We start from the raw sequence: 72,089 nt of genomic DNA on the forward strand, positions 1-72,089 counted from the left end.
TGCAAGTTGTTGTACACAACTACTTTGGATGAAACATCAGTTGGAAGACTATCAGATAATTGCTAACAGTATTCCCATTTATTGTTATAATACTGCTGCTATTTGTTTGCCTAAAAATCCAATTTTGCATTCAAGAGCTAAGCACATTGAAATCAAACACCATTTTATCAGAGACTATGTTCAAAAAGAAATTTTAGATATACAATTCATTGATACTGAAAATCAATGGGCTGATATATTTACTAAGCCTTTAACTGTTGAAAGGTTTGATTTTATAAAGAAAAGTTTGAACATGCACTTTGTGTCTGATTAAATGTTTGCTTGCTCCTGAATAGGATTTTAGGTTCTGAAGTTAGTTCAGAAGCAGTAGTCCATCAGAAGCTCTTTATTGAGGTTCTGAGGAAAACCCGCTTCTGATGATGACGTCAGCATCTGAAGTCCAGAAGCTGGATTTTATGCTTCTGAATAGTAGAGTTAGTGGAAACGTTGGGAGTTACTTTTTGTGGTAACTTCTGGCCCACTAACTTGGTAGTTACTCTGAGAACTTCTGACGTGGCCTGTATGTATTGGTGTATAACTTAAAAGGGCAATGATGATTTAATAGCTTTGAAAAGTACTTTCACGCTCCCCCAATTTTATCATTAATGTTATGTTTGTTTGTCTCTTTTGAATTGCAAACGTTTTTACTTTTAACACTTTGTCAATTCACACACTACTCACTCACAACAAACACATTTGCTCTCAAACCTCTTGCGAAGTAAGCGCAAAAAACCTAGAACCCTAAATCTTCTTCAAATCTTCATCAAATGGCGTCATCAAGCTCGCATCAAAATCCTTCAGAATCAACTTCAAGGATACAACAACAAGCACCCGGATCTGGATCTGCTTACAAACAGAGGACAATGTCTATTCCTCTTAACTCTCTGATAGTTCAGTCAGAATCACCAGTGGACTTCGTTTCACTCAAATAAATACAAGGTGGACATGAAACCATTGGTTGATGCTCAGAAGCTGACTGAGTACTTCGAGATGCTAAATGGGCCGACGTATGTAAATTTGGTTAAAGATTTTTGGTTAAGGGCTGAAATCTTCAATGGAAAGCCTGCAAAGGTTGCAAGTAAACAAGCTGGGTCGAAGAAAGGAAAAATGACGGTGGAAATGAATCCCACTTCTTTCAGTAGCCTTGAGATAAGGTCTGAAGTGATGGGCATTCCTGTAACCATCACTGAGGAAGCTATAGCAAAAGCATGTAGAGTGGATGCTGAAGGCAGGTTCCAAGAAATAGTAAAGAAGGAAGATGTCCTTCTGAAAAGCTACTGCAACTTGCTTTTGGTGGGAAACCAAAAGCCAAGATCTCAGAAAAAAATTCACCACAGAATGTTGGTGAAGTTTTGCACCAATTGATTCTTTCAGAGAGGAGGAGGATCTGATCAACCAAATTTTCAACAGAAGCTAGCTATCTATTTTATGGCAATCCATGACAAGATCAACTTCCCAAGATACGTCATGGATCATCTCTGCTGGGCAATTAATGAGGGCATTGTTAAAAGAAGGAAGCAAGTGCCCTATGCAAGATTGTTGTCTGAGATCTTTCATCAAGGAAGAGTGATAGACACTTTGAAAAAGACAAGGGATGTATCTGATAAATGCTTTGAAGTCTCTACTGCTGAGAAGACTATCAGCAGCAAGACCTTGCATTCCATGCATTTTTTCAAGAATGCCCCTCAAGATGAAAATTGGTTGGAAATGACTACAGCTGAATCTGAGATTATCAGGGACTTTCCTTTCATCATTAAGGAAAGCAATCCTGAAATCTTAACTAAAACAGTAGCCGAGTATGTCATGGAAACAGATGCAAGCCCACAGGAGGAAGCTGCTCCTGTTAAGACCAAAGGGAAGAAAGTCAAGGGAGTTACTGCAGAAGCCACTGATGATAATCCCAAGCAACAGAAGGATGCTAAGAGAAAAAGGGGTAAAGCTGAAAAGGAGACGGTGCAAGAAGCTCTTGAGAGGTTAAAACAAGAAGAAATGGAGCCTAAAAAGAAAAAGAAGAAGGCTGCTGAATCTGAAATTCTTCCTATGTTTGAAGCTACACCTGATATGAAAAAAAGGGCTAAATAACAAAGTGATCAGTTCTTAGCTGACAGGAAGAAAAAGAAAACTGGGCCAAGCAAATCTGAAGATTACTTTGTGGAGAAGATGGCAGATGTTAAGAAAATTGCTGATGAAGCTGAACGAATGGTCATGAAGAAAGCTGATACTTCTGAAGCTGATGCTTCAAAGTCTACTTCAGAAGCTGTTGATAACACATCAAAGTTATCTCAGGTATCAAATGTCTCACACACATCTTGTACAACATCTTCTATCCCTTCTGAAGACACTTCTCTTTTAGATCACCTAGAAAGCCATTATCTAGGTGAACTACCCCAATCTAGCTTTAACTCAAACTCAGAGAAAGCCTCTGAAATGACTCCAGAAGCATTTGCTTCTGAAAAAGTCACTTCAGAAAGCCCCCAACACCATGATCCTGAACCACAAAAGCCTTCGCCAGAAAAGACCACCTCACCCCCACATTCTCAACCTGAACCTAAAACTTCATCACCCCCACAACAACAATCAACTGTTCCTGAACCTTCTGTTCCTGAACAAGCCATTCTTCAAAAGACCGTTCCTGAACATATTGTTCCTAAACAACCTGTTACTGAACCCATTCCTGAACCTGCATCTGAAACTGCTGCTCCTGAACACAATGTTCCTGAGCCAACCCCTACTTCCATAACTCCTTCATCAGTACAAGTTGTCAAGATCACCCACTACACTGGTGTGTGTGATATGGACACAGATTCAGAGGATGATCAAGATGACCACTCCTCTAATATGAGAATTGACAACTTTGCTGACCAACCCTCAACCAGCAACACCTTACCTACAAATGGCCAATCACCATCTGACCTAGCCATTGTACCCACTGCCCCACCTAAACCCTCTAGATAACCTTCACCTCCCACCATTTTCTTGGACTCTCAAGTACTACAGGATGTGTGGGAAGACATTGCTTCTGAAGTTCTCAGACTGATAGCAGGAAGAAATGACTTGGGTCATACAATAGACTATCAGAAGCAATGGAGGAGAATCAAAGAAAGGGTCGTCAACCTGATCTCAGCACTGCATGATTCGTGTATTGAGGCTCAAGAGCAAGCCAAGCAGAAGTTGGAAGATTGGTTGAATGGAGTGGAAGAGAATACTGGGGATGTAGAAATTCTTGATACTTGGGTAAAGAATTCACTCAGTATCAGAGGTAAAAATCCTGAGGAATTATTGCCTAAGGATTTAGAATTGATAATTCCCTCTGAGATCCTCTTGAAGAATGATGCACCCAACCTGGCTCTAGTTCAGGAGAACAAAGTGTTGAAGGAAAAGAATGAGATACTGGAAACAAAGCTTCTAGAGCAGAAGTTGAAGATATCAAAGTTGGAAGTTGACATGAAAGAAGCCAGAATCAGGGATGAAAAATACAAGCTAGACATGGATCAAAAGTATGCTGAAGTTCAAGACCTTCTGAAGAAGATATTAGAAAAGCCCAATTAAGCCAAACCCTTAGTTGCACACCTTTAGCTTACTTGTGTTTTTTAGGCTTCTGATATATTTTGATTTTATCTGCTTCTGAACCTTTTCGCTTCTGAATAACATTAACTGTTTATATCATATATATGTGTTTTAGTATCTGCTCTGATTTTGGTGTTTGAAGATGGTTTATATGCTTTAGTTATATGGTTTAAATGCTCTGAACCTTTATCTTATGTTTTTCTCATCTCTCTTTTTGTTTATTTCTTTTTGCTAATGACAAAAGGGGGAGTATATGTGATAGTATTTAAAGGCTCTGAGCCCCATTAATAATATTTGAAAATTTTGAAAATTTCTATCCTTTTGTTTTACCTTAAAACGGTGTATCAAAAAGGGGAGTATAAAATTTCAAATAAAATTAATTGAACCATTCTTCTTATCTATAAGTCAATTCTTTCAATTTTTTTTTAGCTCTGATATTATTGTGCGAAAAATGAATTTAATTAACCTGGATAGAACTTAGGGGGAGCTTACAAACCTCACCTTAAAGACTATCAGACTCAGGGGGAGTTAGAGCTTACAAACCTCAGACTCTGAGCTTACAATCCTCAGAACCCCAAAGTCAACTTGTTAATTAGATTAACAACAATTGATCAATTTTAAATACTATTGTTTGTCATCATCAAAAAGGGGGAGATTGTTGGAACAAAATGTGTTTAACAATGAACCTTAAAGAGTTTTGATGATAACAAGGTATTAAAAATTGTAAATTGGACTAGCTAATATTTGTTCAAGTGTACAGGACCATAATTAAAAAGTTACATCATTTATTGGTTCTGAATGAGCAAATAAAGAGCAAAAGGAATCAACAAAATTGAAGCTTAGTGCTCCTGAAGGCAACTCGCTCCTGAAAAGAAAAAGCGCTCCTGAAGCAAAGCCGCTCCTGAAGTTAGTAAAGTGCTTCTGAAGAATAGTGCTCCTGAAGAACAATGCTCCTAAAGACAAGAGGTCCAGAAGCCACATCATCAGAAGCTGCGTTATCAGAAGCTGTATCATCAGAAGCTGCATCATTAGAAGCTGCATTATCAGAAGCTGCCTCATCAGAAGTCATTTCTCCAGAAGCTGAAGATCAACTGAATTTGAGAAATTCAAGGATTCAAGAGCTGTGTCATGGATCGAAATTCATCAAAGGACAACAAAAGATCAGTGAAATTTTTGCAACGGTCATTTCAAAGGTGTTTGAAGGCATGTGCTTGCAATTTCGACGAAAACGTTGACATTGTACTATTGTACGAACTGTACAACCACCTTCTCCACTACTCTGTTTTGTGTCCACGCTACAAGACAAGAAAACACCTCCAGAATACGGCTTCGCCTGCATAGATGTTCCTTTGGATAAGGAATGGATTTCAAATCAGTTCTTCATAGGACAACAACCAAATCAGGCAAAATATCATTGGTGAAAGATCAAGCTTCAACAACGACTCTTTGATGTGCTGGCAATTTCACAACGTCTCTTTCACACCTCTATATAAAGGAGTGAAGACTTAGAGATTTGGTAATGCTGAACGAAAGACTCACAACATTATTACAAGTGCCAAATCTCTGCTGAAATTGTTCTGCATTCACTTAGAATTTCTGTGTCTCAAAGTTGCATTTTAGAAATTCTTAAGTTATTGAGTCTGTATCTGATTTGTATTGTGAGCACCTCTGATTGTATATCAAGTGTTCAACCTTAAACAATTTTCTGTGTAATTTTGTTTAGTTAGAAGTCTCTTGCAGTTGTGCTTGAGCAGGGAAGTCTCTTGATTGTGTTCTTGAGCATAGGAAGACTCTTGCAAAGTGTGCTTGAGCAAAGGAAGTCTCTTGCAGGTGTGCTTGAGCAATTGTAATCAGATATTACTCTTAGTGAAATCTCCTTGGAAGTGCAAGGGGGACTGGACTACTTTCGGATTGTGGAAGGAACCAGTATAATTGCTTTGTGTCGTTCTTCTTCTCTCTCTCTGTTTTATTCCGCTGCGTGTAGATTCTGATTATCACTTCAGAAGCTGTTTCACTTAGCTTCTGATCAGTGTGTTCAGTTTTAAGAGAAACGAAGAATTTTTCAAAACACAATTCAACCCCCCTTCTTGTGTTTTTCTCACCTTCAATATATTCTAGTATAATGGTGCTAGGGCATATTATTTGCAAACGCAAAAAGTTATTAGACAAGGGGATCCCTTGTTCCCTAATCCCTACCTCTTTTTGATGTGCATGGGTTAACTATATCACTTGATTTTGCAAGCAGCGGAAGAGGTATGTATATTGGAAAGCTTTGAAGCCTACAAGAAGTGCTTTGGAGGCTATTACAATTTTCCCCATGATGAACTATGCTATTCCTAAAGTTTGCATTAATTAGTGCTTTCATTATAAAGGGTGGATCAATTTAAACGTGAAGAACGTTATTTTGAGAGGAATGGGTTAAGTTAAACACAAATGGTTATGGTGCTAGCAAAGAAAAAGTGTGGTACTGTAGTTGTGGGGGCTTAATTTATGGAGTGGATGTGGAATTGCTTGGTTGTTTTTCTAAAGCAAAAAGCTTTCTAAATAGTTTGTTAAAATTATAGAGCATTGTTCTCTATATTGTGTTTTTTTTATTAATTTCATCTATAATTTAAGAAAAATGTTAACAAATACTCGAGCACAATGATTCAAAAATGAAATTATTGTATCACTAGCTAACATTACCATTTAACAAGTGTTTGACTTATACTTTCAAGACAAAATTTACTTTTAGGCACACCTTATGTTTAAAATAGTTTTTTTTTTTAGCAATGTTTAAAATAGTTTTTAAGTGTATTTTTTGGCTTTTTAGGGAAAAAGACTATTTTTATAATATTCTTGTTTGTATACTATAGTGTGACGAACATTATTTTGATCTAGTCTCCTATACACATGTGGTCCTTACGAGTAGTATTTTTTTACAATTGGTCCTTTTGCGATAATTTTTTTTTCTTTGAAAAGGTGGTCCTTTTTTTTTGAGAGGGAAAAGGTGGTCCTTGTGCGTATTAAGTATCATTTGAAATATAATTCAATTTTTCATCATTGATAACGATAAATATGTAAAATCAAAGATCATTATTGCAAACTATATTTGTTTAATGTTGTTTTTTAATATAGCTATTGGATATAATTCAATTTTCCTCATTATTTTTAAACGGAGTATTTGAATATTATTATACTATCCAATAATTATGATAATGTATAAAAAAAAAATAACTATATAAAATTTGTTTACATTGATGTTACATGCAACTTTTTTTTGTCCGAATATACACAAATACAATACAACCATATACTCCCTCCGGTCCTATTTATAAGAGAAAGTTAAGTCAACAAAAGTGAATGTATTTAGACTGAATTTTTAACTAGATACATCAACTTTTGTTGACCCAAATTTCTCTTATAAATAGGACCGGAGGGAGTATAATGTTGAGGCATTGATGATCTACGATTTTCGATCTCCGTTTATGTGTAGAAGCATGAGAATATGGATCTCATGCGTAATCAGTGGTCATGAGTTCGAATCATATCATGAGAATACAGTAGTGTTAAACATGTTGAATCGGGAGTTTTATCATCCACTACAGTTTTACCTAACTCGAAGAATTAGTTTTTGCATAATTGTGTGCAGAAGATACCCAATTCACACTCAAAGTATAAGAAATGAACCCTTCAATGCAACAACGTACATGCTTCTATCATTAGAATGACTCAGGAGGGAATGGAAACTACTGCTGAATGAGGATCAAACTGGTTAACCCCAAATATACCTTACTACACAAAATAAAAATGATTACATTGTTTTCATCAAAATATAAATCAATGGACCACATGTATAGGTGAAATTTGTCCAAAATCTAATATAGAACCGAAACTTTGTTTATTAAAATAACAACATAGTACGATCATAAATAAAAAATGAAACCAAGAAAGAAACCACTCAACCAATTAATAGTAAGAACCAAAATATAATTGTCAAAAAAAAATAAAATAAGAAAATAATTAAATTGTATGATGTCAGCTAGAGAGAAATGTAGAGTGACCTATTGGCCTATAAATAAAAATCAATTCCACACTCTGATTTTGCATATTAAGAAAATGGATACATTCTTGCAATCTTTGTTACTGATTTTGATTACCTTAATAGCATATATCTGTTTTTTCCACAAAACAAAACAAGTTGTCACAAAAAACATGCCACCAGGTGCTTTTGGTTGGCCATTAGTAGGTGAAACATACCAATTTTTGTTCAAAAACATTGAAAATTTCATTCAAGAGAGAGTAAAAAAACACTCCTCTGAGATTTTCAAAACAAAGTTATTTGGAGAACCAACTGTGGTTATGTTTGGTCCTGCTGCAAACAAATTCATTTCATTGAATGAATCAAAACTTGTTAAGGTTTGGTACATGAAATCTCAATGCAAGTTATTCAATCTTCCTGATCAGAATCAGAATCAGTCCCAAGTAGGTGTAGCTTCGCCTCCGGTGAAGGTTTTAGGGTTGCTTAAACATGAAGGAATAATAAGATACATGGGAAACAACAATAACATTGAATCAATCATACAAAAACATTTCATGACACATTGGGAAGGAAAAAAAGAACTAAAAGTGTACCCTTTGGTGAAATCATTTTCAATTTCATTAGCTTTTCAATTTTTCTTAGGAACTAATGAAACTCATTATGTAGACAAATTTGCCACCAAGTTTGAGAATTTGTTTTCAGGTATTTATTCAGTTCCAATGGATTTTCCTGGCTCTACATATCATAAAGCAATGAAGGGTGCATCTGAAATTAGGAAAGAGATTCAGCTTATGATTAAAGACAAGATTGATGGTTTGTCAAAAGAGAAAGTTATGGATGGTTTATTAGCACATATAGTTGATGCTGAGAAAAGTGGAAAATATGTGCCTAAAATTGAAATAAGCAATACCATCATGGGGTTGATGAATGCTAGCTACATCTCAATAGCCACCACTTTGGCTTTTATGATCAAACACATTGGGTTAAGTCCTGATATCTACCAAAGAATCATATCAGGTAATTTAAAATAGAAATTATACTATATAATATATGCTCATATTATATGTTTCATTTTTAATTAATATGTGTATATATATGCACTAAATTCTGCTTTATTTTTTATTTGAATCAGAGCATGCTGATATTAGAAGATCCTCAAAAGAAAATGGTACATCACAACTAGATTGGGATAGCATACAGAAACTAAAATATACATGGGCTGTTGCATTGGAGAGCATGAGACTATACTCAGCTGCACCAGGAGCATTCAGAGAGGCTAAAACAGATTTCACCTATGAAGGCTTTACCATTCCAAAGGGATGGAAGGTACCTTGAAATTGAATTCATCATAATATATTAATATATTGATGCATGCATGCAATTAAAAAATAGTGACTGTTGTAACTTAAATTTGTTGCTAAATTATTTGTGAACTTGTACTTTATTAACAGATATTCTGGGCATTTATTGGAACAAATAAGAATCCCAAGTACTTTGATAAACCTGAAAGTTTTGATCCATCTAGGTTTGAAGGGAATAACGTTCCTGCACCATACACTTATATACCCTTTGGATCAGGACCAAGATCTTGTCCTGGAAAGGATTACACACGGCTTGCGATTCTCACTTTCATTCACAATCTTATAACAAAGTTCAAATGGGAAGTTATACTTCCTGATGAGGAAGTATCTGGTGCTTTGATACCTATACCAAAAGAGGGAATTCCTATCCGTCTTCATCACTTGTTTTGATGATCATGAATGTGTGTTTGGTTCAGCGGTGTGAAAAATAAACATAATACAAGCACAAAAAATGTAAAAGTGATTGTGTCATGATCATAAGCATCGATTATTCTCTATATATTAGGATATATTTAGTTTCCTTATTTTCTAATTTTCCCTTGTATATAAGTTTGCACGACCCCATTGTAAAATACAAGTTAATTATTCTATGTTATTCGACTTGAGTGCATTTCAATGTCTATTGGTTTAGTATTTATTTATTTTTTTCATTATAAAGAGGGCTGAATGCACATTGGTTCAGTATTTTAGATCTTAGAGCATCCACAATGGAGACCCTCAAATTGAAGGTCTTAAGTGGGCCCCACTTGTACACATCACTTTTTTATTATTTTATAATAACAGTACCTAATAGGTACTTGGTCACTCCAATAGAGATCTTCTAACAAAAAGTCTAAATGGGTCCCACCACTAACTCTTAATCATTTAAATTCCACCACTAGCACATTATTTTAATAAAAAAGTGTGTGGGGACCACTTAAAGATGGAGGTCTTAAGTTAGACCCCATGTCATAGAAGACCTCCAAAAAAATTTCCCACAATGGGAGTACCTATTAGGTACTAGGTCTTAAATGGTGAAGACCTCACCACTGTTTTTATATGTATCATTTATTGCGTTTGGTTTTATTGGTCAGACTATTCTTACCTCACAGTCGAACTCTGAATTATTAGGATCATTTTCTCTCGAAAACTGGAGGGTTACTGCCAAAAAAAATCCTAATAAAAGATCTGTCACAAAAAATCCTAATAAAAGAGTTCTCTGAAAAAAAAACCTAATAAAAGATTTGTTTAATTAGTACTACTTAATATCAGTCAATGTTGGAGTTAATCCCCACTGGGGGTGGGAATAGGCCAGACCGTCCGACAGGGGCCTACGGCCTAGCCTATTTAAAGTCTAGCTCGGCCCAACTCGTTTATTAACAAGGTCAGACTCAAACTTTTTATAAGGCCTATTTAATTAAACAGGTCAAACTAAGGCTTGCAAAAAAGCCTATTAAGCTCATCAGGCCGGCTTATTAAGTTTTTCATATATAATATATCTTTCATTATTGATATTTTTGAAGTTTTTTTTTCTTCATAAACACAAGCCTTCATATGATTAGTTATTTAGTAGCTGATATATTGGTGTGATTAGACCTTCATATGAATTCATTATTTAGTAGCAAACATATTTGTGTGTTTTAGGTCTTAATAAGTTTTGACCAATTTATGATTAGGCTTACATGTGTTGTCAGACCTCAGCATAAAATAGACTTTTAAATAGGCTTTCAGATTTCATCAGACCTTTAAAAAGGTCAGACCGGACCTCAAAAATAAATCTATGACAGGTAATAGACCAGACTCAAATCTATAATTTTTGAAGCAGACCTATCCCATTTCCACCTCTAATCCCCACCAAGATATGGATTTTTGTTGCAACAGTAGAGTTTGAAATTAGTATAGCAAAGTTGTTCATATTCAACCAATGAATAAACGACATTCGACAACGAGATACGTAGTGGACCACAAAATCATAAACCAAAAGCGACAGGAATAACACGTAAGATGCCCCAAAAGTCCTTTTGATTATGACATGCATGATGAATAGGCACATGCATAACACCAATGTACCAAAGAACATTAAATTAGATCAGAAAGACGTGAGAGACAGCAGAAAAAACACCATGAAGGCAAAACTTGCAAAGAAAAATATCCATTTATGGTGCTTCTTGTTATAATTTACCAGCTCTTGTGTTTCCGTTTTTTCTATTGATTGCATTTGGTTATAATTTTTTCACAATCAAATAAATAATTAACTTTTATTTTTGGAATTGTTTATATTATGATGAGATTTAACTAATTTTTTAATAAATATTTAAATAATATTATTAGAAAAGATAAAATTGTTAGAATAGTTTAAATAATATTATATCAAGACATCTTTTTCACGAGAATCGGAGGGTTAACACTAAAAAAAATAGTTTAACGAAAGATATAAGTGAAAGATAAAAATCCAACCCAATATCTTATATCGCCTTTATATACGAGATTAAGAGCAAACATGGTAAGTATAAATCAATTTTACACTAACATTCAAGAAAAAAGAAGTTATTTTTGCTACTTAAATTTAGTTTTTAGTAGTGAACTTTTTTTTTGGTAGTGTATATAAATTTAGTTTACACTATCACTATACTATCCCTTTAATCCTTGTTTGTTTCAAAGTTGGATTATGTATTTTCAAAATCAAAGATTGTAATTAAGTTTTTTTTCCAACTTCACCCAAGAATAGCTCAGTTCATGAATACATACATACAAGTAAGCTTAATCTTTCCTTGAGTCAAAAGTTATAGAAAAGGCATACCAGAGCCTCGGCATTATATTATTGAATCATATTATGTGGTCAATAATACATATAATGAATCGACTAGTAACTCCCTAAGAAACAAATTACCCAATACCAATCACTATGAAGTGAAAGAAGAACAAAAATAAATCAACCCTCTTATCTAATACCTGATATAGCAAATATAAGTGCAACTATAAGTCTATAACATAGATGCTGCTGAGGGTTGCTTCTAATCTTCTGCTATGTTAAGATTCTGAATAATTCAATATACATTTGGAATCCCATATCCATCGTGATGAGATTTCTGCCATCTCCATGCTGTCCGTAAACTCTCTTCAAGATTAGTGCGTTGCGCGGACCATTTCAGTTCACGGTTGATCTTTGTTGGGTCACTAAACACCTCGGCGTAATCACCGGGACGACGAGGAAGAAACTCTACTTTAATGTTCACCCCAGTAGCCTTTTTACAAGCTTCAACAAACTCCTTCACTGAACTACCTGCAAAACAGAAGCGTCGCGATTAGCTTGAGACAACTAAGAAAATCAAAGCATTGCATTTGTATTCCAAGTGTTTTTAACCTACCCTTTCCAGTGCCAACATTGTAGATCCCAACCTTAGCTGGCACTGCCTTTTCAAGAGCTTTCACATGAGCATCAACCAGATCTGTTACATCGATATAATCTCGTATGCAAGTTCCATCACTTGTCTTATAGTCTGTTCCTCTAACCTGCCAAGTACCAGCAAATGCAATGGCAACACTCAGTTTCAGGCGCTTGAGCACAATCAGGCAATCAACTAGATGATTTTCAAGCAGGCCGAAATGGCTAGTAACATGAAATAATACACAAGACTTCCATGCATGGGAAGCTACTCTAAAACGATATTTTCAATCATCACGGTAAATAGGGATTTGTTCAAATTCTGCTACACAGCAGTGCTATAGCACCGCTATTTGACAGCATTTTATACTAAATAGGGACATAGCGTATCGCAGAACAACTGTGATTTGTTCAAGTTCTGCTATGCTATAGCGCCGATATAGTCCTATTAACAACGGTGCTCCAAAATGAAACAAAAACACATGGAATAGACTTACAAGTCCAAATCCTTTCTAAATTTTTCTTAGGAGCTTATGAAACATTTTTCTACCACGATTTTCATTCATATACCCCCACCCAGCCAATCTCCTTTAAAAGATTCATTTTTGCAATCTCATACTTCTATGAAGACTCCAATTTTAGGCAAAACAAAATAAAATTATCATCATACCTTTAATCCAGGAATAATACCACGAGCCGCATCAAAGCAGGCGCCAGATATTCGACCTTGCTCTCGCAATTCAGGTCTTGGAGCCTCACCCAATCTTCCTTCAGGGTCCGATCCAATCACATTGAAGTATCTGGTTGGTTTCACACGAAAACAATATATCAATAATAACACAACTATGGCACCCCCTTTTATAAGATATTCATATATTAAAAATCATATATAGCTCAAGTAATAAAGGATGGAATAAGATATGGATAAACTATTGGGGAAAATGTAAATGTAAAAAACAAACCTGAGAATCATTACTGCCATGTCTGAATTTTTAGAAAAGTCGAGGATGATATCCTCTGCCATCTTCTTGGCTTTACCATATGGATTTATTGGAACCTGATGTGTAGACCATCAACGTTAACACTAAAACTAAATACTTAAAAGCGTTATTAAAGTAATCCAGGATGCAATGAGAAGACAAATTTTTCTCAACTAAAGTTAGATTTCTCACCTGCGGTGTTACTTCTGTAATAGGCATCTTTTCAGGTTCCCCATATGTTGCACATGTACTAGAATATATCAATGTCTTCACATCATGTTTAGCCATAGATTCCAATACCAACAATGTATTTGAAGTTATATTATGATAATACCTGACAAACATAACGATTAGAAACTGAAAAACGAATCAATTTTAACAACGTATTCAACCTATATTACTGTTCTTAAAAGAAACCAGAAGCACTTACTTAAGAGGATCCACAGTGCTTTCCCCTACGTATGCAACAGCAGCAAAGTGCATCACAGCATCAAATTTATTCTCCAAAAATATTTTATTAACCTAATAACCAGTTAATTAAACAAACTTTCATGGGCTTTGCCTACATGTGCACCAATAGAAGTAAAAGTGAAACAACAAAATATTTCTTGTAATTAAAGAAGGATACCGATTTTTGATCTCCCAAGTCGGCGTATATAAATTGAAGCCTTCCGGGTTCTGGAAATAGATCTTGAAGAACCCTGACGGCACCCAAATTTCCTCGTGATAGATTGTCCTGCAGTAAAGAAAAATTGTCATGATTGTAGCAACCAAATCGATAGGTGGATTTGGATTTTTTTAGAGAACCATTCCATTTTATGAATAGACATAAACATAGACATACTACTATGGTGACACGGTAGTTATCCTTCAGAAGACGGAAAGCAGCATGCGAGCCAATATAGCCTGCACCCCCTGTTACTAAAACGTGAGTGACCCCAGGTTCGTGGAAGGCAAACTGAAAAGGGAAAAGATGCAGAAATGAAACACAATAATTAGCTAATGACAGAGTAGGAGTATAATAGATTTTAGCACAAAAATAACAAAAACTCGAAAGGAAAATTATAACTGAAAAGAAAATCAATCCTCTATTTTATCACTCCCCATGTCTCTTCATTTGTCATATATCCCTAATAACTCCAGTGAAAATCAACGAGACACACCCAAAGTTAATTTTTTAACTGAATTATAGATAAGCATAACCCTTCAATGGGTAATGATAGAAATGCCAAAGAAACTAAACAGGACTAGTATATCTGCAGTAGGCTAAAAAAATGACCTCTCAAATCTCAAAGGTCTAATAAATGCCTTTTCTATGAGTACGATCCTACATGAACGAATAAAATCTGACAGATTCTTGCAGTCAAGAAAAATTGTTTCCAGATGCATAACAAGATCTATAATAAATTATACACACATCTTCCAAGTTTGATTCCGATTTCAATGTGAAAACTATATTATAACACTAATTACAGTAAACAATGTAGTGTATACAGATACAAGTAAACAAACATAACAGATGCATAAACATGATCTGGACATTTTGATGGTATCAAATGGATATAAAAGATTACCGGACTAGGGGATTTCAGAGACGGAGATCGCTTGATCATGATAATACATATTGACGTTAATGCAGCAGCAAGAAAAATCTTTCCAACAAAATTGCCCTTCTTTTTTGGATCGGCGTAATCCATGCCTAAAAAATAAAGGAAATAATAAGAAACTAGATTTTCAAACACCAATTACATGATACTGTCCACATAAGAACACAGCTAGAACTTTGACAAAAGATATCCTTCGGTCCGTGTTTACTTTAAAGGGTAATGTAAATTGTAAAGCTTTCCAATTCCATTTTCAAATAGATTAATACTTCAATTTAAGTGACCAATCTTCGTTTAAAACTTTAAATTGATTGTGAGTATGGCGGATTCATGATGTGCTACCGCGATTTTGGTAAAAGTTATACTTTGAAGCTTCAAAAAAATCATGGTGCCACAGTGATTTAGTCAAATTCACCATGTTTCCAATCCAAGCATGCACTAAAAAACTTCAAATATGGATGACAGAATCTTACTTCCCATTGTTGTAGGTCTGGTTGTCCTTGCTTGAGTTCTAGACCTAACCAAATTTAGCATCTGAAAAATCCCCCTAACTTAGTGTGAAGAATGCAGTCCTATTCCTTGATACCAATGATCAAATCAAGCTCCACTCCTAGACAGATCTTCAGAGACATGCTGCAATAAAAATCAGACCATATAAGATATTTTCCTCTCTAGAATGGAAAACAACCAAAACAAGTAAAGAAAAACACCAAACAACTAAAACAAATTATAAAAACAAGCAAATAATTGACTCTAACATAACATATGAGGAAAAAGAAATAACATAGAATTCAAATGAATATAAAACTTTTGAATGCAATTCACCAACAAAGTGGATGAAGAAAGAGTTTGAAGATCCACATAAACCATGAGAAGAAGAAACCAGTGATATGAGTAATTGAAAAACAATTACTAAAAGACATGCAAATCAATTATGAGTCAGAACATTAAAATCAAAATAAATTGAGAATGAAAACAAACAAACAAACAAAACCGAACCACTACCCTACGTCCTTAACAAAAAGGACCACATTCCCAATTTAAGATGCAACAACCGATGAATAAAAGCCACAAAATTTATACAGAAAAACCAATAGAGAAAACAGAACAAACTCAGAAATTTCCACACACAGTTTCAAGATCCAATACATTACAAAATCAAACAAAACCCATTTATTATAATTAAATTTCAACACACCCCACCTAATTGAAATTCAATAATATGCAAAAAAAGTACAAAACTTTGAGAAAATGTAAATAATTTGAAGCTTAAAGAAAAACAGCCGAGAAAGAAAAATGGTTGTGACAGTGATGACGAGATCTTAATAGAATGTGTACCAGAAAGTGTGGAAGAAGAAGAGGAGGAAGAAAAACGCATAGAATAGAAACGTGGAAGGGTGAATGTGAATGGACGGATGGTGGATGTAGAGAGAGAAAGAAGAGAGGGGTAGAGAGAGAAACGGGGAGTCAGTGATGTTCTGTGCGTGGAGTCCATCATACATGTTGAACTCGATGTGAAAGGTGTTAGAGAGAGAAAGAAAGAGAGAGAAAACGCACACTGATGCAGGAATGTGAGCAACAACAAACAATAACGACATTGTCCTAGGATTGGAATAGGATGTTTTTTAAAAGAAAATACTCTATTATTAGTCTATCTTAAATATATACTCCATCTGGATTATTATTTTCAAGAAAAATGAGTTTAATAATCTGGAGTTTGGTCAGGAGTTAAAGATAGTGTGATTAAGAATTATTATTTCATCTAATAATTAAATTTTGGTTTTTTATAACTATTTGTTTTTGGTAAAGCTCATTTACCAGTCAATTGATTGATATACTTCATCCGATGATTTTAATTATAAAGAGATTTGAATCAAAAAAGTTGATGTATTAAGAGTTAGATACCACGATTTACCGTTTTATTGTTGACATTCTTGTTATTGTTTGAGTGGGTCAACTATAATATTTCTTTTGTTTCTAAATACATGTCAATAAACAACTTTGATTATTTTTGTAAAAAAAAAAAAAAAACTTTGATTATTAATCTATGCAGTTATCGTCCTTGTGAGCTTAACACAGTTGGTATGAACAATGTATAAAATATGCAAGGTCTGAGGTTCAAACTCCGGCCACCACAAAAAAAAAAAAAAAATCTATGTAGTTATCTATAATAAAAATTTATGAAATTTCAATATTCATGAAAATATTTATTGAGATTAATCAAACAATATATTATATATTGACATTTATATATTTAGTAAAAAATATATAGTAAAAGCATATTATGAGAATAATGTATTTGGTTAAAATGCGGCATTTAGAAACTGATGGAGTATTAAACAACAAATAGTTATGAAATTTTCCTCAAAAAACACATAGTTACGAATTGGATTTTTTTATGAAAATAAAATGTAATTTTTAAGGTGGATATATTGTAAATTAGAATTTCAAGATTAATTAATTTTGATAATCATCAATGTATTCGTCACAAAATTTTGTGGATTTTTTGTATAGACAAATGTCAGTAGTGGTTATGTTAGTTTATGAGAATCAAATTTAAAACTTTTTCTATCAAATTCCTTCAACGTTCCTTTACTCATCAACCAAACTGTCTATGTGAAACATATTTTTTTCTCCATAAAGTTTAATTATGACGTAACGCATAAAATAAACTTTTAATCTATGGGTAGATATTTCAACTAGTTTTAAGATGTTAAAGAAATCAAAATCACGGTTCAAAAAGTTACAAGAAGACAACCACCAACCCCTAAACAAAATAAATCATCTTAGGATACACAATACATATGCATTGATAGCAGGTATTGGGTTCCACTTTGGTGCCATAGTTGTGTGCCATTGGTGCCATTGGTGCCATCTCCACCACACACACACACATCACACACACATCCCAACACCCATCAACACACATCAACGGCCAAGATTGCATCAATGGCACCAATGGCACCCAAGCAATGTCATGGAAGTATTTCCCGCAGGTATTAATGAACCATCTTAATATAAAATTGGAATGTGTGGGGGTGAACAATTTGTAAAACAAACCACCACTCAAAGACCATTTTGATCACTTTCAAAAATCAATTTGTCAATTCGTAAAATTGGACTCCATGATTGTCGGTAGGCACTCCAAGATAGCCGTACAACTTTAGTTTCTTGGACCAATTATGAGACAAATCCTAAAGTCGACAACAAAACATTTGATTATTATTTTAGCAAATGTTTTGTTAACGAGTGTATTCGACGCGTTTTTAAAGATTTTAAAAGATGAAATTTTTTTATAAAAAATCAAATATTTCAATTTTCGATGCATCAATTATATAAATTTTTTTTAAAAAAATTATCATTTAAAAGTCTCAAATTGAAGACTCCACAAATCAAACCCCATTTTTAAGAGTGCATCATGTCGCCAAACTTCAACATGTTACTACTGCTTCAGTCCTATATTAAGTGACACAATTGATTCTGTCACAAATACTAATGCATATTTCTATCTATAATTATCTATTAGAAAAAAACATATGAAAATTTAATATTTTAAAAATATTCATCGAAATGAATCCAACATCTTATATGATACTATCAACAATATTTTATATGATATTATTTATCTTTTTACATTAGTAGAAAAATATGATCAAAGTATGTTAAATCAATAAAGCATATTATCAAAAACATCATCTAATATGAGATGGAGAGAGTACAATTTTTTATCCATGGTCACAATTTTTGTACCCATGAAAATGAAATGAATAAATAGTTGGGAAGTGGACATGCAAGTAGACATGGCAACAATACCCGTCCCCATGGGTACCCGCCCAAACCCACCCCGATTTGACGGGTTTTCCCCGCTTTGACTGGGTTTGGGTATGAGTTTGGGTTTTCCCCGATCTCAAAACACGGGTATGGGACGGGTAACGGGGATTTATGTACCCACCCCGAACCCATACCCATACCCGTCCCAAATGTAAAATTTTTTTTTTTTTTACCCCTTTTTATATAAATAGAAACACAATCCTAGATCATGTTATGTTATTTGGTTTAATAATTCCCATGTTATAAAAATTGCCTTTGATTTTTAAAGGAGTAACCAAATCATTATGTTAAGGAAATGTTAAAGGGAACATAATGCTTTACAAAATTGCCATTGGGGTTGGAAAAAAAATCTTTTTTTTATTAAAAAGTATTTCACTGCGGGTACGAGGATGGGGATGGGATCCCCAAACCCGTTGGGGACGGGGATGAGGTTCGATTTCTCATCCCCGTTGAATATGGATAGGGTAACGGGTAAATATATGAGAATAGAGTATGGGGATGGGGAAGGTAAAACCCGTCCCCACCCCGCCCCATTGCCATGCCTGCATGCAAGGACGACTACAAATTGAAGTAGTTAAGATTGCAATGGCTTTTTTTAAATCGTCCAATGAAATGCCACCATTTGTTGTACTATGAGCGATGAATGCGGCAGTCGGTCTCAGTTTAATTTACAATCTGCATGCCATCACGCAGCAGACTGTACCACTTTAGGACCTACGTGTCTACCTCTACTTTTTCTCCTGGGGTAAATTGTGGATCTTTTTCTCATAAAGCAGAACTGCGCAAATTCTCACCATTAGGTATTCATTTATGTTTCTTCTTCTAAGTGCCCGTTTGGTTCAGCTTTGAATATAATTGATTCTGAGAGAATTGATTCTGATAGAATTGATTCTGACAGAATTGATTCTGAGAGAATTGATTTATGTTTGGATACAATTATGTAGAATTGATTAAACAAAATGATTTATGTTTGGATGCAATTATGTAGAATTGCTTTTGAATGTATAATTACTAAAATATACATAGCTAAAGGAGAATTGATAAAGAATGAGAATTGATAAAGGGCAATAAAGTAAAATAAAGTGTTGTAATAATAAAATATACAAACCTATACACGTTGTTCAAGGAGAATTGATTCTAGAAAAGCTAGAAGCTAGGATTTATAGCTTCATGGAGAATTGCTTTTGGAGGACAAAAGCAATTCTGAAAAGCTGAACCAAACACGTTGTTTTTGGCTAGAATTGCTTTTGGCACTGTAGAGAATTGATTTTGGGCTAGAATTGCTTCTCAGAAGTGGAACCAAACAGGCCCTAAATGAATGACTAAGACTTCACTAAAAATGTCCATAACTCGCACTTTACTTCAAATGACAAATATTGAAATTATTAGATCAAAAGTTGTGATCGGGATCCAAACCCGAATTCTTTTACTTATATGTAAGAACAGAGTGTCAACTCAAAAAAGAACACTTTGTAAATATATACTCAAAAAATTTAAATTATCAAATACTCCACCTATCCTTAGTTATAAACACTAATTATTTAGAGAAGAAAAAAAGTCCTTAAAACAATTATCTTTCAATTTACTGCATGCATTTACTTAATTTTTCAAAGGATAACCTTGGTTAATACTACTAGTACTTTGCTTTAGAATTAGAAAAGTCAATTGTAAATAGTCACATTTAATTGACTTAATAGGGTTAGAAACTAAAGGGCATGAGGAAGGAACCAATGTTATATGCACAAGAAGACTTACATGTTATTCCGCAATGCGCACGAGCCTCTTTTCCCCATATCGGCGTCTAACTTATTTTCCTTCAAGCATAAATTAGAAATTCTAGTGATTAGAAATTCGGATCCACAAAAATCTTAAAATGAAATGCACAAACACAAGAACCATTGAAAAATAATGTTTTAGACTTCAAGTGGCAAATACTACATAGTGAGTGAGTTAACAAACCTTTCAACAGAAAAAAAAAGTTGCATAGTGAGTTCACAAAAAAATAGTCAACCATTTATAATTACATAAATGCATAAAAATTCCAAAATTTGCACACCTTTCTACGTGTTTTCCCTTGTATTCCGCCGTCTATTTTCTTCTTTTTTTTTTTTGTAATTGCACTACCTCACTTGACTGTAGCAAGCTTTAGGGTGTAAGTGGTTCGGCCAAAACCGATGAAACTGAAAATCCAACCGAACCAAACCGAAAAAGTATCCGACCTTGTTTGTTTCGGTTCAAAACCGAACCAAACCAACCTAAAGCAATGTAGTTTGGTTCGATTCTCAGTTTTTTATTTTGAAATCCGATGAACCGAACAGATGCTAACCTCACTCTCCATTTTAGTAATATTATCCCTCCTCACAAACACTTATGATTAAGCTCAAAGTTAAAGGCCAACATAAAATACTCCGTAATTCATTCACTTTCTCCCACCATCATCTCATCTCATCACTCACACTCTATTGTGTTTCTACTAAAAAAGAACACTAGCCACTAGTCACACCTAACTCATCGTTCCTCACCGCCGCTAGGATCGTCCATCTCTTGTTAGTTTTTTCATGTTAGTTATACAAAGTATTTTGAAAAATGGAGAACATGGAAAACAAAGCTCTATGAAATATTTGAGTATGTTGTATGCATGAAATACAAATTTGTGAAAATATGAATTTTTTAATTGTATTTTTAAACAAACCGATCAACAGAATCAATCCAAACCAAACCAAACCGACTAGTTTGGTTCGGTTTCGTTTTTGAAAAACAAAAAAAACGAACTAAACCGAATCGATAAAGATTTCATTGGTTCGAACAATTTTTTGACCAAAAACTGATCCAAACCGAACCGTTACTCCCCTAGCTAGCTTGCATGTAAATGTCTATCTTAATAATCATATAGATACACAAGATTTTTTTTTTTAGGTAATATAGATACAAAAGATGATGTTGTCACCTTTAAAATATTGCATATTGTTGGTCGTCTTGCTAATGAGAACTTAAATATGACATTTAATGTTTTTTTTACGGAAATGTCAATTTAATTTTAGCATAAATAATTAATGAACCTCATATAAATTTGGTTGAAATTGACTCACAATTTGGTGATGAAGGTTTGTTAAAAATTGTGCCGCGATAGCAATCATGTGCGATTTAGGTTCTGAGATATTGACTTCGTTCGTAAAAAATTGTGTCATGATCAGAAGGAATAGTGGCACGAATGTGGATAAGGCTGACAACAATATTGTGCACGAGTTGAAGATCGTGACGCGATCCTCACAAATCGTGGTGCGATTTTGCCTGGGTTTGAGTATTATAAAAGCTTTTATTCATCGACTTTTATAGAGGCTTCAAGAGAGAGAATTTTGTCAAAACAAATGAGGGAACTTAGAGGTTAACAGTTGAGTTTCTTTGGGTGGGATGCTCGGGTGGGAATACACTTCACAAACACCTTGGATAATGAGATTTCATTAGAGGAAGGTGGAAAAGCTATCTCTCTTGTTTTTCTCATCATAGGATCCGTTGTGTTCTTCGTGAGATTGTGTTATAATTTCTTGTATCCTCTATGTAACACTCACTATATCGTAGTGGATTGAAGAGATGTTCTCTCTCCCAAATGTATGACATATTGGTCTGATCTAAGTAAAAATATATTGATGTGTTGGTTTTCTCTAATATTGGTCTTTTTATCTTTCCATTGGTTATGCTTGTGGTTTTCTTCACACTTAGATCTAGGTATGTTGTTGTTGATACTTGAAGCTACTTTAATTTTGACTACTACATCCTTTCGCTCCACATATCTAAGTTTATGGGTGTGATTTTAAATTTTGAATCTACAAAAAAATTCCATTTTGTATTTATATAAGTTTGTAAGTAGTGATGACTACCTTTATTATGTTTAATGAGCAACGAATCCATAAATTTGAAGTAGTGGGGGAAACTAATTGGAAAACAAATTGGAGAATTTTTTTTTAAAATATTTAAATAGTACATCAACTAAAATGTCTTTACCCATATATGAAAACATAACATGCAAGGCGATGGATAACGGTATTGATAAAAATAAAAAATTTATAAGAAAAATTTATTAATGGAAGTATAAACGGTATTGCCCTTACAAAATACCCTTATACGTGTAACAAAAAAATGGTATCCTCTTTTAAAAAAAAAAAACACACCCTTAGATGCGTTGTTGGCATGCTAAAGGATTTTGCCACCAATCAACTAAGACTAAGACATAATAAACTAAGACATACTAGTAATAAACTTTATATATTATTTTGTTGGTTCGAAGTAGTAAAATTAACAAAATATATATAAACAACTCTCTTTCAAATGAAATCGTTCACAGTCTATCACTTTTTCATGCATGCAATTACTGAATCAAATATTTGGAAATTGATTCAAATCACCTGATAAAAACAGACAAACATAAACAACTTCTAACAAAGTCTCATAATTAATTAAGGTTCGAAATTCAAGAAGTCCAAAATATTTCAAAAACAAAATATCACCAAGCCACACTTAGAGAACCACAAAGATTCACAGAACATGCAAGTTCATAATTTATTAATGAAGGATATATATTATCCCTTCTACATAGAAGAACCGTCTGGTTTAAGAAGAACTGCTCCAAGACCAATTTCATTTGAAGGTATGAAGTTGTTCACATTTTCGAACAATAAGGCCTCTTCTGGGGATGACTCATCTGGTATCTCATGATTTTTCAACTCATCAATGAGTTCTTGTCGAAACTTCTCCATCTTCTGATTGATAATCCTCAAACTACGCCTCTTTGGAGAGACCGTAGACTTGCATGAATATGAATCTTTTTCATCTAAGTAAAATTTTTTCTAATTATTAACAGTTTAAGATAAATATTCACGCACGCCCACCCTCGCAAAAGTAGTATATAGCATTGTAAAGAAAAGAGTGAAAATGGCTAGTACTAGTATAAACACATACCATTATCTGAATCAGAAACATCAATGGTTGATGAACTTTCTTTGAGACTGTTGTTGCTACTGTTGCCACTGTTCGTAACAAGTTCTTTTGGAAAACAACGTTTGAGAGGATGATCTTCAAGATTTCCCCAGTTTTGGTATCTTAGTCCACATGCATTGCATAAAACTGGCTTCTCTTCTGGTCCCTGGCGCCATGCTGGAGTTGCTGGAAAAATCAATCAAAAAACAAAGAATTGTTCTCTTGCAGTATTATTATTCTTATAAAGGAGTATTAATCACATATACCTAGCTATATTTATTCATATATAATAGTAGTACACCTTAATTAATTCAAGTGATTTAATATAAGCCTTTTTATTGATTGTACATATTAGAGTGACTGTGGCCACGGTCTTAATTTTCAAGATCTGTGTTATGAAATTAAACAGTAGAAAATTAATGAGTTACAATAAATTATTGCATTGCCTTTTAAATTTTGACCAATTAAATAATGTCTTTAATTTTTTTAATTTATATACTTAATTATACTTCCCTCAAAAAAAAACTTAATTATACTATATTTTTATGAGAATTAATTATAATAGTTCCTCTCCGACATTTAGTAAATGTATTATTTTGATCCTTCAATTTTTTATGTGAGTATATGTCTCACGATTGTGATAAGAACGGCTAGTAGGGCGCTAACTAATTTGCACTACAACAATAATTTTGATGCATCGGACGGATCATAGAAACTATTTAGTAATTGGTAATTGGTAATTTTTTAAAAAAAAAAATTGGTTGGTTTATGATCTCTCGAATAGGACTAAAGTTGTCTTCATGGTATAATAGTGTTTGACAAAATTTGAGTGCGAGAAGTTATTTGCAGAATGATGTGACTTAATCGTATCTACTATATTTGTGGTTGCACTATACTCCCTCCCGAAGAATGAAATATAAGTAAAAATGCATATTTACGTTTCAAGGTCTTTTTCTATATGACTATAATATCCATGTATTAGCGACAATAAACATTATATTAGTAAAAACAATAAACAATATATATTCACTTTCTTTCTCATTGAAAGATGGATAACTCAATTAATTTGAGTAAAAAATTAATGAGTTGGAGGATACAAATTCAATCCCTGACAAAGGGGAAATATAATAACATTTTTTAAATTGATTGAGATATTATTTGTCTGAATAAGGAGTTTGAAGGTTTGGGCTCAGAAGAATGAATGAGTAATATGGCTCTTTTAGAGAAATGGTGTTGGAGGATGTTGGTAGATAAAGAGGAGTCGTTGTATAAAGTGTTGAGAGAGAAATATGGTGAGAGGGGGCTCTTGAAAGAGGTAGGTAGATGAGTCCGTGTGGTGGAAGGAGTTGGTGTGGGTCCGTAATGGTATTGGGTTTGGAGAAGAAAGGTGGTTTAAGGAAAATTTAAGGAGGTGGTGGGTGATGGGGTTGATACTTATTTTTTTGTCAGATCCTCTGTAAAGGGGTGTTTCTCTCAAGGACCAGTTTAGGAGGTTGTTTTCGTTGAGGTGGGAAGAGGGAGCCGATGTTGGGAGTTGGAGGCGTAGGTTGTTTGCGTGGGAGAAGGAGTTGGTAAGGGAGTGTAAGACTTTATTTAACAATGCTACTTTTCAGTTTAATAGTGGTGCTCATTGGTCGTAGAATCTAGAATTGATTGTTGGCTATTCTGTTAGTGATACTTATCAGTTGCTAGTTAATTTGGTTCCCCATTCTCATTCACGTGTTTTAGATCTTATTTGGTATAAGGACATTTCTTTGAAGATATTTATTTTTGCTTGGCGTCTTCTCATAAATCGACTTCTTACAATGAATAATTTATTTAGACTAGACATTCTTAATCAAGACTCTCACCTTTGTATGAGTGGGTGTGGTGTTACAAAATCGGCTAATTACTTGTTCTTGGATTGTAAACTCTTCGACGGTGTTTGGTAGCGTGTTCGACGGTGGATTGATTTCTCTTCAGTTGATACGTCAAGTTTTTCTGACCATTTTATGTTGTTTGGTTTTGTATCAGGTGGTTCTAGAATGTGACGATCCCTTATGTATGTTATTTGCTTTTCTTGTGTCTGGATAATTTGGAAACAGCGTAGTAATAAGATTTTTAGCCAAAAGGATGACTCTATTCATAATCGTGTGGATAAAGTAAATATTTTATCCTACTGATGGTTGAAGCAAATACATTAATTTTGTTTTTGGTTATCATGGATGGTGGCTGAACTAGTTCTTCTGTTTGGGCATTGGTTAATAACTCTTTTATTTTTTCATATGTTGGTTGGATTGTACTCCTTTTATTCTCGTGTTCCTTTTTAGTACTTCTTGTGCTATGAGAAATGTTTATTATTGTTTACATATTCCATTTTGCCTTGTTAATTAAATTATCATCCAATCACAACTATTAAATTTGACACATTATGTTCGAAAGTTTTTTAAATGAATTCAGTGTGAAGGGGAGATAGATTAATAATGAGTGGGAGACATGGGGAGAAGAGTCGTAGAACAAGAACAATGAGGGTAACACTTGGGTGCCATTGGCTTTTTGGACCATTGGTACCATTGTCTCTATCTCTCTCTTAACCACTCATTATCTCTCATCTAAATAGTTTATTTTAACAATGCATTCATCATTCTCTCCCATTTAAAAGAACCAATGTCACCAATGAGACCAAAGGTATATGACACCCAAGTATTTCCCGAACGTGAAAGCTACCAAAGAAGTTTGATAAAATAACAATCATAACGAGGGCTTGTGGGAAAGCTCATGATGAAAAGACAAAAACAATTTTTTCTTCATCCATATTTTTATATGTGAATAAAAAGTAAAATTTCCAAAATAATAATAATAATAATAATAATAATAATAATAATAATAATAATAATAATAATAATTGTTGTTGTTGTTGTTGCGTGTCATTTTATATTAGATAAACAATGTCTTAATGTTGCTCTATTTTTTTTTCTGTACAACCACTTTATTATTATTATTAATTGAATTAGAATTTAAGTTATCATAGGAATATTATTTTTTATAATCGGGGATCGCTATCATATCAAATTAGATTAATCTCAAACGTGAAAAAAAAAATTGAGAGAAAAAAAATGAAGAGATCTATTTCCTTGTCACATTATGGTTGGAAACGTTATGCGACATTTTCGTCACAATGTCACATAAGTGGAATCTCATAATGATCACACTCGTTAATATGTTTTGTTGACTTTTTTCCATGTTTTTTTAATAAAAAAATTAGGAAAGGGTAGATTATTTTTTATAAGGGTGGTTGTACTGATATAGGAATTCTACAGAAGTCCTTTGACCAAATTTTTGTTTTTTCTTTGTTTTAATATACTTTTATCTTTTTAATTAATAGTAAAATTATTTTATGCCAACTTTTTTTGTTCAAACTTTAATTAAAAATTCCATCGAGTCAAAAATTAATACAGTGCATTTAATTCAGTCAAATGGAAAAGAAAAAAAAAAAACTCAAGAGCTTGATGAAGGAGCTAGACTTACACTTTGCTCCGCAATGGTTGCATGGACCACGTTTCTTCATATCTGTGTCAATCCTTTTCTCGGACTAGCTGGGAATAAGAAATTTTATTGATAAAGGAATCAGTTTACAAAAACCTTCAAATATGAAGAATACAACCACAAGCACTCAAAAACTATATATAAAATCATATAGAACCCCTCAAAAAAATAAAATCATATAGAAAGGGTTCCAAAAGTTGCAGGTATACATAGAGAGGGTTATTATGTAAACACAAAAATTGAGAGGGTTATGAAAAATAAAACTCGGATACAAGAAAAAAATAGTATTCAACCATTAATCATCAATAATTATATAAATGTAGAAATAATTCCATAACTTTCATACCTTCTTGCTTGTGTTTTTCTTACGAGGTTTTCTCAATTCGTCACTTAGCTTCTTCTCCGTCTCTCTCCTTTTGTTTTTCGTTAACTAAATGAGTTGAACATAAGTTATATATAGTTCGATTTGTTTTATTAATGACTTGACTCAATTATATATTTAATAATATTTAAATATTATACTAATTTAAAATATTTATATATATAATACTTAATTTTTTTTACATAAACTATAGGGTTAAATAAGTAATTAATTGTCCTTCTAAATATTCCAATATTTGATTTTAATCCCCCGAAAATATTTCTTAGGCTTTTGATCCCTTAAAAAAAATTATCCATGACATTAATCCCTATTTTTTAGTCAACTCATGTCTAACCTTCATATTTTTTAATGAAATTTTCATAAATGGATAGAAAATTGTGACAATATTTTCCAATTTTTTTATTTTTTATTTTAACAAAATATGAATTTAATATGAATTTTTTAACACTAAAAACATACAAATTAATATCTAATTCATGTTTTGTTAATAAAATTCTAATTTTTTTTTGTGTGGAAAATATTGTCTTAATTTCTACCCATTTTGGATATATATTGTCGAGGGGGACTAGCAGAAGCCACAATATCACACAGCTTTTCATAATCATTTAAGTTTGATAGTCTCAAATAGTTGATAGACCTTAAGAGTTAAGATTGCCCTAAATTATCTTTTATGTCCGTTCTCAAACACTTTCAATGATCTTTGAAGTAGTTAAGATACTCATAGTTGATATTGCCAATTTTTTTACTACCTCCGTCCCTAATTATAGGACCCTTTTGAAAAAATAACGGGAATTAAGATAGTGGATATTTGTATTAAATATGTTTGTAATTACTATTGTTTTTACAATTTTATCCTTTAAGAGAGAGAGTTGGTTTATGTTTTCAACATGTTATTTATTGCTGATGGAAGAAAAAGATGTATAATAAATAGGGGCATGTATGTAAAGAAATAATTAATGTAGTTGGAAATAGCAAAAGGGTCTTATAAAAAGGGACACAATTTTTTCTCAAAAGGGTCTTATAATTAGGGACGGAGGTAGTAGTTTTTTATTTCCACTCACTATTATGGGTAAAACCCTAGACCAATTTGTGCTCAAGAACGAGAAACTAGATGAAGTTTGACTACATATTGTTCTATCATCAAAGGTCAAACTCAGGTATAAGTCAGTTCTATCCTTTTAATAGTCCTTGTACCTTCGGAGTAACTATTTGCGTCTAACCTCGGTTAAAGAATGTCAATTAAAGGATATACAAATAAATTCCCGGTAACTTTAGGGAAATAAAATTACTAATTAACGTTTTTGAATTCTTTGAACAAATCAAAATGAAATATATTAACAAGTAAAAATTCCTACCCAACACAAAGAGTGTCATGACTCATGATAAAAATAAGAGTACAAACAATCAATTAAAAAACGAAAACAATCAATAAAAAAACCGACAAAAGTAACAAGTTAAGTGGCGAAACTCAAATGTATAATAGGATTAACCATCAATGATGAAAATCAAAAGTTAAGTTTACAATTTTTGCCTTCAACCACCAAAATTTCATGAATTTAATATTTTTGTTTCTAGTATCATCATCATTATTATTATTATTATTATTATTATTATTATTATTATTATTATTATTATTATTATTATTATTATTATTATTATTATTATTATTATTATTATTATTATTATTATTATTATTTCTTTGAATATAACTAGCAACAAACCCGTGCTAAGCACGGGCCAGTGCTCCGCACGGGTTAATTCAAATATGCTTGTTGTTTATTTAGTTAGTTCTTAAAACTTGAATTTTGATATCGTGATGTGATAGGCCAAACCGCAAGTGCACGGTCTATCGAATTAATAGTAGTAAGAAAGAGTATCGTTCCGCTAGGGAGTTGTGAATTCAATTAACTTTTAGAGAATGATTAGAAGAGAAGAAAGATTATAAAATAGTAGGTTAATTGCTGAAGGTAAATAACAATAATAATAAAAGAGCATTGGGATCATTGGTTCGTCATAATAACAAACCCTTCACTAGACAAAACTTTAACTTCTAATTTCATGGTTTACACCTTATTTTCTAAAGACCAGTTTCCCTTAGCCCCACACCTTTCCGATGAAAGTCCGGTGAGAGTTTACTCCTAGTAACCAAGCCTATTTCGCTGACTTGATTTCTAGAAGATGCTTATAAGGATTGAAACTACTTGTGTCTCAATAATTGCAAAGACTATTTCGCTGCCTTTGCAATTATTGTCTAGATTCACTTGTTCCAACATCAAAGCTCGGCTCTCGCTTTATGAATTGATGTTTGGGATGATGGATTAACAATTATCAAACCCTCCACTTTCGCTTCTACAGTTTGATAATTGTTAATTCATGTTATAACGGTGAATCTAAATTAGAAATTACGATTACATAAAATTAGGGTTAAAACTTGGTTCGATTAGGATTATGTCATTAGACTTATCCAATAATCCCAAGACAAGAGAAATCTACTCGCTAACGTTCATCGTAGACATGGGGGAAGAAGAGAGAAAACAATAAAAGAACAATAATATAAAAGTGAACTTTTATTCCAAGAACAAAAGATGAATATTTATGATGGAGAGCTACTCTATTTATAGTTTTACAATTGACTTAAAATCTAAGCAACTATAAGGGCTAATCAGTAAAACTACAACAGAGTAACTTGGGCCCGAAGAAAAAGCAGCAAAAGAGCATCTGGAGGGTGGCACGGCCGTGCCAAGCTTCTGACTTGGTGGAGACATATTTTTGTCCCGTATCTTCGTATTTTCGCACTGTATTTGCTCCAGTCCTCTTTCTTTTGCTCCAAGACACCTTCCATCATATATTCTTTCCTGAAATAAAATAAAATGCAATTTAAAGTAAAATATTCAAAAAAGAAATAAAACTAAAATAAAATAAAACTAAATCTAAATAAAACGGTATTAAATAAAGCATTAAAATAGACTAATATATGACTCATCATGATGACGGTCGATCCATTAGTTATTCTACACATATGTTCACTTTTCATTTTTTGTAACTTGGTTTCGCGCTCATATATGATGAGTTCACTGGGTTGCACCCGTGATTAGTGAGTTTTTTTTTTTAGGGTTGATCAATCTTTTGAAAGTTACTCTCTCTCTCTCTCAACTAAATTGGATCTTTTGTTACAAAAGATACAAAAGGGTAAATATATGTTGATGTATCAAAATATTAACATAGGACAAACTTGTATTTTTACATGTCATTAACATTCATAATTAGATAATAAGATAATAGATTGTAAATTGTTTTTTTAAAGAGATTGTAAATTGTTTTTAACTCTTTAGATATTTAGAAGTTGAATTATAGGAGAATTTGTTTTTATTGAGATTAAGATTAAGTTTGTTTGGGGCTTTGGCCCTCTTTGTTCACCAAAAAAAAAAAAAGATTAAGTTTGTTTGTTCTTTAAAAAAATATTAAGTTAGTGTTGTTTTATGATTTATTGAGAGAGTTTGTTTTAATTTGTTTTTAAGGGAGAAAAAATAGGGGGAGATTGAAGCAAAAGACACAAAAGGATACAATTTTGATGACGTGTCAAAAAATTAAGAAGGGGTAAGATTATATTTTTAGTAGACATTAAGTTTCATATATAGAGAATAGATAGATAGAAGTCAACAAGTTATTATTCTCATTTCATGAATGCCATAATATTTTGAATGTATTTACTGTTTTTTTTTTTTTTTAGATTTATACTACTATAATATAGTATTTTTTGTCTGGTAAGTGGTTTTTTTTTTTTTTTATTTCTAGTTCATACGCCGACTATTCCAAATCTTTAATATATAGTTTCAACATTATTTATTGATCCAAAATACTGAATGTGTTTTAAAAATCTTAAAAGACATGATTCAAATCTCTCATGAGCATGGTTATTCAAATTATAATTTACACTGGTACGCTTAAGAGTGCACTTCAAGTGTTGACACAATTGTAAGAGTTTAGTACTGTAACATTAAGGTACTGGTTTAAAATTTTGTTGAAGAAAAAAAAATCCCTTTGCAAATTTCTTTTTTATGAAAATAATACGCTTAGAGTATTTAATTACTTTTTCTAATGGAATGCAGTAATAAAAATTTGGAGTTAGGTCAAAATTTAAATAAAAAGTGACCAATTAAATAAACTAGAAGGAGATGAATACAACCAAAACTAGACAACTGAACCACCAAGGTCTAATAAGTAGGATGAGAGTGTCGACCCAAGAAATAACACCTTGTATTCAAAAATCTTAAATTTCAAATACTCCACCCGTCTCTGATGAAGAGAAAAAATTTGTCCTTAAATACAAGACAAGCATCTTTCAATTTACTACATGCATTTACCTAATTTTTCAGAAGATAATTTACCTAATTTTTCAGAAGATAACCCTGATTAATGCTAATGCTACTACTTTACATTTAATTGACTAAAGGGCATGAAGAAGGAACTTAATCAAACCAATGTTCCAAGGAGACTTACATGTTATTCCGCAATGCAAGCACGAGCCTCTTTTCCCCATATCGGCGTTTAACTTATTTTCCTTCAAGCATAAATTAGAAATTCTAGTAATTACAAATTCGGATATTCCACAAAAATCTTAAAATGAAATGCACAAACACAAGAACCAAATGAAAAATAATGTTTTAGAACTCAAGTGGCAAATCCATAGTGAGTGAGTTAACAAACCTTTCAACAGAAAAACTGTTACACAGTGAGTTCACAAAAAAAAAAAATAGTCAACCATTTATAATTACATAAATGCATAAAAATTCAAAAAATTTCATACCTTTCTGCGTGTTTTCCCTTGTATTCCGCCGCACTCTTCTCTTCTTTTTTGTAATTGCACTACCTCACTTGAATGTAGCTAGCTTGCATGTATAATACTGTGCAAATGTCTATTTGAATAATCATATAGATACAAAAGTTTTTGTTGTCACCTTTGAAATATGGCATTATGTTGGTCGTCTTGCTATTGAGAACTTAAATATGTATTTAATGTTTTTTTGACGGTAATGTCAATTTAATGTTAGCATAATTAATTAAGGAACCTCATATAAATTGAAATTGACTCACAATTTGGTGATGAAGTTCGATAGAAAACGCGACACGATTAGTATCAATCGTTGCGTAATTTGAGTGTTGAGAGATTGGTTTGGTTCGTCAAAAAACTTGTCATGATTGGAAGGAATAGTGGCGCGATTGTGGATAAGGATGGCAACAATATTGGTTGCGAGTTGAAGAACGTGACGCAATCCTGGCAAATCCTGGTGCGCTTTTGCATGGATTTGTGAACTATAAAAACTGTCTTTCATCGATTTTTAGAAGGCTTCAAGAGATATAATTTTGTCAAAACAAATGAGGAAGCTTAGAGTCTAAGGGTTGAGTGTCTTTGGATGAGATTCTTGGGTTGGAACACACTTCACAAACACCTTGAATAATGTGATTTTATTAGAGGAAGGATCAGAACGTTTTCTCTCTTGTTTTTCTCTTAGGATTTATAATGGGTTTGAGTGACTTGAAAAATGAGTACAAATTAGCTAGGTTTGTTCTTTGTGACCTTAAGATCTAATTTCTTGTAACCTCTTTGTATCACTTACTTTCATAGTAGATTGAAGAGTTGCTCACTCTCCCAGTTATGTTGTACGACATATTGGTCCTAAATGGGTTAACAAATATTGGTGTGTTGGTTTTCTCTAATATTGGTCTCTTATCTTTGTTGCTTTGGTTATGTTTGTGGTTTTCTTCACACTTATCTAGGTATAATGTTGTTACTTGAAGCTACTTTGATATTGATCACTACTTTCTTTTACTCCACATATCTAGTTTATGAGTGTGATTTTAAGTTTTGAATTCATAACAAATTCCATTTTGCATTTATAATGGTTTGTACGGTAGTGATGACCACATTTATTACGTTTAACCAGTAACGGATCCAGAAATTTTGTAGTGGGGGACACATATAGAAATTTTGTATTGTAGTGATGACTATATATAAACCTATTTGGGTTGGTCTGATGGTGTTTCCTTAAGATCTTGGAGTGTGCTCTTCATCAATGTCTCAGGTTCGATTCTAACGTACTCTCTTTGATTGTTTAAAATCGACATGTGTCTCATGTATATTTAGTGGGATACATGTGAGTTTTTTCCACAAGAAAAGCGTTGACAAGTGTGTTGCTAAAAAATTTCAATTATCAACTTAGACATAAAATATCACTCTCTCTTCAACTTAATCTCTAAAATATAAATATAAAAATAATTTCCTTTTTTTTTTTATGAAAATAAACTTATCTCATATCATTAATCAAATGAGAAGTAATACATGTAGGTATCAAATCAAACACTTGAGGATAAACCCTATATGCAGGCATCAAATGAGACGATTATTGTGAAAATATTTATTGGCCACTAGATAATAATAATTTGAGGATAAATCCTTACATTTTCTTTTACATAGTGGCGGTTGGAAAACTTAAAGACGAGGAATTAGGGAGCCATAGTAAAGTCACTAAATTGGTCACTACTAGAAACATTGAAACGATGTTGAATATTAGAGGTGAAAAAATAAAATTGGTCACTAAATTTAGGGTGGCACTTTGGTGCCATTAATGACATCATGCCATTAGATCTCCACCACACACACATCACACACACACATCCACAATGTTTGGATGCCATCAATGGTCAGGATATAATGGCACGGTGCCATTAATGGCACCCAAGTATTTCCCCTAAATTTATGGTCTCTAACACTAGGTAATTTGTGTCAAAAAAAGTACATCGCGATAGTAGTAAAGATCGATAAAATTAGTCACTCTTTCAACGTTTGCTACTGGTGTGTTTTAAGGTGATGGATAACCATGTAAACAAATAAAAAAAATCATTTTAAAAGTTTCTTCCATTTTGTCGTGATCCAGATAAGAAGAGAACTATTTCTCTTTCCCTCCTGAACCCTTTCTCATATCCCTTCCCATATTTTGAACCAATTACATATTGAATTATCCAACCCTATTTGAACCAAAAAATGGCTTTGTTTCCATTCCTTTATTCCCTCTATGCTACTGGCTAGCCATATTTGATAACAATAAAAAGTTTATTAGAAAAATGTATTAATGGAAGTACGTATAACTGATATTTAATCCCTTACAAAGGTACCCTTAGATGTGTAACAAAAAAAAAAGGTACCCTGAGATGCATTGTAGGAATGCTAAAGGATTTTGCCACCAATCAACCCAAACTAAGACATAATAAACTTTATATGTTATATCCCTGGTTCCACACATGAAGAAGTAGTAGAGCCAACAACATATATTAAAACAATTTAAACAAGATATATCAAAACAATTCTCTTTCAAATGAAATCGTTCTCCATCTATCACTTTTTCATGCATGCAATTACTGAATCAAATATTTGAAAATTGATTCAAATCACCTGATAAAACAAAAGACGGACAAAAGCAACTTCTAACAAAGTCTCATAATTAATTAAGGTTCGAAATTCAAGAGGTCCAAAATATATCAAAAACAAAATATCTCCAAGCAACACTAGGAGAACCACAAAGATTCACAAAACATGCAAGTTCATAATTTATTAATGAAGGATATATTATCCCTTCTACATAGAAGAACTGTCTGGTTTAAGAAGAACCGCTCCAAGGCCAATTTCATTTGAAGGTATGAAGTTGTTCACATTTTCAAACAATAAGGCCTCTTCTGGAGATGACTCATCTGGTATCTCGTGATTTTTCAACTCATCGAGAAGTTCTTGTTGAAACTTCTCCATCGGTGTCATCTTCTGATTGATAATTCTCAAACTACGTCTCTTTGGAGAGACTGCAGACTTGCATGAATCTGAATCTTTTTCATCTGAGTAAAAATTCTCTTATTTATTGACAATTTAAAAGAAGTATTCACGCACGCCCACCCTCACAAAAGTAGTATATATCATTGTAAAGAAAGGCTAAAGTGCAACTTTGGCCCCTTATCTTTCAAAAAGTTGCGATTTTGGCCCCCTAACTTTGAAAACTACAATTTTGGCCCCCTAACTTTGAAAACTGCTGAGAAGGCGACACGTGTCCAAAAAAGGGGCCATTTTGAAAAGATAAGGGGCCATAATCGCAACATTTTAAAAAGATAAGGGGTCAATAGACATATTTCCCTTAAGTTCGGGGGTTAAAAGAGCATATTTCCCTAAACATGGGGGACCAAAATTGTAGTTTTCATACTTAGGGGGCCAAAATCGCAATTTTTTGAAAGATAGGGGGCCAAAGTTGCACTTTAGCCGTAAAGAAAAGAGTGAAAATGGCTAGTACTAGTATAAACACATACCATTATCTGAATCAGAAACATCAATGGTTGATGAACTTTCTTTGAGACTGTTGTTGCTACTGTTGCCACTGTTCGTAACAAGTGCTTTTGGAAAACAACGTTTGAGAGAATGGTCTTTGAGGTTTCCCCAGTTTTGGTATCTTAGTCCACATGCATTGCATAAAACTGGCTTGTCTTCTGGTCCCTGGCGCCATGCTGGAGTTGCTGGTGATGAATCCATGTTAATCACCGATTCAAAATAATTTGTAAGAAAATGTTGGAAAAATCAATCACATACCTAGCTATAATTATTCATATATAATACACCTTAATTAATTCAAATGATTTAATAGAAGCCTTTTTAATGATCGTACATATTAGAGTGACTATGGCCACGGTCTTAATTTTCAAGATCTGTGTTATGAAATTAAACAGCAGAAAATTAATGAGTTAAAATAAATTATTGTATTGCCTTTTAAATTTTGACCAATTAAATATAGTCTTTAATATATTTAATTTATATACTTAATTATACTATATTTTTATGAGAATTAATTATATTAGTTCCTCTGCTACATTTAGTAAATGTATTAATTTTGATCCTTCAATTTTTTTATGCGAGTATGTCTCACGATTGTGATAAGAACGGCTAGTAGGGCGCTAATTAATTTGCACTACAACAATAACTTTGATGCATTGCATTTGCATCATAGAAACAGGGTGATTTTTTCAACAACAAAATAAATTGGTTGGTTTATGATCTCTCGAATGATTTGAGTTAATCCTATAGGTCCGTACGTATCTACTATATTTATGGTTGCACAATACTCTCACCTGAAGAATGAAATATAAGTAAAAATGCATATTTACGTTTATTATTTGTAAGGTTAGGCTTATTTTTAGGTTATGATTATGGAGTTTCTACGGTCTTTTTGTATATGAATGCAATATCCCATGTATTAGCAACAATAAACAATATATTAGTAAAAACAATAAACAATATACATTCAGTTTAATTTCTTTCTAATTGGAAGATGGGTAACTCAACTTGTTTGAGTTAAAAATTAGTGAGTAGGAGGATACAAATTCAAACAATAAACAATATATATTCAGTTTCTTTCTCACTAGGTGGATCTTGAAAGAGATAGGTAAATGAGTACGTGCTGGTGGAAGGAGTTCGTGGAAGGAGGTAGATTATCAAATTAGATTAATCTCAAAAGTGGGGAGGGGGGGAGGGGAGGGAGGAAGGGAGAGGGAGAGGGAGAGAGAGTGAGAGAGTCCTGCCATAATGTCACACAAGTGGAATCTCATAAGGATCACACTCGTTAATGTGTTTTGTTTGTCTCTTACTTTTTTTTTGTTTTTTTAATAAAAAAAATTAGGAAAGGGTAAATTATTTTTTATAAGGGTGGTTGTACTGATGGTAATTTTACAAAAGTCTCTTATGAGATTTAAATCATGTTCCTGGACACTTTTTTTTTAGGTTAGGCCTTTGACCAAATTTTTGTTTTTTATTTATTTTAATATACTTTTATCTTTTTAATTAATGGTAATATTATTTTATGCCAACTTTTTCTGTTCAAACTTTAATTAAAAATTCCATCTAGTCAAAAATTAATACAATGCATTTAATTCAGTCAAATGAAGAAGAAAAAAAAACCAAATATCATTTGCAATCCTTTAAGTTACATGATTATAACAAGTTAGTCCTTTAAGTTTTTTTAGTTACATATTGGTCCTTTGAGTCATAAAATATTTGCACCATTATCCTCATTTCATCAACTCAAACAAAAAGTGTTTTGTGGATGTTTAATGTTAAGTTGGTTTATCCAAATTCATTGCTCTCAAAACTAGAGTTCATATGTGTGTTATTCGATCTTGATTCAAAACAAAATTGACTGATTATTTTATTTATAATGTTGTTGATCAAATATTTATCTATAAAATTAGGTTTGAAATTCAAAAACAAGAAGAAGAAAATGTGTTTAAGTAATCATGTTTGACGTCATAATCACTTTTGGACCTACCATCTTAATGTTAAATGGTCTATTAGCACTTTTTAACGATATTGGCTGAAAAGAGGGATGACAGTGTAAATATTCTATGACGTGAAAGACCAAATTGTAACAAGAAATAACTTAAAGCACCAATTGGTAACCAAAAAAACTTAAAGGGCTAACATATTATAAACATATAACTTAAAAGGACCACGAGAGGTATTTTGTAAAAAAAAAAAAAAAAAAAAAAACTCAAGAGCTTTGATGAAGGAGCTAGACTTACACTTTGTTCCGCAGTGGTTGCATGGACCACGTTTCTTCATATCTGTGTCAATCCTTTTCTCGGACTAGCTAGGAATATGAAATTTTATGGATAAAAGAATCAGTTTACAAAAACCTTCAAATATGAAGAATACAACCACAAGACACTCAAAAACTATATATAAAATCATATAGAAAAGGTTCCAAAAGTTGCAGGTATACATAGAGAGGGTTATTATGTTTTTTTTTTTTTGAAGAAATAGAGAGGGTTATTATGTAGCACACAAAAAAAATTGAGAGGGTTACGAAAAATAAAACTAGGATACAAGAAAAAAAAATTATTCAACCATTAATCATCAATAATTATATAAATGTATCTTTCAAAAAATAATTATATAAATGTAGAAAAATTCCATAACATTCATACCTTCCTGCTTGTGTTTTTCTTGTGAGTCTTTCACAATTCGTCACTTAGCTTCTTCTCCGTGTCTCTCCTTTTCTTTTTCTTTTTATGATATATTTTTTCTGCTGTTATTTTTGATATTTTTTCTACTGGTGGTATAGCCTCTATTATATGTAGCTTGCATATATATATAGAGAGAGTCATTTATATCTAAAATAAATTTTCCATATTAGTCGTCATACATAGGTACAAAGGAGATTCCGTTACCTTTGAAAACATAAATGCATAAACGTCATTTTTTTTTTTAATCCTCTGATTCCCAAGGAAAAAAAACTTAGATAATTTGAAGTTGACCGAAAAATAAATAAAGAATGATTAATAATTGTTTAATTCAAGAATTAGACTCAAATTCTTTTAAACAATTCGTTTTTAGTAGAGTTTATTAACAACTTCAACTCAATTACTTGATTACATGAACATCGTTATACCAAGTTCAAAATAAAAATATTATTATAATGAAAAGAAGAGAATAACAATTGTGAGGTGCCCGTAAAAAACCAATTCTAATAAGTGATTGTTTTTTTACTGCTAGTTCACACTCCGCCTATTCCAAACCTCTAATATATAGTTTCAACGTTATTTTTTGTTCCAAAAAAATAACCACTATGTTTTAGAAATCTCAAAAGACTTGATTCAAATCTCACATGAGTAGTGTTATGGTTATTTATAAATTTTCTCTTCCCCGTTTTCTAAAAGAAAGTGTGTTTTAAAAACTCAAGTTATAATTTACGTTTGTATGCTTAATAGTGCACTTAAGTGTTTAGAAATTCAAGTTATAATTTACATTTGTTCTTCAAATGTACGCTTAAGAGTGCACTTAAAGTGTTAACACAATTGTAAGAGTTTAATATTGTAGCATTAAAATTTTGTTGAAGAAAAAAATCCCTTTGCAATTTTTTTAAATGAAAATAATACGCTTAGAGTATTTAAATACTTTTATATATATTGAGCACAAAGGTTTCTCTAACCCAATATTAGTTCAGGCATGGTTTGAAAGAAGAGCAAATCATAATTATACATAAAACAAGCATGAGAGTTTTGTTCCTGGTTTCTAAGGGAATGTAGTTATAATAATTTGAAGTTAGGTCAAAAGTTAAATATAAAGTGACCAATTGAATAAACTAGAAGGAGATTAATACAACAAAAGCTAGAGAAGTAAACTGTAAACCACCAATATCCAATAAGTAAGAAGAGTATTGACCCAAGAAAGAACACTTGTGGATATGTACTCAAAAATCTTAAATTATCAAATACTCCACCGTCCCTAGTTATAACCACTAATTGAGGGAAACAATTGTCCTTAAATACAAGGCAATTATCTTTCAATTTACTGAATACATTTACTTAATTTTTCAAAGAATAACCCTGGTTACCACTACTACTTTGCTTTAGAATACAAGTCAAATGTAAATACATTTATTCCGCAATGCAATTTAACATTAGCATAATTAATTAATGAACCTCATATAAATTTGGTTGAAATTGACTCACAATTTGGTGATAAAGGTTCGTTAAAATTCGCGGCGCGATATCAATCATGGCGATTTGGGTTTTGAGATGTTGATTTGGTTCGTAAAAAATTGTGCCTTAATGAGAAGGAATAGTGGCACGATTGTGGATAAGGCTGGCAACAATATTGGCTATGAGTTAGATCGCAACACAATCCTAACAAATCGTGGTGCAATTTTGTTTGGGTTTGAGTACTATAAAAGCTTTTATGACTTTTATGGAGGCTTTAAGAGAGAGAATTTTGTCAAAACAAATGAATGAACTTAGAGGCTAAGGGTTGAGTGTCTTCTGGTGGGATGCTTGGGCCGGAAAACACTTCACAAACACCTTGGATAGTGACATTTCATTAGAGGAAGGATCAAAAAGCTATCTCTCTTGTTTTTCTCATCATAGGATTCTTTGTGGGTTTGAGTGACTTGACAAAAGAGTAGAAATTATGATTTATTCTTCGTGAGATTGTGATCTAATTTCTTGTATCCTCTTTGTAACACGCACTATATAATAGTGGATTGAAGAGTTGTTCTCTCTCTCTCTCTCTCTCTCTCTCTCTCTCTCTCTCTCTCTCTCTCTCTCTCTCTCTCTCTCTCTCTCTCTCTCTCGCCAGATGTACGACATATTGGTCCGAACTAGGTAAAAATGTATCGGTATGTTGGTTTTCTCTAATACTGCTCTCTATCTTTGTTGCTTTGATTATACTTGTAGTTTTCTTTACACTTAGATCTAGGTATGTTGTTGTTGATACATGTAGCTACTATGATTTTGATTACTACTTCCTTTTGCTCCACATATCTAAGTTTATGGGTGTGATTTTAAGTTTTGAATTCACAACAAATTTAATTTTGTATTTATAGAAGTTTGTTAAGTAGAGATGACTACATTTATTATTTTTAATGAGCTACGAATCCATAAATTTTAAGCAGTGGGAGGAAAAAATTGGAAAACTAATTGGAGAGAAAACAATTTAAAATATTTAAATCCATAAATTATCCTACCCTCCTAGCAAATCTAAAAAATTGCCTTGTCACAGTTCCTTTTTTTTTTTCCCTCTGAGCTACTAGCTAGCCATATTTGATAAGAATAAAAAGTTTATAAGAAAAATGTATTAATGGAAGTATAATCTGTATTTTAGACCTTACAAAATACCCTTATACATGTAACAAAAAAAATGGTACCCTCCTCTAAAAAAAAAATAATAAAAAAAAAAAAAAACGGTACCCTTAGATGCATTGTTGGCATGCTAAATCAACCAAAATTAAGACATAATAAACTTCATATATTATGTCCCAGGTTCCACACCCGAAGTATTAGAGCCAACAATATATATTAAAACAATTCTCTTTCTGATGAAATTGTTCACCCTGACACTTCTTCACAAATGCAATTATTGAATCATACATTAGAAAATTGATTCAAATCACTTTATAAAACATAAGACAGACATAAACATCTTCTAACAAAAGTCTCATAAAATAAGGTTCAAAATTCAAGAGGTCCAAATTCTTTCAAAAACAAAATATCTCCAAGCCACACTTAGAGAACACAAGCCATTCAAGTTCATAATTTATTAATGAAGGATATATATTATCCCTTCTACATAGAAGAACCGGCTGGTTTAAGAAGAACTGCTCCAAGGCCAATTTCATTTGAAGGTATAAAGTTGTTCACATTTTTGAACAATAAGGCCTCTTCTGAGGATGACTCATCTGGTATCTCGTGATTTTTCAACTCATCGAGAAGTTCTTGTTGAAACTTTTCCATCGGTGTCATCTTCTGATTGATAATCCTCAAACAACGTCTCTTTGAAGAGACTGCAGACTTGCAAGAATCTGAATCTTTTTCATCTAAGTAAAAATTCTCTAATTTATTAACAGTTTAAAATAAGGGTTAAATATTTTTTTGGTCCCTATAAATATATCAACTTTTCGTTTTAGTCCCTCTAAAATTTTCCTTCAACTTTTAGTCCCTATAAAATTTTCAATCACTACTTTTGGTCCTTATTTTAAAGTTAATTTTTGTATTTTTTTTTATAATGAAATTGTGCAGAATTGTGTAGAATATTGTAAAAAAATCCCAAAAAAAATTAGAATTTTTTTAGCAAAACACAGATTAAATATGAATTTTTAACCGTCAAAAATATGAAAATTCATATTAAATTCATGTTTTGTTAAAAAATTCTAATTTTTTTTGAAGAGATTCTTATAATATTATGAATTTTTCTGCAAAATTTTATTCAAAAATATGAGTTTTATAAATGAGTTTACTTTAAAGGAGGGACCAAAAGTGAAGATGAAAATTTTTTGATGGACTAAAAGTTGAAGAAATTTTTTCGAGGGACTAAAAAGAAAAGTTGACATATTTATAGAGACCAAAAACATATTTAACCCTTAAAATAAATATTCACGCACACCCACCCTCACAAAATTAAAGTAGTATATAGCATTGTAAAGAAAAGAGTGAAAATGGCTAGTACTAGTATGAACACATACCATTATCTGACTCAGAAACATCAATGGTTGATGAACTTTCGTTGAGACTCTTGTTGCTACTGTTGCCACTGTTAGTAACAAGTTCTTTTGGAAAACAACGTTTGAGAGAATGGTCTTTGAGGTTTCCCCAGTTTTGGTATCTTAGTCCACATGCATTGCATAAAACTGGCTTGTCTTTTGGTCCCTGGCGCCATGCTGGAGTTGCTGGTGATGAATCCATGTTAATCACCGATTCAAAATAATTTGTAAGAAAATGTTGGAAAAATAAATAAAAAAACAAAAAATTGTTCTCTTATTCTTAATCACATGCCTAGCTATCTCTATTATATATATTTGCACTATTTTATTTTGATAGTACACATGGCATCCTTATATTGAAAGGTGCATTTAATATTTTGTGTAATTGGTACATATTATGTGATTTGTGCAAGACTTATGTAATTAACATGATTATGCAAGTTGACTAAAAGGCTTATAATGACAAAAAAATAAATGGAATATTTTATTCAAATTATTTTTGCTATTTAATATGTTACTAATTTTATTACTAAATTAATGGCATAATTGATGTGACTTACTTGCTTCTTTTTTCCTATAAATATTGTTTGTCCGTCTCAAACATCTTCACATCATTTAGAATTCATACTAAAATTTTAAAATTATTCTCAAAATCTCTCTTTTATTTTATTGAAACATTTTTCTTCTTAACATATTTTTTTCATCACTCTAATTTCAAAAATTGATTCAATTTATGATATTACTCCACTACATGTTGTATATATCCATGTATTTTGTTCAAATTCACATATTCATCCTATGATACCCTCGAGTTCTAACGGCTTATGACAAGATATGTACCAATTACATGTTGGTACATAATTCTTAATTATCATCCAATCAAATTGTAATCAACACATCATCATATTAAGTTAGCCAGTCTTGAGTTTTTTTTCCTATATATAGTCAATTTGTCTTTCATCATTTGTATATGCATCTTCCTTTTGTACAAATTGTTTATAATATCATTTATTTGAAATGCAAATATATCTACCTCCTGACCAATTCAATTTTATTGATTTCATTATTATCAAATTGATTTAGGCACCTTTTTTTTTCCTTCCGAATTTTGATTCCCTTTTATAGGTTTAGCTGTCGGCTCTGTTAATTTTAGGGTTTTCATCCCCATATATATTTACACCTTTTGAAAAAGTTTGCTTCACGTTTTAATGAATTTCATTATTTTTCTATTAATTTGAAGCGACGTAATTGAAAGACGTTTTGAATCAGATTTCTTCATTCCAAAACTATTTTTTTTGCCACTATTAATAATGAGAGATATGTGAAAGGCATGTCAATGTTTTGTTCTTCCAACGTTGAAGTTGTGCATATAAAAGAGAATTCTTTCTTAAAAAAAACAGAGAATTCTCAAGTATTTTTGGGTAACATATTAGTTGATAGTTCTCAAGATATTATATTTTTATCTTACATTTTTGTGGTGCAAACTATTCATGTATGTTGTAGAACAAGACCGACCCCTACGAAAATGTAGAAAATTTATTTTAGTTATTTTTTTCAATGAATTTTATCTAAACCTCACTATTTTCTTTATTATTTTCATTTGCTCATATTCAAAAGAACTGATTTAATTTATTAAGTTTTTTCGTTTCTATTGTCAATCACTCATTTTCACTAAACATGGCATTGATATATATTATTTCACATAAATTATTTTAACATCAAATCTCATCCATTCATTTCATTTGATAAATTATTTCACATGCATCAAATACTCTTTATCACCTAATCAAGCATTCCATTTTTATCTCCCGATATTTATTTATTTCTGCCATCAACACATACTCAAACTTCTTTGTTAATTTTTTTACTAAATTGCATGATAAAACACATACTTATGGTTGTTTGAGTCACTCATCAACATCGATAATATTTATTTGCTTTTATTTCATACCCATATTTTTTTATTTATTTTAAAATTATATTAAAAAAAAAAGACAACAATATCGGCTAAACTATCAATATCTCTATCCGTATCCTTATCTACATCTACATCTACAATATAAACAAGTGAAACCATTTTCATTCAAAAGTACATGTGGCATGTTATAGTCTCATTCTAATTAATGTCAGGCTAATTAATGCTAGAAAAATTCAAATTTCCATTACATGGTATATGCTTAGCACCTGGTATTTCAGTCTCAACACATACTTCCATATACTGCCTCTATTTTAAGAAATCATTCGATTTATTATTATGATCAAAATGATATCTAGAAATTTAATTGCCTGATATCAAATCAAACAAGAAACTGCCCATAAAAAAATCAAACAAGAAACTATCAACTACCAATTAATGAAATTAAATTCAAATTATTCAACACTTATAACAATCCTAAAAAAGAATGTTGACAATTGGTCTAATTCAAGACTATCGTTGAATTGTTTCTCACCTATTAAAATCAAATTAAAACCAAAATAAAATAGTGAAAGGTAATGATTCTTTTTGTCACAAAAAGGAAATAAAATAGCTCAAATCTTTATCTCCCATCCTATTCTCATCACTATTACTATTTTTCAAAAATGGTTTTGAGAACGGTAAGAAGATCAATAACACCTTTAGTTCCTACAGTTTCATCAAATTTTATTGTTGATTGCATCAGATTGTTCCCCTTCATCATGGTTTGTGACCATGGTTTAGGATTTTATTGCTAATAGTTGGATTTTTAGCTGTACAAGAGAAAATAAGAGGGAGAATGTTAGTTATCAAATAATTTGTTGAGAAATTGATTTTGAAGCTGAAGAAAGGCATAAACGAAAGGGATCTTGAATCTTCTCTCATGATTTATATTTTGTTCCAATTCTCTGATAATTTATATTTTGTTCCAAATAATTGTCTACTATATATCATTTTTGAAAATGCTTCATTTGAGACATTATTTTCATCATATAACGTTATGATCTTATTCATTAAATTTCTTTTGCTATTAATGTAACATATTTATTTTCCCATATATTTGTTTGCGGATGACCATATTGCAACTCAATGTTCCTCAAATTTACAAAGAACTTATCGGATTTAACTAAAGTATATCTCAGTTTAATCGACTTTAATTCCTTCCAGTTTGGTTGTGTTTCTTCTAATTAGGAGGAAACTCAACATTATTGAAATTTCTTTTATCGGTTTTGTTTACAATGTGTTCATTATTTTGCAGAGACCTTTATAATATTGAGAACAAAGTAGTTTCCTATCTATATATTCAGTTCAAGGTCGCGCATCTTATATTAACTGTCATGGCCAAACTTTAGTTTTTTTGGTAATTTGTCATTTACTCATTTTATACCACGAATAATATGTAATAAGTGTGTATTTTAGTCTTTTTAAGGCTTTTGTTTATTTTTCTTCTTTGTGTTGTTTGGATTACTGTTACATTATAAGAATTTTGAATTAGGGTTTCATTTTTCTTTGTTGCAGCTTCTCTTCTGGATTCTTAAGTTTCCTTTTTGACATATTCTAGATTCTTACGTTGCAAAAGTTTTTCTGAATTTTATTACTATGATTATTTCTGAATTTTGCTAAAAAAAATCTAAATTTTTATTGCAACTTTATTTCTGAATTATGCGTTCTCACGGAATTTCATATATTTTATTTTCAGTATTAAATAAATACAAACATTTGAAGAAAAAAAATTCCTCTTTTATTTTTTTTGAGGGAATTCCTCTTTTATTTAAATGCAGTTTTGGTCGAACCAAACCGTACACCATCGATTAAGTTTGGTTCGTTTTCACTTTTAAAAAATGATGAAACCCAAACCTCATTTGACTTTGAAGAGCATGTAAATAGTAATTTAAAAAAATCATTACAATCAATATTTTGAATAAAACACGTTTACTCAATAATATAAGTATTGTACTACCTCTCATACAAACAAAGTTGTAAAGAGTGTATATACACATTAATCAAAATATATCTATTTTAAAAGGGGCACTAGCCAACAAATGTGTATTTTTTTTTTATGTTAATTTTAAACCGAACCTCCACTAGATAGAACTAGAAAATTAGGTGTAGAACATATACAGTGGCTAGACCTATGGGTGTTTAGATGCAATATTGCACATGTTAAAGCAACTGAAAGTAATAACTTCTTATTGAAAACAACTATTATTTATTAAAAAACTACACATTTAATATAAAATGCACAACAATTATTTATTACTAAGACCCATTTAATATTTTTTGAAGTGTTGAATTTGAGAGATTTTTTATTTTTTTAGTTAAATGGGGTTCAATTATGAACCAGCTGCATCACTTTATAAATGCATAAATAAAAGGAAACAAGAACAAAAGGAGTTGGGGGATGGACCAAAACCTTCTCAATAAAGCTAAGCAAAAAGCTGAGGGGCAAACACCAAACCAAGAAAAAAGTAAATAACAAGAAGAAAAAAAAAGTAAAGAAAACCAAAAGAAAAATAAAAGGAACGAACCAAGAGAAAGTCCTTGAGTTATTCTGGTAACATATATACTCCTAGAGTTTGAAAGATTAAATCTTATTAAGTATTAATTATAAGAGCAAGTGACATGTACATAGAGACTCATTTAAGCAACCAAAAGGAGAGGTCCATTGTGGATGCTCTAACAATCGATTAACTTATTGATTAAAATTTTTGGTCGAAAATAATAAAAAATAAAGGGTTAATATGTGTTTACCCCCCTGTAATTTGGGCGAGTTCCGGTTTTCCCCCCTGTAATAAATTTTGTTAAAATTCAGCCCCTGTAATTTGAAGATTCCGTCGAAAACCCCCCTGGTCAAACCTGGCACACGCCAGGTGCTGATGTGGCGTGCCACGTCACCTTTTTCTGATGACGTGGCACGCTGACTGTATAATTATTTTATTTTTTATTTTTTTATATTGTACACGTGGCATTTTTTATTTTTTTAACTAAAAAAATATTATTTTTTAAAAAAAAATTTAATTTTTTTTTTACAAAACGAAAAAAATTCATAAAAAATAAAAAAAAATGAAAAAAATTCTGAAAAAAAATAAAAAAAATACCGAAAAAATTAATAAAAATGAATACAAAAATCTGGTAAATTTTAAAAATAAAAAATAAAATCTGGAAAAATAAAAAAAAATGAAAACATTAGGGAAAAAATTAATAAATTTCGAAAAATTCATATTTCCATATTTTTTTCAATACCGGAAAAATGGAAAAAATTCTTTTTTTTAGAAAGTACTTTTCAAAAATGTCCTCAATTTTCAATACAAATAATTTCCAGATTGTTTTTATCCTCAATTTTTAAATATTAGAAAATATTCTCAAATTTGTAACACATCGTAAAAAAAAAATTGAAAAAAAAATCTGAATTTTCCTAAATTTTTAAATAAATTTGTACACAGATTTTTAAAAATAAAAATATTTTCAAGATTTTTTTTTTTGAGAAAATTTGAAAAACTTCTTTTTCGAAAAATAAAAACAATCTGGAATTTTTTTTAATATTTACGATGTGTTACATGTTTTATTTGTATTGAAAATTGAGGACATTTTTGAAAAGAAACAACCAGTCCCAAAGAGCTGATTAATCTTTTTTCAAAAATTTCAAGATTGATCATTTTCAAAATTTTCAAGATTAATCATATTTATAAAAATCATGTCCTAATAACAGGATACAATGTATATTGATTGACTCCGGTATATAAATCATGTTATACGGTTGAAAGACAAGTACTTTCCGTAAAAAAAAGAATTTTTTTCATTTTTCCGGTATTGAAAAAAATCTGGAAATATGAATTTTTCGAAATTTATTATTTTTTTCCCGAATGTTTTCATTTTTTTTTAATTTTTCCAGATTTTATTTTTTATTTTTAAAATTTACCAGATTTTTGTATTCATTTTTATTAATTTTTTCGGTATTTTTTTTTTTCAGAATTTTTTTTCGTTTTTTTAAAAAAAAAATTTAAAATTATTTTTTTAATTAAAAAAAATATTTTTTTAATTAAATTTTTTTTTTTAATTAAAAATTTTTTTTTAATAAAAAAATAAAAAATGCCACGTGTACAATATAAAAAAATAAAAAATAAAATAATGATACAGTCAGCGTGCCACGTCATCAGAAAAAGGTGACGTGGCACGCCACATCAGCACCTGGCGTGTGCCAGGTTTGACCAGGGGGGTTTTCGACGGAATCTTCAAATCACAGGGGCTGAATTTTAACAAAATTTATTACGGGGGGGAAAACCGGAACTCGCCCAAATTACAGGGGGGTAAACACATATTAAAAATAAATGCTTGCTGAAATTATCAATTTTTAAATATTATTGTTGTTATTATTATTATTATTATTATTATTATTATTATTATTATTATTATATTATTAATAATAATAAATATTGATTTTTAATGTTTATTAGATATACTAATTAAATGTATCAATTAAGTTTGGTAACTAATTTTATATTTGATATTTTTTTGAGTTATCATGAAATTGGTATAAAGCTTACATCACCGCTTAGCAGTAACTAATCTTAGTTGGAAAACCTGTGGGATACATAAGACGAGTTCTCTCATCTCGGCCGAATATTTTCCATACACATAAGGCAAAAATTGAACTGCTATCCACATACTTACGAGGCTCTAATCTATTATCAATTTGACCATTTTTTCCTAGGGTCATAGCTTACATGTTAATTCCAGGTGTTCGTACAACCGGTTCATCCTTCAATATTCCATTGAAAATCAATGAAGCATTGATACATGGATTTGAAAAGAAAATAAAAGACCTTAAAATTGATATGAAGGCAGCATAGAGAATCAAACACGAGACCTTAAAAGTAGTCCCAGGCCAAAACAAGTGGGTTAGATCAAACTTATTCATTGTGTTCCCTTATTGACTTTGTTTATCCAAATAATTTGGAAAATATATAGATCTCCAAAAAAATCAAGAGCGAGGGATACTTGCTCAAACTTTGGACCCATTTGAGCACTTTAACGATATTATTCTATCGTTGTTTCCAGAAAACGAGAAGGAAAATATTAGCTTTGATTTGGTTTGTCAAGCTGACCAAAATAAAAAGCTACAAAGCAAATGGTATTCAATTGAGTTCTTGAATGATATTAACAATTGCATATTTCAAACCACAAATTAAGATTTAAAGTTGGATGTCCAATAATATTGATGAGGAACATATACCAAGGTATTGTGTTTCAAAATGAGAAACCCCACATCTTCATCCAAAACCTTAAGACAATATGTATATTACTCATCTCATTTATATGTTCATAAATATCAAATCTTGCTGGCAATATAGAATTTTTACTCACACATGACAAATTAGCATTTCTCCCTTAAATGTGAGACTCTCTATGTCTATGATATGATGAAATAGTCAAATAAGGCCAGAGGCACAACATGGTAAAAAAGGTGGCATGGTGGTGGTTTCATAGAGATGTGTTTTTTTTTCTCATTTATTTTATGAGAAGAGAGAAATCAAATTAGAAAAATTATTCGAACTAGAAAGAAATGACAAGGAAAACGAGTGAGTTGTGGGTAGTTTTATGAGTTTGTTGAAGGAGTTGGATATTACTGAGTAATTATTCTACCGAAAATATTAGACTCATTAAAAATGTCACATCAATTTAAAATGTACAATAAACATGAATTTTTCAACTCAGCATAACACATAAACGTTTTTCCGTCATATCCCACTAAAGACTAAAGGTGAAGGAACTTAAAATAATAGAGGTTAAATAAAAAAAAGTTATCGCCTTGACAAATAAAAATTGCATGAAAGCGAACGACTTCCAAAATATAATATTTAACATAAAAAAATTAAACAAATGACATTCAAAAGCTAACAAAACAAATCATCATAATTTCGGGACTGCAAGTGTAACCTACATTGGGTTGTATCTTTGCATTAGGCTAAAAGAAACTAGACAAATGATATCGACACCACAATTTCTCCCAAATTATTTAGGCACACGTTTGTGAGTCATCTCACTTATATCTTATTCAATATCTACTATTCCTTTCATTGTAGAACTTTAACTCTTATTTTACACGATAACATATCTCCCTCAAGCGTGACATTCTCTGTGTCCGTAATTACGTGACATAGCCAAATAAGGTCAAACCGATGTACAACATGATCAAAAAGGTAGATTAATGGTAATTTACTAAAAGTGTGTTTTTGTTCCTTTATTTCATGAGAAGATATCAAAGAAATTAGAAGATGAAAAATAAATTTGAGATTGAGAGAACTGATACCGGTTAAAAAAAATAAGAATTGTGTATTTTGTCCATGAGGTTATAAAGAACGAAGTAAGTTGCAAGTGATTTTATGAAATTGTTGAAGGAGTTGAAGATTTTTGTGTAATTAATTTACCAAAAAGTTAGATTGCGTTAAAAAAACTAATTTACCAAAAAGTTAGATTCGAGTAAAAAAACACAACAACATATAAAGAATTTACTAAGCACATATTTTGTTAACTCAGCATAACACTTAAGTGTTTAGTTGTATTGGTCATCTTACTTATATGTTTCTCAACATCTACTTTGGCATCCAATAATGTGGAACTTTAAGTCACAATTTACACATGAACATATATCTCTAAAGTGTGAGACTCAATGCGTCTGTAATTTGTTGATAGTCAAATAAGGTTAGGCGAAGGCACAACATGGTTAAAAAAATGGATTAATGGTGTTTTTGCGGAGGGAAGTTTGTGTTCCCATCTTTCATGAAACGAGAGAAATAAATTTAGCAACAATAAAATTAAATTAGAATATGAAAATAAATTTGAACATGAAAGAAATGATAAGGGAAAAAAATAGTGTGTTTTGTCCATGGAAGTATCGGAAATATAGCGAGTTACTGACAATTTTATGGGTCAGTTAAAAAGTGTTGGAAATTTAAGAGTAAATATTTCACCAAAAAATAGACTCGGTTAAAAAAACGCCACATCTTTATAAAATGTTTAATAATCATGTACTTTTTCAATTCAGCATAACACATTTGTATTTTTCCATTCGCATGTTCGTTCACCGAAAGGCCAAATATGGAGGTATTTGATATAATATTGATTGGATAAAAAAATTGTACAAAAGCAAATGACATCCAAAAACTTATACTTGATATAAAAAGTTAAACAAATGAAATTCAAAAACTAAAAAAAAAAAAATTAATGTTTAGAGTTCTGAGGGAGTCTACAATGGGTTGGACCATCACATTTGACTATGAGAAACTCCACAAGTGATATTGACAGCACATCTTCGCGTAAAATCTTAAGACATTAGGTTTATTGTTCTTCTCGCTTATACGTTACTCAATGTATATTATTGCACACAAATTTAAATCACTATAATGTTTAGAGTTCTGAGGGAGTCTACAATGGGTTGGACCATCACATTTGACTATGAGAAACTCCACAAGTGAGATTGACATCACATCTTTGCGTAAAATCTTAAGACATTATGTATATTGTTCTTCTTGCTTATATGTTACTCAATGTATATTATTGCACACAAGTTTAACTCACATATGAAACATAAACATCTCTCCCTTAAGTGTGAGACTATTATGTATGTGATCTGGTGAGATATCACATAAGGTCAGAGACATGACATGGTAAAAAAAAGTGGGTTGGCGGCAGTTTCATAGAGGGGTGTTTGTTTCTTTCTTTCATGAGAAGAGATAAAGTAAATTATAAAAGAAAAGAAGATTAAAAATGAATTTGAACTTGATAGAAATGAAAAGAGGAAAAAAAAATAAGGAGTGTGCGTTTTATTCGTGAGAGCATAGGAAACATAATGAATTGCTGGTGATTTTATGGATTTGTTGAAGAAGTTGAATATTACTGGGCAATTATGCTACCAAAATATTAGATTTATTGAAAATATGTACATCTATTTAAAATGTATAACGAATATGTATTTTGTCAACTCATCATACATATACATTTTTCCATTGCAAGATCCCATGAAATACCATAAGTGAAGGAATTTGAAATGACAAAGGTTTTTTTTTTTGTGCATGAAAGCTAATCACATTCAAAAACTAAAATTTAAGATGAAAAGTTAAACAAATGACACTCAAAAAATAACAAAACAAATCATCACATTAGGCTAGGATCCTACAATGGATTGTATTATCACATTAAGCTAAGATCAATCACAGAAGTGAGATTCACATCCTATCTTCTTTCAAAGTCTTAAGGCATTATGTATATGAGTCATTTCACTTATATGTTTCTCACATCTACTCTTGCATACAATATGGAATTTTAACTCACACTTGAGACATTAACATCTCTCCATTAAGTGTTCGGATCTTTGTGTTTGTAGTCCACCACCAAGAACAACTCTCGATCCCCCACAACGTCGAACCCGGATGTGATACCACCGTTGGGCTTTCTGTGGGAGCCTACGTTGATGTAGATCGACAATTTGGATAAAGAGAAACCACACAAGTGATAATGATACAACCAAAACTCCATCTAAAATTTTAAGTAACACTTGATACATCACAATATTCCCTCCATCAAATATAACGACATTCTAGCCCGTGCTTGGCACGGGTGTCCATGCTAGTATTTATTCATATACAAGACACCTTAATTCATACATGCACGTATTTAATTCAAATGATTTAATAAAGCCTTTTTAATGATTGTACATATTAGAGTGTCAATGGTCATGATCTTAATTTTCAAGATCTGTGTTACGAAATTAAACAGTAGAAAATTAATGAGTTACAATAAATTATTGTATTGCCTTTTTAATTTTGACCAATTAAATATAGTCTTTAATTTTTTTTAATTTGCATACTTAATTATACTATATTTTTATGAGAATTAATTTTATTAGTTGCTCTGCTATATTTAGTAAATGTATAATTTTGATCCTCCAATTTTTTCATGTGAGTATGTCTCACGATTGTGATAAGAACGGCCTCTACAACAATAACTTTGATGCATCGGATCATAGAAACCATAAAGATCCCACTCGTTAATGTTCTTTGTTGTCTAATTTTTTTTTTTTTTTATATAAAAGTTAGGAAAGGGAAAAATCTCGCGTAAGATTTAAATCATGTTCCTTGACTTTTTTTTTTTAGGTTAGGTCTTTGACCAAAATTTTGTTTTTTCTTTATTTTAATATATACTTTTAGCTTTTTAATTCATAGTAATATTATGTTATGCCAATTTTTTTTGTTCAAACTATCATTAAAAATTCCATCTAGTAAAAAATTAATACAGTGTATTTAATTCAGTCAAAAGGGAAGAAAAAACCTCAAGAGCTTGAGGAAGGAGCTAGACTTACACTTCGTTCCGCAATGGTTGCATGGACCACATCTCTTCAATTTTATTGATAAAAGAATCAGTTAAAAAAAACCTTCAAATATGAAGAATACAAACACAAGACACTCAAAAACTATATATAAAATCATATAGAAAGGGTTCTAAAAGTTGCAGGTATACATAGAGAGGGTTATTATGTAACACACACAAAAAAAAAAATTGAGAGGGTTATGAAAACTAAAACTCGAATACAAGAAAAAAAAAATATTATTCAACCATTAATCATCAGTAATTATATAAATGCAGAAAAATTCTATAACTTTCATACCTTCTTACTTGTGTTTTTCTTGCGAGTCTTTCACAATTTGTCACATAACTTCTTCTCCGTCTCTCTCCTTTTCTTTTTCTTTTTATGATATGTTTTTTTTTTTTTTTTTTATATCTTTTCTATTGGTGGTATAGCCTCTATTATGTGTAGCTTATATGTGTTTGTGTGTGTGTGAGAGTCATTTATATCAAAAACAAATTGCTTATATCAGTCGTCATACATAGGAGATAGGTGCAAATTGCTTAGATTTACTGTTTTAACCCTAATGCTTATTTTCAAATATAACCTTATCTGTATATAAAAGTTAACTCGGGTGATTATTTTAACCCTAATTTTAACCTAAACCCTAATGCTTATTTTCAAATATAACCTTATCTGCTTCTTACTCTTTCTCCTTGATCTTAAACAATTTCTCTTCTTATATATCTTCTTATATATAAAAGTTAACCAGGGTGATTATTTTAGCCCTAATTTTAACCTAAACCCTAATGCTTGGATTTACTGTTTTAACCCTATTGCTTATTTTTAAATATAACCTTATCTATATATAAAAGTTAACCCGGGTGATTATTTTAGCCCTAATTTTAACCTAAACCCTAATGCTTGGATTTACTGTTTTAACCCTAATGCTTATTTTCAAATATAACCTTATCTGCTTCTTACTTTTTCTCCTTGATCTTAAACAACTTCTGTTCTTATCTTCTTATATATAAAAGTTAACACGGGTGATTATTTTAGCCCTAATTTTAACCTAAACCCTAATGCTTGGAATTACTGTTTTAACCCTAATGTTTATTTTCAAATATAACCTTATCTGCTTCTTACTCTTTCTCCTTGATTTTAAACAACTTCTCTTCTTATATATCTTCTTATCTTCTAATATATAAAAGTTAACCTGGGTGATTATTTTAGCTCTAAACCCTAATGCTTGGATTTACTGTTTTAACCCTAATGCTTATTTTCAAACATAACCTTATCTGCTTCTTACTCTTTCTCCTTGGTCTTAAACAACTTCTCTTCTTATATATCTTCTTATATATAAAATTTAACCTGGGTGATTATTTTAGTCCTAATTTTAACATAAACCCTAATGCTTGGATTTACTGTTTTAACCCTAATGCTTATTTTCAAATATAACCTTATCTGCTTCTTACTCTTTCTCCTTGATCTTAAACAACTTCTTCCTACTCTTTCTCCTTGATCTTAAACAACTTCTTTCTACTCTTTCTCTTAATCCTACTCACCAACACTCTATAATTGCTTGATGAATGTTTAGCAGTCCTATTGGTATTAACCGTACTGGTTTCTATTTTTAATTTCTATTTTTAATTTCCGTTACAAACATTACAAGCAGATTATAAGACAAGGGTTTCACACATATATGCTAAAATGTCACTACAATTTGTTTAATTCTTTTATTTCCAATATTGTCAACAATAGTAATTTGTTTTCTACGGTATGTATATATGCTAATTCCCTTTCTTTCTTTTTTTTATTTTAAACAAACTACTAATGTAATCAAACATGAGACTCCTTCACATCAGAATTACTTCCTCTCCTCTTACTTGCACTTATTCTTCACTGGTTTAAAGTATAAATCATTCTTTCAATCCCTTTCAATATTTTGTAGGTCCTTTGGTGAAAAACCTTGTTTCTGATCTTGACAAAGCAATCAACAAGCTGAGACTCAAATACAGATCATATATCGTTGAATATGACATTGATGTTGTATGTGTTTGCTGCGAAATATAACTATTCTTAATTATTTGCATTCTATTTTATCAATGTTTGTACTGTTTCAATTTTATCAACGTTTGTGATGTTTTTGTTTGTTATTTATCAAGTTTGAAGTATTGGTCGACAGAGTAAACGAAGCATTTTTCCTCACAAAGGGATGGAAAGAAATTCGTGACTTTTACGGAATCAGTCTTGGTGCCTGGATTACCTTGGTTTTTGTGGGTGACGGGCAATTTGATATACGATTGACTGATAGGTTTCACAAGAGTATCCCCTACCCCGTTTTTGATCCCCCTATGCATTTCCTTCTTCACAAGATGAATCTGCAAGCAACTTTCGATGACTATCTCCCCCCAATAACATCTCTTCTCGCTTAGTGTGGATGGTGCTGCGCCGAACAATTCAAATGTTCAGATGGTAACTATTACATTAATCTTTCGTGAGTCCGTAAAGGTTTAATCCGTAACACATTTGATGAAATTGTTTGTCGCAAATGTCTGCAGGATGTGTTGGAACAAAATGTGTTTAACAATGAACCTCAAAGAGTTTTGATGATAACAAGGTATTAAAAATTGTAAATTGGACTAGCTAATATTTGTTCGAGTGTACAGGACCACAGTTAAAAAGTTACATCACTAATTGGTTCTGAATGAGCAAATAAAGGGCAAAAGAAAATGAAGCTTAGACGATTCTGAAGGCAATACGCTCCTGAAAGTGGAAAGCGCTCCTGAAGTCAAGCTGCTCCTGAAGATAGTAAAAGCGCTCCTGAAGAAATAGCGCTCCTGAAGAAAAGTGCTCCTGAAGACAAGAAGTCCAGAAGCCGCATTCTCAGAAGCTGCATCATCAGAAGCTACATCATCAGAAGCTGGAGAAGCTGCACCATCGGAAGCTACAGAAGCTGCATCATCAGAAGTTGCCCCATCAGAAGTCATTTCACCAGAAGCTAAAGATCAACTGTATTTGCAAAAGATTCAAAGATTGAAGAATCTACATTGCAAAAGCTATCTATTGGATTCGAAAACACAGCAGAAAATTAGTGGAACATTGCAACGGTCATTTCAAAGGTGTTTGAAGGCATGTGCTTGAAGTTTGGACGAAAGCGTTGACATTGTACTATTGTACGAACTGTACAACCACCTTCTCCACTACTCTGTTTTGTGTCCACGCTACAAGACAAGAAAACAGCTCCAGAATACGGCTTCGTCTGCATAGATGTTCCTTTGGATAAGGAATGGATTTCAAATTGGTTCTTCATAGGACAACAACCAAATCAGGCAAAAGATCATTGGTGAAAGATCAAGCTTCAAACAACGACTCTTTGGTGTGCTGGCAATTTCACAACGTCTCTTTCACACCTCTATATAAAGGAGTGAAGACTTAGAGTTTTGGTAATGCTAGAACGCTGAACGAAAGACTCACAACATTTTTACAAGTGCCAAACCTCTGCTGAAATTGTTCTGCATTCACTTAGAATTTCTGTGTCTCAAAGTCATATCTTAGAAATTCTTAAGTCCATTGAGTCTGTATCTGATTTATATTGTGAGCACATCTGATTGTATATCAAGTGTTCAACCTTAAACAATTTTTTGTGTAATTTTGTTTAGTTAGGAAGTCTCTTGCAGTTGTGCTTGAGCAGGAAGTCTCTTGATTGTGTTCTTGAGCAAAGGAAGTCTCTAGCTTGTGTGCTTGAGCAAAGGAAGTCTCTTGCTTGTGTGCTTGAGCAATTGTAATCAGATATTACTCTTAGTGAAATCTCCTTGGAAGTGCAAGGGGGACTGGACTACTTCCGGATTGTGGAAGGAACCAGTATAATTGCTTTGTGTCGTTCTTCTTCTCTCTCTCTGTTTATTCCGCTGCATTTAGATTCTGATTATCACTTCAGAAGCTGTCTCACTTAGCTTCTGATCAGTGTGTTCAGTTTTTAGGAGAAACGAAGAATTTTTCAAAACACAATTCAACCCCCCCTTCTTGTGTTTTTCTCACCTTCAGGATGTACCAGAGGTTGAGGACTCATGCAGCAATACATGCGTGGTTGACACACTAACCACCAAAACAGGTGTTAAGAGGTCATATAATAACATTGACTCTGTGGCTGTTGATGATGGTGAAGATGGCCAGGCGTCGGCCACAAAACCTACCAGATTTGTTCGTGTCAAAATTGAGCCTAAGGACGACAAAGATGTTTAGCTTGCTCGAATGCTGTAGCCGTTTGCTTTGTAATGAAAAACCTTTAAGTAACCATGAAATTGCTCTTGAAGATTTTATTATATCTGGCATTGACAGAAGCAGAGTAGCTTCTATGATTTATAGCATTTACAAGAACAATGGCAGAGGAATTGGTTTTTCAGAAGTGAAACTTGAGAAAACCAATCTAAAATCTTGTTGTGAATGCATCAAGGAAGGTCTGAAAACCTTTTTTGTACGAGAATGGGCTGAGTTGGAAACTGTTGTTCAATCAGAACCTGAAGCTTCTAGTTCTAAGGCTAAGATTACTTCAAAGCCAAAGAACTCTAAGTCAAAGGCTATGATCAAATCTGATTCCAAGACTTCAAAGGTTAGGATCCTGAAAAGATCAGAACCTATTCCTCAGAGTCTGGTGAAACCAAAATCTGAGGCTCTGAAATCTAAGTTTCAGAAGAAGACAGTTACTGCTTCTGAAGTACCAAAACCTAAGGTGATGGTTAATCAGAAGCAACCCAACTCATAGCACAAGGTACAAGAAGTGAAGAGTAAAGCCTTAAGTACTAACCTTCCAGGACCCATAGGACAATGGGTACCTAAATCTAAAAATGTCAATGATGCATGTATGTCTAAGAGCAGTGCCAAAGCAAAGATCATGGTACCTAGACAGCGGTTGCTCAAGACACATGACAGGAGACAAGTCCATGTTCCTCAGCCTAACAATGAAAGAGGGAGGAAATGTGAAGTTTGGAGGCAACCAGTCAGGCAAGATCATAGGTACAGGAACTATTGGTAATTCCTCTACCTCAATTAATAATGTATGGTTGGTAGATGGTCTTGAACATAACCTTTTGAGCATTAGTCAATTTTGTGATAATGGTTATGATGTGTTTTTTTAAAAACCCAACTGTACAGTAATCAACAAGGAAGACAAATCCATTGTGTTCAAGGGAAAGAGAGTTGACAATGTCTATAAAATCAATTTTTCTGAACTGGCTGATCAGAAGGTGATTTGCCTACTATCAGTGAATGATAAGAAATGGATGTGGCACAGAAGGTTGGGACATGCTAACTGGAGGTTAATCTCTAAGCTTAGTAAGTTACAACTTGTGAAAGGGCTACCAAACCAGACATTGACTATCATTCAGATGCACTCTGTGGTGCATGTCAGAGAGGGAAAATTGTGAAATCATCTTTTAAAACCAAAGACATTGTTTCAACCTCAAGACCTTTAGAATTACTCCATATTGATTTATTTGGACCAGTGAGTACTGCATCCTTATATGGAAGTAAATATGGATTAGTCATTGTTGATGATTACAGCAGATGGACTTGGGTGAAATTCCTGAAAAGTAAGGATTATGCATATGAGGTATTCAGTAACTTCTGCACACAAATTCAAACTGAAAAAGAGTCAAAAATTTTGAAAATCAGAAGTGATCATGGTGGAGAATTTGAAAATGAGCCATTTGAAGCCTTTTGTGAAAAACATGGAGTCATCCATGAATTCTCTTCTCCTAGAACTCCACAACAAAATGGGGTTGTAGAGAGAAAGAATAGAACTTTACAAGAAATGGCCAATATGTTCAAAACAGGATTTATACTAGACCTATTTTGGAGAAAACAGCATATGAACTCTTTAAAGGAAGAAAACCCAATATCTCTTACTTTCATCAATTTGGATGTACATGTTACATTCTGAACAACAAGCTTTACCTAAAGAAATTTGATGCCAAGGCCCAAAGAGGAATCTTTTTAGGTTACTCTGAAAGGTCAAAGGCATACAGAGTGTATAATTCAGAAACACTCTGTGTTGAAGAATCTATGCACGTTAAATTTGATGACAAGGAGCTTGAAGATAAAACTTCAAAGCAAGATGAAAGTTTTGCAGAGATACAGGTTCCTGAAGTTACTCCAGAACCTGATCAGATAGCTGAATCTGAAGATAGTCCAGAAGCTGAACCCACATCAGAAGCGCAAGATGAAGCTGCTTCTGATGAAGCATAAGATGGCTCACATCAAGCAGATCCTCCCAAAAACACATTCAAACACAAGTCTTCACATCATGAGGAGCTAATCATTGGAAACAAAGATAGTCCAAGAAGAACAAGATCACATTTCAGACAAGTAGAGTCAATGATTGGACTAATCTCAATGATTGAACCTACAACAGTTGATGAAGCACTTTCAGATGATGGATGGATCCTAGCTATGGAAGAAGAGTTGAATCAATTCCAAAGAAATGATGTGTGGGATCTGGTACCCAAACCTCAGCACAAGAACATTATTGGAACAAAATGGGTATTCAGAAACAAGCTGAATGAGCAAGGTGAAGTAACAAGAAACAAAGCCAGGCTTGTTGCACAAGGGTATAGTCAACAAGAAGGCATTGATTACACTGAAACGTTTGCTCCAGTTGCAAGATTGGAAGCAATCAGGTTACTTCTTTCCTATGCAGTTAATCATGGCATAATATTATATCAAATGGATGTCAAGAGTGCATTTCTAAATGGTGTCATAGAAGAAGAAATGTATGTCAAGCAACCTCCTGGATTTGAGGATATTAAATATCCTGACCATGTTTTTAAATTAAAGAAATCACTATATGGCTTGAAACAAGCTCCCAGAGCTTGGTATGATAGACTAAGTAACTTCTTAATCAAGAATGATTTTAAAAGAGGACAGGTTGATACAACTCTCTTCAGAAGGACCCTTGGGAAAGATATTCTTGTTGTGCAAATATATGTTGATGATATAATATTTGGTTCTACTAATGCATCTCTTTGCAAGGAATTTTCTGAGTTAATGCAGGATGAATTTGAAATGAGCATGATGGGAGAGCTGAAGTTCTTCCTGGGCATTCAAATTAATCAATGCAAAGATGGAGTCTATGTTCATCAGTCTAAGTACTCAAAGGAGCTTCTAAAGAAGTTCAAACTTGAAAATTGTAAAGTGATGAACACTCCAATGCACCCTACGTGCACCTTAAGCAACGAAGATGAAGGAGCTAAAGTTGACCAGAAGCTGTATAGAGGTATGATTGGTTCTTTGTTATACCTCACTGCATCTAGGCCAGATATTTTATTCAGTGTATGCTTGTGTGCAAGATTCCAATCAGATCCTAAAGAATCTCATATGACTGTTGTCAAGAGAATCTTCAGGTATTTGAAAGGAATAACTAATCTTGGACTCCTTTATAGGAAATCCTTAGATTATAAGCTAATTGGATTCTGTGATGCTGATTATGCTGGTGATAGGATTGAAAGAAAGTCAACCAGTGGCAATTGTCCATTTCTGGGTGATAATCTTATATACTGGGCTAGCAAAAGACAAACAACTATTGCAATGTCTACGGCAGAAGCAGAATACATTTCAGCTGCAAGTTGTTGTACACAACTACTTTGGATGAAACATCAGTTGGAAGACTATCAGATAATTGCTAACAGTATTCCCATTTATTGTGATAATACTGCTGCTATTTGTTTGTCTAAAAATCCAATTTTGCATTCAAGAGCCAAGCACATTGAAATCAAACACCATTTTATCAGAGATTATGTTCAAAAAGGAATTTTAGATATACAATTCATTGATACTGAAAATCAATGGGCTGATATATTTACTAAGCCTTTAACTGTTGAAAGATTTGATTTTATAAAGAAAAATTTGAACATGCACTTTGTATCTGATTAAATGCTTGCTTGCTCCTGAATAGGATTTTAGGTTCTGAAGTTAGTTCAGAAGCAGTAGTCCATCAGAAGCTCTTTATTGAGGTTCTGAGGAAAACTCGCTTCTGATAATGATGACGTCAGCATCTGAAGTCCAGAAGCTGGATTTATTGCTTCTAAATAGTTGAATTAGTGGAAACGTTGGGAGTTACTTTTTAAAAGTAACTTCTGGCCCACTAACTTGGTAGTTACTCTGTGAACTTCTTACGTGGCCTGTATGTGTTGGTGTATAACTAAAAGGGCAATGATGATTTAATGGCTTTGAAAGTACTTTTCACGCGCCCCCAATTTGTCATTAATGTTATGTTTGTTTGTCTCTTTTGAATTGCAAACGTTTTTACTCTTAAACACTTTTTCAATTCACACACTACTCACTCACAACAAACACATTTGCTCTCAAACCTCTTGCGAAGTAAGCGCAAAAACCTTAGAACCCTAAATTCTCTAAATCTTCTTCAATCATCATCATATGGCATCATCAAGCTCGCAACAGGATGTTTCAGACTCTTCTGCACGAATGATTCATGAATATGACTACAGAGGAAGAAGTATGAAACTGGAAGAATGGGAACTACAGGTTAAAATAGAAAATCCGGTGGATTTTGTATCACTCGCCTTCCATGAGTGTTGGATCAGAAGCTACTATGAAAAGCAGGAACTTATGCATTACTTCAAGATGTTGAATGGACCAACATACGAAGCATTGGTTAGACACTTCTGGGTGAGAGCTAAGGTTTATGACAAAGCTGCGTCTATAGCTGAAGAAAGTCAAATGGTGTTGATTTATCCCGAACTGGAAGGGAAGACCAGAGAAGTAATGGGACTTGAGCCATTTACAGGAGTTGAAATCAGGTCAAGTATTTGTGGTATTCCAGTGAGAATTGCAGAATGGCAGATAGAAGCTGTACTCCGTAGAGAAGCCTCTGGAAAATACTCTGGAATTGATCTCTCAAGTACAGCTGAAGAACGCTTCTGGAAAGAGAAAGTAAACTTGGCTCTGTACAACTCCATGCAAGCAGGAAAGTATGCTGATCTGAGCATGGATAAGAAGCTGCTTCTGAAGATTCAGAATGAGGACTTACTTCCATGTGGTGGAAGTGAGAAACCCAATTTGGCACAAAAGGTCTTTCTCCAGCACTTCATTAAGAAGGAGAAAGTAAACGTGCCAAAATATATGTTCAAGTACTTGTGAGGATTTTTGGACCAGTATTCGTGAGGCAAATTCAAAAAAGATACCCAACATTGAGTCGTAGTTTGCTAATAATTATTTGAAATGAAATTCATAGACAAAACAAGTAATTTGAGAAAACCAGATTTAAGGCTCAAGAAACCACCACACAAACGCTTCAAATATCTTCAATTGAAGAATATTTAAATTCCTAGATTCCGTTACCTAAAGAAACAATGCTCCATTTTCCCAAAGGTAACTAATTTGCTCCATTTTCCACAATCTACCGTGAAGATGATTTTGAATCCTCCAAACTCATTTTATTCGGCTAAGAGGTTAAGTTACAACAAAAAAAAAATATTTTATGAATTTTTCTCAAATTTTTTATCTTGGTCATTGTCTCACCTACAACATCACCATACCATTTCCTATTGCATCACCACACTTTCCATCAGTATGAGAGATGACAGTACTATGAAACGATGGACCGTGAGAAACCAAATGCTTTGTCGATGAATCATATGATAAGATGGATTCTTGGCTCACCAGAATAATACATTTGTTGTGCACTAGAAGATTCGGCGGCAAAGATTTCACACGCAATAGATAGCAAGGCCATGCATGACCGATTCAAAGAAGAATCTATCATGATAAAAATATAAATAAAATGGAATCTTGTAATAGAATCTATGAAGAAGGAATTGTTGACATGGAAGAGTAATTCTAATCAACTCTATTTTATCAACCCTCCTATTGTACATTGTCATTTTTTAAGACGCCGAAAAAGGTGCCAGCTGAAATTGTGAGTATCCAAACGAAGAGAGTTTCTATGAGGCGAAGATAATGGGAGGAAAATGACTTGCTGAAATAGTTGGGAGAGGATTTGTTGGCCAAAAAAAAAAAAAAAAAAAGAGGTTTAGAGGTAAAAAAATTGGTTTTTGTTTAATAAGTCCCTCCCTAATGCTGATGTGGCATGAGTTGTTGGTATATAAGTATGGGAACCTAGCTAATGGGATAGTTTATCAAGAACAAATATCAAGTGCAAATCATGACCTATGGAAGGATTTTAAGATCTCTTGCTGGTGGAAATTCATCTACAGGTGCTTTATCGTTGTTCGATTGGAAGCTTGAACGTTGGCTTCCCGGCAGAAAATAATGATTTGGGTGATAAAGCACCCGTAGATGAATTTCCACCAGCAAGAGTATTATGGATTTATGGATTTGGGTTTTACCACTTACTCGAACAAAACACTTTGGGTTTATCCGAATTGATTTGGGTTCAACCAAAAGTGCTAAAAAGCACAAAATTTAGTGCTTTAGTTTGAATTGGATCATTGTCTTGATAGGATTGACCTAGGGATGGCAAAATAGGTTTTATTCCCCGTGATTAACCTATCAAAAGATGGAGACGGAGGGCCAACTTGAGTGGTCGAGTTGAAACTCTTGTCCCGTTCCTCGACAAGCTGATGGATATTGGTCCGCCAATTTATTTATTTTTTATACATTCACATCTCACAAAAAATAGTAGTAGTACAAAATAATCATCATGAATTTCAACAAAAATGGTATCTTGACATAAACATGCTTTCACACGAGCAGCTAAATAACCAAACATGATAGTGCACACACATGCCATAGTCAATAATTAAAAATATGAAAATAAATTGGGGCTCCAACAGTAACCTCAGAATAATTTAACTGAACTAGAATACAAGACACCGACAAGAATACGAGAGATACTTGACGTGTTTTACCGCCCCTAAATCGACCACCCTAATAAAATACAAAATACAAGACACTAGCCTGCATTGTGGACTAAAAAAGATACTACTGTTGGTAGTAGAAGTCCAAGTCAACTATCATAATTGATTAATGTACCTTCTTGGAGGGCATTTCAAAGGAAATTTATGTCATCGTGGGAGGTGGAAATTGGTCAGTAAAAACTTAGACATGTGCGAAGCCGTGCCCAAAAACCAAACTTTTAAAGTTAAATCCACCGCTGACAATTTACAACTTAGCCATATGTAGTGGAGTTTAATTATTTTTTTTATGGACAAATAGTGGAGTTTAACTTGAACCACTATCAAATCATCATGGTCTGAATCATACAACTTAATTAGGCAACAAAAAAATGTACACGAATCATTACGAGTTGAATTAATGTGTAGAAGACTTGTAATAGAAAAATAAAAATGTGTAGAGTACTTCCATATTTTGGGCCTCTTTGGGGGCAACAATTTAGGCTTTTATGTTTTTTTAGGGGAATTAGTCACTTTAGTCCCTGAATGGGAGATGATTCGTCACTTTAGTCCCTAAATGAAGAGAAATTGCAAAACAGTCCCTGCATGGTCAATTTTAGGGACTAAAGTGACTAACGGAGTCTACATTCATGGACTAAATTGACTAACGAAGTTTGCATTCAGGGACTAAATTGACTAACAAAGTCTACATTCATGGACTATTTTGCAATTTATCTGCATTCAGGGACTAAAGTGACGAATCCCTTCCGATTCAGGGACTAAAATGACTAATTCCCCCTTTTTTTTAGGAAAATGTTAACTTGTGCCTTGGGGCATAAGTTAAGAAGACAAATATAGAAAGTTTTTTTTGGAACTTATGCATTCAATGTCTTAAAAGTTGCAAAAGTTATACTTTCAATATAAAATTTATATTTAATATCCATTTTAAGCTCCTTAACTTGTGCCCCAAGGGCACAAGTTAACATGACCCTTTTTTTTAATAGGAATTTAGGCTTTTATGTTAACAAAATAATATTTTGACATCAAACATTTTAGGTCAAATGTTAGTCATTTGATTTTTATGTGCATTTTAAAATATGTCTAAGTTGGAAAAGATAAGTCCTCGTGAGTTTAGCTCAGTTGGTAAGGACAATGCATAAAATATGCAAGGTCCGGGGTTCGAATCCCGACCACCACCAAAAAAAAGATAGATTCCCTCAAAAAAAAATAGACAGATTCCCTCAAAAAAAAATAAAAGTCAGATAAAATCATACCATGAAGACTAGAAATGATTCCATAAAATTATTTTCTTCATCTTTATTTTTAAAATTAGTCACCATTTCCATCTCAAGAACATCAAACTTATTCATTTTCTTCGTTTAACATATGATCTCCATCTCCTTCATTTCATAATTGAATCATATTTGTTACTAGGGGCAATTTACCCCAATTCATTAAAGGTAATGTATCTTGGTTTTTTCTTACAATTAGTTATCATTTTCATCTCAAAAACATAAAATTTGTCCATCTCCTTCATTCAACATGTCATTTCCATCTCTTTTGTTTCAAAATTGAATCATATTTATCATTAAGGATAAATTACCTCCAATTTATGAAAGGATAATGTAGACTTCACCTTCTTAGATCGACCACCATAGTATTGTGGACCAAATATTAGTAGTAGAAGTCCAAGTCAACTATCATCATTAATTAATGTTCTTGTAGGACATTTCTAAGGAAATTTATGTCATGGTGGGAGGTTGGCACTTATTGTCAATTGGTTTCCATGTTTGTTAGGAAATGCTTTACGAAGACTTGGCCATTTGCGAAGCGGTGCCCAAAAAACAAAATTTAAGTTAAATCCACTTAACTGACAATTTACAACTTAGCCATATTTAGTGGAGTTTAACTTGAACCACTATCATCTTTTTTTGTATCATACATTGATTATTACCTTAATTAACAACGACAACTTGGGGAAAAAAAGGGTACATTTCTGGAGTCATTACCGGTTGAATTAATGTCTAGAAGACCTATAACAAAAAAAGAAAAGAAAAAATGTATAGAAGACTTCCATATTTTGTGGCTTTTGAGGGCGTGAATTTTGGCTTTTGGGATAAGACAAAAGATATTTTGACATCAAAATTTTGATTTGACATCAAAATTGAAAAACATCAAAATTTTGATGTCATACACGAGATTTTCTAAATTTCAAATGTATTTTGGAATGCTGTAAATTTTAAAAGATTAAGGCTTAATTATCTTTTTTGTCCTCTAACTATTTAATTAGTATCGGTTTGGTCCTCTAACTAAAATTTGATTTATTTTGGTCCCTTAACTTTCTCTTTTGAATTATTTTGGTCCATTAACTTTCTCACCGTTACTACATTTGGTCCTTTCTGTTAGTTTTTGGTCCTCTAACTTTATTTATTAGTATCATTTTGGTTCTCTAACTTTATTTATTAGTATCATTTTGGTCATATACCTGATTAATTATTATGATTAAATAGTGACTGATATTATTAGTAACTGTTATGGTTCATATGTATGTGTGAAACAGGAGGTCTGGTACCCACATAACACAAACCCTAACGTTTATTTGAATAAAACTAACAGAAAGGACTAATGTAGTAACTGTGAGAAACTTAGAGGACCGAAATAAATCAAATTTTAGTTAGAGGACCAAACCGATACTAATTAAATAGTTAGAGGACAAAAAAGGTAATTAAGCCAAAGATTAAAGGTAGGCATAAATAAAGATGATAAAAATATATATACGATGTCACATATGTTGTTTATATATTGACTTTGAATCAACAAAATCATTTGTGATTATTATGAAATAAACATAATGAGTTTGGGCAGACCCACGTGTCTTGGTCAGATGAGTACTCCTGCAATATGAAGAAGTATTTACTTTCTAACCAACCACCCATTAAGATTTCTTGCAGGCCTGCCTCTTCACTCACTCCTCAATTATAAAACCTTATCACATCATTCCAAATTCACTTACCTTCAAATCCCTTTCTTTCAGTTTTCTAGCAAATACTAGTAGAGAAACATGGCTCTGGGAAGAGGCAGTGCATTGGTTCTACTAGTCTGCTTTTTTGTTCTTAACTCTGAGTTTGCTCATGCTGCTACCTACACTGTTGGAGGTCCTGGAGGTTGGACCTTTAACACTGTTGGTTGGCCTAAGGGAAAACGTTTTAGGGCTGGTGACACACTTGGTATGTATCTACTATCTTCCAATCGTTAAAGAATGTTATTAAATTTCACTCTAAATTTGAATCTTACTCCAAACATTAGTCTTATTTATAAGAGTGCACAAACACCCACTTTAACACTGTTGTTTTTTTTTTTTTTTCTCTTCAAAACTCTCTTTCATCGGATAAAATTAAGTACACTCTTCAGTCACTATTATAAGTAAAAATTTATATTTTAGATTCATTCAATTAATGATGTATATGGTCTTTATTATAAATCTGTATGTGTTTGTGCAGTGTTCAACTATAGTCCATCAGCTCACAATGTGGTGGCAGTGAACAAAGGAGGGTATGATAGTTGCAAGACACCAAGAGGAGCAAAAGTGTATAGGTCAGGAAAGGATCAGATAAGGCTTGCTAGGGGACAAAACTACTTCATTTGCAACTTTGTGGGTCACTGCGAGTCCGGAATGAAAATTGCCATCAATGCTGCTTAACTTTTATATTAAAGTCTAATATACCTAATAATGTAGTGTTCAACTTATATATGTGTGTTACTATATATGTGTTGTGTTCAAATTTCATACCTCTTGTTGTACCTGTTCTTTATGCATGTGTACTTGAATCATGTAGAAGTTTTATTATCCTTAAATTAAATAAGTGGATAGGTGGGTGTGAAGTGTTAAGTGTGCTACTATATGTTAGTCATCATGGATCTAGTAACAATAATTTTGTGTAATATGATTTCTGGGTCTCTCCGGATGTTATGTAGCGAACCAATTGTTTTGAAGGGAACTACAATTGACTTAAATTTACCACTGTTATTATTTTGGCTTAAATGCTCTTTTGGTCCCTTAAGTATTTATTTGGTATCGCTTTGATTCCTTCATACATATTTCTCCCGCATCTTCATCACCTTCATACATATTTAAACCCAGAAAAATTAAAAAAATTAAAAAAACTCAGTCTTTTTTTAATCTTCATCATGTTCATCAAGAACAACAAACAAACCCTGAAACCTTCATCATCATCATCTCTTCCATCACTATTTTCTAAATAAAAAAAAACTTCATTTTCAAATCCAATCTAAATCCTTTATCATCATCACCAATCCTTCAAAAAATTCATTTTCGGATCTAAACCCATTTCCGCATGAATCATTTACAAAAAACCTAAAGGATGTATCATTTTCGGATCTAAACCCATTTCCGCATGAATCATTTTAACAGTTAACAAACAGTGTTACTCATTAAAGGGAGGTATTTAACTATTTTAAAAAAACCTATAGAGGAGGTTAATATCTATTATAAAACTAAAGAAGGTTTTCCTTTGTCTTCGTGAGCTTAACTCAGTTGGCATAGACAATACATAAAATATGCAAAGTTCAGGGTTCAAACCCTGGCCACCACCAAAAAAGGAGGTTTTTGTCTCATTTAGAGAAACCTTAAAGTAGGTCTCATTTATAGAAACCTTAAAGGAGGTTAGTGTAATTTACCCTTACATTTATTCTCCAATATTCTTATCAATATAAAATTCATTTTACAAGTCCATCTTTGGACCGTTATATGGGTAAATGCATATATTATTTTCTTTTCATATCCTACTAGTTTCTAAGCCAACTTCTATAAAATAAGAATTTTAACTACATAGATTAATTTATTAAAATTTATGATTAACTTGTGAGCAATGCTAACGAGTGCCTTCAAGATACTTTTTAAGGACCTTTAATAAATTTTTCAATGAAAATTTGTATATTCAATACATTGGAATTTGTAATATTTGACTTTTTACAATAATACAGTAATTTCTAAAATTGAGATCTTTAAAGAGTGTCTCAAAATCATTCGTTAGCAAGATTCGTAGTTTATTATATCATGTCGTTCTTCAACTAGTAAATTAAGGCAATATATGATAGTTTGTCCTATAATATGTTGCTTAATTATCATGGTCATCAAACGAATCCTAACCTGTTTCATCAAAGCACCAAAAATATTATGAAGAGTCAATAACTATGAAGACTTTCACTATTTCTCAAAAAGAAACTACGAAGGTCATCAAATGAATCCTAACCCATTTCATCAAAGCACCAAAAATATTATGAAGAGTCAATAATCATGAAGACTTTCACTATTTCTCAAAAAAAAAAAAAACTACGTTGTCATCAAACTAATCCTAACCTATTTCATCAAAGCACCAAAAATACTATGAAGAGTCGATAACCATGAAGACTTTCACTATTGTGGCCTTTTATAAGTCAGTGATGTAAACTTTTTCTTTTTGATAAATAATTGGGGATGTAAACTTTCTTTTTAATTAAACTAGTTTAGATACCCGGCGTTGTCCGGGTTTGATATTAAATAAGTTTTATAAGTTTGTGTGCACGAATACACGTGTCAGTATATTAGATTGAATTTATTTAAATTTACAATTATAATAATACCATAAAAATAAATATAAATGATGAGATGAATGTCCAATGCAAGAATAAAAAGTGTAACAAAATCAATAATGAATTAGTCCAAGTGGTAAGAGTTTTTGGTCCCTTTAAACATGTGGTCATGGGTTTGTTTTGTGGCCCATGTGTATGAGAGAGAAAAATCGATTGAAAGGAAAGAAAGTGGTTGAAATATATATATATATATATATATATATATATATATATATATATATATGGGTTTTGCTAAAAGACACCAACTAATTTTTATGAAGGTGTCTTTTAGCAAAGTTATAACTAAAAAGTGGAAATCACACATTGAGGTGTGGGTTGCTGAAAGACACCTTAATGGGTGGCTTCTAGCAAAACCCTATATATATATATATATATATATATATATATATATATATATATATATATATATATCAAAGTATATGTATGAGAAATAATAAAATTGGTGATTGGCAAACCTGAAGAAGGAAAAATGTTAGATGAAAAGAATGTTTGGGGTTTTTGCTTGTGCTCAAAATATGCAAATATGTGATTAACGAAAATTTATTTATTTATAGTTAACATATGCATTAGAATATGATGCTAAAAGATAACATAATAACTAATCGAACCTTCTTTTTATATAAAAAAAAAAACTAATCGAACCTTTTTTTTCCTCAAACATAAAAACTAATTGAATGATATATTGCTAAAAGATTAGTAATAACTAATTGAAGCTTCTTTTCCTAAAAACAAATAAACAAATTGGAGTCTTTTAATCATAAAATAAGATCGTATATGTAAACTTTGTTGAAAATATTATGTGTAGTTTGTTGAGATATTTCTGCTACATAAAATATTAGAAATTCAATAAAAAAATTTAAAGAAAATATTGAGTGGATAAGATCAAAATGTTGTTAAGATATTTATGTTAAATAAAATAGGGTTAATTAAATTTTTAGTCCCTATAAATATTCACGGTTTTGTTTTTAGTCTCTATAAAATAAAATCACACTTTTCAGTCTCTGTGACATTTTCTTTAAGCATTTTAGGGACCAAAAATGTTGATGGAAATTTTTTATAGGGATTAAAAATGCTAATGGAAAAATTTTATAGGGACTAAAAATGCTGATGGAAAATTTTATAAGGACTAAAAAATGTGATTTTATTTTATAGGGACTAAAAACAAAATTCTGAATATTTACAGGGACCATTAACTTAATTAATCCAAAAAAAATATTGGTTTTTAAAAATATAAAAAATAATAAAAATATTGAGAATGAATGTGGAAGTGACACGTGACATAAAAAACCTTACTTTATATATATATATATATATATATATATATATATATACTATTGATTAAGAACATTATTATGACCCGTGCCATTGGGTCATCATTCTTTAGGCAAATGGCCCAAACTTTCTGATACATAATTAGCAAGTGTACTAACTTATATAGAAGTAATAAAATTTCTAAGATTCGTATCCACAGTGACAGTTTCAACTTCTACTCGGTAGTAACGTTATTATAAAGGATGTTTGTAAAATGGGGGGTGCACTGAGGCAATTGGTTTGATTTGCAA

The 72,089-nt window shown here is 32.1% G+C and overlaps 6 protein-coding genes across 7 annotated transcripts; 2 read left to right on the top strand and 4 right to left on the bottom strand.

Annotated features, from left to right (window-relative positions):
* Positions 1–7,693: 7,693 nt before the first annotated feature.
* LOC146933398 (beta-amyrin 28-monooxygenase-like) lies at positions 7,694–9,598 on the top strand. Its single transcript, XM_085705188.1, has 3 exons — positions 7,694–8,644; positions 8,760–8,953; positions 9,079–9,598. Exons 1-3 carry the CDS (start codon positions 7,705–7,707, stop codon positions 9,376–9,378), a joined length of 1,434 nt encoding a protein of 477 aa, XP_085561314.1. The 5' UTR covers positions 7,694–7,704; the 3' UTR covers positions 9,379–9,598.
* Positions 9,599–11,750: 2,152 nt separating this feature from the next.
* Positions 11,751–16,408, bottom strand: LOC146933399 (UDP-arabinose 4-epimerase 1-like). The gene is made up of 11 exons (XM_085705189.1): positions 16,275–16,408; positions 15,410–15,569; positions 14,907–15,031; positions 14,177–14,290; positions 13,961–14,068; positions 13,763–13,854; positions 13,525–13,666; positions 13,315–13,409; positions 13,023–13,152; positions 12,332–12,480; positions 11,751–12,246 (listed from the first exon to the last, which is right to left on the bottom strand). The coding sequence occupies exons 2-11, from the start codon at positions 15,468–15,470 to the stop codon at positions 12,015–12,017; spliced, it is 1,248 nt and encodes a 415-aa protein (XP_085561315.1). The 5' UTR covers positions 15,471–15,569; positions 16,275–16,408; the 3' UTR covers positions 11,751–12,014.
* A 6,835-nt stretch (positions 16,409–23,243) lies between these two features.
* Positions 23,244–27,288, bottom strand: LOC146933400 (uncharacterized). Its single transcript, XM_085707834.1, has 3 exons — positions 27,249–27,288; positions 23,724–23,927; positions 23,244–23,595 (listed from the first exon to the last, which is right to left on the bottom strand). The coding sequence occupies exons 1-3, from the start codon at positions 27,286–27,288 to the stop codon at positions 23,354–23,356; spliced, it is 486 nt and encodes a 161-aa protein (XP_085563960.1). The 3' UTR covers positions 23,244–23,353.
* Positions 27,289–35,128: 7,840 nt separating this feature from the next.
* LOC146933401 (uncharacterized) lies at positions 35,129–38,780 on the bottom strand. Of its 2 annotated transcripts, XM_085708396.1 has the most exons (4): positions 38,659–38,780; positions 38,254–38,321; positions 35,995–36,198; positions 35,129–35,532 (listed from the first exon to the last, which is right to left on the bottom strand). In XM_085708396.1, exons 2-4 carry the CDS (start codon positions 38,291–38,293, stop codon positions 35,282–35,284), a joined length of 495 nt encoding a protein of 164 aa, XP_085564522.1. In that variant the 5' UTR covers positions 38,294–38,321; positions 38,659–38,780; the 3' UTR covers positions 35,129–35,281. The 2 variants fall into 2 exon arrangements, with proteins under 2 accessions (XP_085564522.1, XP_085564523.1); XM_085708397.1 differs by lacking the exons at positions 38,254–38,321; positions 38,659–38,780 and having other exon boundaries at positions 35,995–36,214.
* A 3,013-nt stretch (positions 38,781–41,793) lies between these two features.
* On the bottom strand, positions 41,794–42,965 carry LOC146933402 (uncharacterized). Its single transcript, XM_085708398.1, has 2 exons — positions 42,690–42,965; positions 41,794–42,044 (listed from the first exon to the last, which is right to left on the bottom strand). Exons 1-2 carry the CDS (start codon positions 42,907–42,909, stop codon positions 41,794–41,796), a joined length of 471 nt encoding a protein of 156 aa, XP_085564524.1. The 5' UTR covers positions 42,910–42,965.
* A 24,921-nt stretch (positions 42,966–67,886) lies between these two features.
* On the top strand, positions 67,887–68,889 carry ARPN (plantacyanin). Its single transcript, XM_085705192.1, has 2 exons — positions 67,887–68,102; positions 68,376–68,889. The coding sequence occupies exons 1-2, from the start codon at positions 67,937–67,939 to the stop codon at positions 68,573–68,575; spliced, it is 366 nt and encodes a 121-aa protein (XP_085561318.1). The 5' UTR covers positions 67,887–67,936; the 3' UTR covers positions 68,576–68,889.
* The last annotated feature ends 3,200 nt before the right edge of the window (positions 68,890–72,089 follow it).

Source organism: Medicago sativa, chromosome 4 (assembly GCF_051527215.1).
Source record: "Medicago sativa cultivar Bolivia chromosome 4, Bolivia_mono, whole genome shotgun sequence".
In the NCBI taxonomy this organism is placed as follows: domain Eukaryota; kingdom Viridiplantae; phylum Streptophyta; class Magnoliopsida; order Fabales; family Fabaceae; genus Medicago; species Medicago sativa.

Bases quoted from the DNA above. Each gene is read 5' to 3' on its own strand.
- LOC146933398 (XM_085705188.1), top strand. From the start codon at position 7,705: ATGGATACATTCTTGCAATCTTTGTTACTGATTTTGATTACCTTAATA. The intron at 8,645-8,759 runs GTAATTTAAAAT...TATTTGAATCAG, and splicing joins CTACCAAAGAATCATATCAG to AGCATGCTGATATTAGAAGA. The intron at 8,954-9,078 runs GTACCTTGAAAT...CTTTATTAACAG, and splicing joins CCATTCCAAAGGGATGGAAG to ATATTCTGGGCATTTATTGG.
- LOC146933399 (XM_085705189.1), bottom strand. From the start codon at position 15,470: ATGCTAAATTTGGTTAGGTCTAGAACTCAAGCAAGGACAACCAGACCT. The intron at 14,069-14,176 runs GTATGTCTATGT...TCTTTACTGCAG, and splicing joins ACTACCGTGTCACCATAGTA to GACAATCTATCACGAGGAAA. The intron at 13,410-13,524 runs GTGAGAAATCTA...TCTACACATCAG, and splicing joins TTACAGAAGTAACACCGCAG to GTTCCAATAAATCCATATGG.
- LOC146933400 (XM_085707834.1), bottom strand. From the start codon at position 27,288: ATGAAGAAACGTGGTCCATGCAACCATTGCGGAGCAAAGT. The intron at 23,928-27,248 runs GTAAGTCTAGCT...TGATTTTTCCAG, and splicing joins CAACCATTGCGGAGCAAAGT to CAACTCCAGCATGGCGCCAG. The intron at 23,596-23,723 runs GTATGTGTTTAT...AATTTTACTTAG, and splicing joins TGTTTCTGATTCAGATAATG to ATGAAAAAGATTCATATTCA.
- LOC146933401 (XM_085708396.1), bottom strand. From the start codon at position 38,293: ATGAAGAAACGTGGTCCATGCAACCACTGCGGAACAAAGT. The intron at 36,199-38,253 runs GTAAGTCTAGCT...ATTCATCACCAG, and splicing joins CAACCACTGCGGAACAAAGT to CAACTCCAGCATGGCGCCAG. The intron at 35,533-35,994 runs GTATGTGTTTAT...ATTTTTACTCAG, and splicing joins TGTTTCTGATTCAGATAATG to ATGAAAAAGATTCAGATTCA.
- LOC146933402 (XM_085708398.1), bottom strand. From the start codon at position 42,909: ATGGATTCATCACCAGCAACTCCAGCATGGCGCCAGGGACCAAAAGAC. The intron at 42,045-42,689 runs GTATGTGTTCAT...ATTTTTACTTAG, and splicing joins TGTTTCTGAGTCAGATAATG to ATGAAAAAGATTCAGATTCT.
- ARPN (XM_085705192.1), top strand. From the start codon at position 67,937: ATGGCTCTGGGAAGAGGCAGTGCATTGGTTCTACTAGTCTGCTTTTTT. The intron at 68,103-68,375 runs GTATGTATCTAC...GTGTTTGTGCAG, and splicing joins TAGGGCTGGTGACACACTTG to TGTTCAACTATAGTCCATCA.